This window comes from Brassica napus, chromosome C3 (genome assembly GCF_020379485.1).
Source record: "Brassica napus cultivar Da-Ae chromosome C3, Da-Ae, whole genome shotgun sequence".
NCBI classification, from domain to species: domain Eukaryota; kingdom Viridiplantae; phylum Streptophyta; class Magnoliopsida; order Brassicales; family Brassicaceae; genus Brassica; species Brassica napus.
In genome coordinates this window covers 11,786,253-11,851,564 of record NC_063446.1, presented here as the reverse complement: position 1 = coordinate 11,851,564, position 65,312 = coordinate 11,786,253, and the positions used below count along the sequence as shown (strand labels likewise).

General features: G+C 34.6%; 3 protein-coding genes and 1 non-coding gene across 4 annotated transcripts; 2 read left to right on the top strand and 2 right to left on the bottom strand.

Moving 5' to 3' along the window:
- Window positions 1-19,510: 19,510 nt before the first annotated feature.
- On the bottom strand, window positions 19,511-21,015 carry LOC106454919 (transcription factor RAX2-like). The gene is made up of 3 exons (XM_013896998.3): window positions 20,856-21,015; window positions 20,602-20,731; window positions 19,511-20,196 (listed from the first exon to the last, which is right to left on the bottom strand). The coding sequence occupies exons 1-3, from the start codon at window positions 20,989-20,991 to the stop codon at window positions 19,593-19,595; spliced, it is 870 nt and encodes a 289-aa protein (XP_013752452.2). The 5' UTR covers window positions 20,992-21,015; the 3' UTR covers window positions 19,511-19,592.
- Window positions 21,016-38,116: 17,101 nt separating this feature from the next.
- Window positions 38,117-38,647, top strand: LOC125582921. The gene has a single exon (XM_048749380.1). It carries the CDS (start codon window positions 38,117-38,119, stop codon window positions 38,645-38,647), a length of 531 nt encoding a protein of 176 aa, XP_048605337.1.
- A 5,387-nt stretch (window positions 38,648-44,034) lies between these two features.
- On the top strand, window positions 44,035-45,901 carry LOC106451494 (S-adenosylmethionine synthase 3-like). Its single transcript, XM_013893425.3, has 2 exons — window positions 44,035-44,280; window positions 44,496-45,901. The coding sequence occupies exon 2, from the start codon at window positions 44,498-44,500 to the stop codon at window positions 45,668-45,670; it is 1,173 nt and encodes a 390-aa protein (XP_013748879.1). The 5' UTR covers window positions 44,035-44,280; window positions 44,496-44,497; the 3' UTR covers window positions 45,671-45,901.
- A 16,443-nt stretch (window positions 45,902-62,344) lies between these two features.
- Window positions 62,345-62,451, bottom strand: LOC125584683. Its single transcript, XR_007321593.1, has one exon. It is a non-coding gene; the product is annotated as a small nucleolar RNA R71 (small nucleolar RNA).
- Between the last annotated feature and the right edge of the window lie 2,861 nt (window positions 62,452-65,312).

Sequence of the window (65,312 nt, the reverse complement as noted above, 5' to 3'; positions counted from 1 at the left end):
GAGAAAGAAGAAGACGTTTTTTTGTGCCTTCAACCAAAATCGAAATCGCAAATCACAGCACAACTTCATAATCTCCAACACGTGCTCTTATTTTTTTAATGTCAATTATTTTCCTTTATTTCAGTAATATGCTTTTGCTCTTAATAATTGGCTCCTTGTTTTTGAAGTTTAATTTACTAATTATATGCTAAGTGGGCTGGAAATTTCGTAAGTGCCTTCACGATTGTTTCATTATTGTAAAGATTAAGGAATCTTGGTTCTGCGAATCTCCATCTTAATTGTCAGGTTCGTACGTATTATTAGGTTCCTTTACTAGCTGTATTACGATCCTGTTTTATAGGTAAAGTTCAGATTCGTGGCAAAAAAATTTCAATCAATATATAGTAAAACAGAATCTTAATAGTAGTATAAAACGTCTAACTAGACACCATTGGCCTCTGTATATTTAGAACGTTAATAATTTATAAAATTAGAGAACACTAATATAAGTTGTTTTTTAGATAATGTAAACTATTATCAGATTAATGAAAGCATGCTTACCAAAAAAATTAGGATGACTTTTTCGTCCTTAATACATAATCCTGTAGTGTTGATAGAGCGGTTTGTAATAAATTATTAATTTTTCGGATCAAACTTTTTGTTATGAAATTATCTGAACATTCCTACATTTGTTTCGTTTTTTATATAAACCTACTTTGGGTTTCCCGTTTCTGTATACATACAAACAGTAATTGCCATTAATATTTATTTAATAATTACTAGTAGAACTTGATCCGCGTCTCCGCACAAATGTTTGATTTAACTTATGTCCAAGTAAATTCATAAACCGTTGGTTTTATAACAAAACCTATTGTATATTTTTATGTTTATTAACTTACATAGAGACTGGAATATATTATTTTATAATATAAATGTTTGATAATAATTTTTTTTTATTTTTACATATATTATATTAATTTTTTATAATTTGATACAATTTGATGTAATATGAGAAAAAAGTTATCTCTTTTTAATACAAACGATTTAGTTAATATTCGTACAATTTTAATAATAGTCAATATATAAATATCGATATGGTTAGATAAGCTTTGGAATTGTAATTAATAATGTCAATTGATTTTAAATCCAGTGACAAAATATTTTAAAAAAAAATACAAAAAAAGTATTTAATTTATTCTCAGTACAATGACTAATAAAAAAAATTACTAAAAGACTAATATCCTTGTTTTCAAACATTTTTCATTTATATTATTATACATGTTTGCAAACGGTACCAAAATATATTTTAGTTTTAATAATATAGATGTATAAAACTGACAAAAAAATACTGGATATAGTCTTATAGATATCATATATTTATAGCCTGTTATACTTCAGATTTATACCAACAACTTATTTTAATATATATACCACTTACATTCACAAATAATTTCCAATAATTGAGAAATTATAAGTCACGTTTTATTATATTATATAATAAAACTATATACACTTAACGGAAACAACGTTTTAGGCTTTTAGCCATTAATTTTTTACCTGGCTAATGGTCAAACTACCATGTCTTGGCGTCAGCTCATAAGATTTGTTATAAAAATTGTACAATTATTTAATATCTTACTTTTATCTAATAGACATTTTATTTCAAGTTAAATAAACTAATTCGTTCGACTGGAACTAATAGTATAATATATTTTGATTAAATATATAGATCTTACATACTCGGGTGGGGATGCATGTGTTGGCATGTTAGTTCTAAATTCATCTTTGTTTGATTTGTTAAGATGTGTCGCACTACTTGCTTTTTATGATTTTCTATTTCTCCACTTCCCTCATAGGTTTAAGTAAATCTTTTTTTTTCATGGATAAATAATGGCAAAGGGTTATTGTTCATCTGTCAGCTGTTATAATAATTTACTAGATTAAGAATCGTAGAATCGTGTTTTCGACGGAAGGAAGATCGTATATACAAACTATTTTTACGCATTATTAATTATTTTGCATTTTATTACGAAATAATAAATATATATATTGAATAATTGAGAATTCAGTAACTATTACATATATAATTAAGAATTTTTTGCAAAATTGACCTACAACTTAAAGTCAAACACAAAACTAACCTCATTTTTTAAAAAAAATTGGTTTTGTCCTATTCACCCCACAAGTTCATATAATTTACGAAAATGCCATCAATTTTTTTTTTTTTCGAAAATGACATCTTTACTCTCTCACCCTCATCATCTTCAAGTAATTACAAGATTGTCATTGTCATCAATACCACAACCACCATGAACAACCAATTTGAAGCTCTTAATGCTCCCAAAATCGATTTACCGTTCTTTTTTTTCATTCTTGTGAACTAAACACAACATATCTCTCACTTTCTCTCCATAATGAGCTAAAAAAACCCAAGATTTTGATTCTAAAATTTTTATGGTTCATAGAGTCATAGAAGCTAACGATTCTGGGTGGGTGACTTTCGTTTGTGATTCTGTGTGCTTGGAGAAGCCTTATGTATGCTAAGGAACTTATCTCACCAATTTAAGGTATGACATCGAATTTTTTTCCAGATCTGTTCGTCAGACGACTTACTTGGGAAGTCGTCTGGCTGTAGACGACTTACCTGGAAGTCGTCTGGCTGTAGACGACTTACCTGGAAGTCGTCTGGTCAACGCAAAGGTTATTTTTGCAATTGATTTTGAAATCTGTAACCTGAGACGACTGAAAGTTAAGTCGTCTACTATTGTTTGGTTTCAAAAAAATTTCCAAAAAACCTAGACGACTTACATTTCAGTCGTCATAGGTTAGTTTTGCATTTGACTGGATAATTACAGAAGTTTGACTTCCCCAGACGACTTACATTTCAGTCGTCTGTCGAAAATTAAAATAATAATATTTTTTTAAAAGTAAACGACTTACAATTAAGTAGTCATAGGTTAGTTTTGCAATTGAAAAAAAAAACTTCAAGATTTAATTATATACAGACGACTTATAATTCAGTCGTCCACGAGACGACTGAAATGTAAGTTGTCCAGGATTTACGAGGTTTGACCAGAATCTCGGAAAAAAATCCTCGACGACTTACAAGTAAGTCGTCTGGTGGACGACTGAATTATAAGTCGTCTGTATATAATTAAATCTTGAAGTTTTTTTTTTCAATTGCAAAACTAACCTATGACGACTTAACTATAAGTTGTCTACTTTTAAAAAAATATTATTATTTTAATTTTCACTAGACGACTGAAATGTAAGTCGTCTAGCTTTTTTGGAGTTTTTTTTTTAACCAAACAATAGTAGACGACTTATTTTTCAGTCGTCAGAAATAACAGATTTCAAAGTCAATTGCAAAAATAGCCTCTGCGTTGACCAGACGACGTATAGTTTAGTCGTCTGGACAACTTAGATTGAAGTCGTCTGCGTCTTCTCCGCTAGTTTTTAAGTCTTCTACGTTAGTTTTTGAATAACTTGTATTTTTAAGAGTGAGAAGTAACTTCAAGATATGTAAAACTCATATTTACAAAATATGTTCGCTCCCTTAGTTTTACTAAATTTGACTAATTTTTTCAACGCAAACTTATAAAAAAATATGATATGCATTGACTAGTTACTATTGTTTGTTTCCATCTCTTAAGTATTATTGTTATAGACAATAATGATGACTATTGTTATGAGTTGGAAGAAGGGTTAAATGCTTCTTAAGATGTTGTATCAATATGAAGCTATCAACATTCTTGTTTATTAAGATGAGAAAAGGCCATTGGAGTTTATTATTGCATATGAGAGATCCAAAGATAAGAAAAAGGCTACTGAAGTCTATTATTTCATTGATTTGTAAATGTGTAAACACATTGTTAGCACATTTAATACATCTTGGAAAACATTATTACTGATTTTACAAAAAATTCACAACTAAAAGAGTAGACATGCAATTCACAAAACATACCACAAACAAAACTATTATAGATCATTCCTCTACAAAGACAAGCTTGGATTCCACTTGAGTAGACAAGACCAGACGACTTTTAAGAAGTCCAGACGACTTTTAAGAAGTCCAGACGACTTCTAAGAAGTCCAGACGACTTCCAGGAAGTTCAGACGACTTTGTCAGAAGACTTTTAGGAAGTTCAGACGACTTCCAGTTGACTTTACAGGAAGTCCAGACGACTTTTAGGAAGTCCAGACGACTTTCAGACGACTTCCAGATGACTTCCAGACAACTTCCAGACGACTTTCAGACGACTTCCAGACGACTAACAAGTAAGTCGTCCCAGAAGTCTTCCAGATCTGAAAAACTTGCATATTAAATCCAGATCTGAAAAACCTGCATATTCAAAAACATTCAAATGGCTTAAAAACAGAAAAAATGAGTGAAAGATTAGATAGATCTACCTTTACAGAACACACAAAATACATATCTAAAAATAATAGATATACCTTTAAATTAGTGGAAGATGAGTACCCTCTAATTAAAAACCTGCAAAAAAGATAGATTAGTAAGAAAGACATGAGACAAAACTGAAAAATTCATATAAAGTTTGGTGTTTTCAAGTCAAGGAGATTATAGTGGGTTTGGAGAGTTTTAGTTTGGGAAAAAAGTAAGAACTTTATACAACAAGAAGTTACCAAATGAAGAAAAATCAGACATAAGAACTTACCAAAACGCTCAGAAAAATCCAGACGACTTCCTGGAAATCCAGACGACTTCCTGGAAGTCCAGACGACTTCCTGGAAGTCCAGACGACTTTGTCAGAAGACTTCCAAGAAGTCCAGACGACTTCCAGACGACTAACAAGTAAGTCGTCTCAGAAGTCTTTCAGATCTGAAAAACCTGCATATCAAATCCAAATATGAAAAACCTGCATATCCAAAAACGTTCAAATGACTTAAAAATAGAGAAAATGAGTGGAAGATTAGATAAATCTACATTTATAGAACACACAAAAATACATATCTAAAATTAATAGATCTACCTTTAAATTAGTGGAAGATGAGTACCATTTGATTAAAAACCTGCAAAAGAGATAGATTAGTAAGAAATACATGAGACAAAACTGAAAAATTCATATAAAGTTTAGTGTTTTCAAGTCAAATAGATTAGAGAGAGGTTGGAGAGTTTTAGAATGATGAACATTACATTTTTGTTGCAGCCATTTGAGAGGAGGAGATAGAATGTGTAAATTTTTCTTTATATAGGGAGACAAAAAATCCAATTAGGTTAAATATTTTTGACTCAGATGACTTACTAGACGACTTACATTTCAGTCGTCTGTTGAAGAAATTAAAACAGACGACTTACATGTAAGTCGTCCAGAAGAGTTTAATATTTTTAGCGGGAAACTAAAATAGAAGACTTTCCAGACGACTTACAAGTAAGTCGTCTGGTTTAAATTATTTAAACGGTAAAATAATTTTTTTAAAAAAATTTAGCCGGGAATATTTGGACGACTTACATGTAAGTCGTCTGTTTTAATTTCTTCACCAGACGACTGAAATGTAAGTCGTCCGAGTAAAATGATCCGGTTAGGTTAAAACGTACATTGGTAAAATTAAAGGTTCGGTACGATGTGGACGACTGAAATATACGTCGTCCGGGTTAATTATTCAACAGACGACTGAAATATAAGTCGTCTACGCCCTAAACATAACCCCTAAACTTAATTATCTAATTAAACACGTCATAAAACCAAATCAAACTTGAAAAGTATTTACTATACACAGAAATAAACACATATATGTGTAAACTAATTTTTGAAAAAAACATTTTAGTTTTCCAAAATCTAACCCTAACAATACATATAATACTACAACATATGTTTGCCAAACTCCTAAACCAAAGTATTTCATGATTCACTACTTCCACTCATCTATCTTCAAAACAAATCAATTTTATCATATCTTAATTTATATCACTTAAAACTGTTTATAATTACTTGATTTTTATTTTTCACGCATCAAAATATTTTTTTACAAGATTTATAAATTATTTTTAAAATAAACTGGTGCCAGACGACTTACACTTCAGTCGTCCAGACGACTTCCAACATCTCAGACGACTCAGATGATTTACTGGGGCTATATTCGTAAAAATGGCTTCTGTTTTTTTGTTTGGTCACAAGGGGTTGAGCTGTAATTTCACTAGGCTCTTAGGTTAGTTTTGCATTTGATTCAAGTTTGGGTATAGGTTTGGGATTAAAATCAAGTTGTGGGTTAGTTTTGGCAAAAACCCCTATAATTAAATTGGTTGAAGAACATAGATCAAAATAGTCACTGTTGTCTATTTTCAATCATTTTATTAATCTAAATAACTATTTTTATATATTTTATATGTCATATAATTAAATTTAAGTTATACTAACAAAGATATATAATATATTTTTAATATAGTTGTGTATAAAATGAATTTTTCTATTCACGTGGTTTTATGATCATTTGTATCTTTTTGGAACAAAAACTTTAAATCACTGTCAACAAAATTTTCAATGTGTAATGTTTAATAGTTTCAGTAATTTACAATTGTTTTAAAAAAATTCAATGAAAAGTTAAAAATTAAAATATAAGTTCTCAGTAGTTGTTCAAAGCAAATTTCAAAATTAAAATATTTATGTATCTTTATAGGATAAATATTTTTTTAATCTCAATATTTTTTAAATGAGACTTCATGCTTATATGATTTTATAATCACTTGTATCTTGTCATAAAAAAATGTTAAACCATTTATCACAAAAACATATGAGATTTTTAATAGTTTTAGTATTAGTATGGTTATACATTAAATGAAGTTTTTTAATCATATTGTTTTATAATCATTTGTATCTTTATCAAAAACTTTAAATCACTGATAAAAAGATTCAATGTGGGATGTTTAATATTTTATTAATTTATAATCGTTTTAAAAAACAATTCATTTTTTTAAAACAGTAAGTTCTCAATATTTTTCAAAGCAAATTTCAAAATTTAAATATTTATGTATTTCATACAGTATACATATTAATTTAAATGATATTAAATATATATGTATATATATATATATATTAATCTGAATATTTATTAAATTAGACTTCATTCTTATATTATTTTATAACCATCTGTATTTTGTCAAAACCAATTATCATAAAAATTTAATGTGAGAATTTTAATAATTTATGGTCGTTTTAACTAGGTTATATATTAAATGAAGTTTTATACTCATGGTCTTCTGATCATTTGTATATTTTTGTAAAAAAAACTTTAAATCACTCATAACAAAATTCAATGCAAATTTTGAAATTAAAATATTAAGTTCTCAATGTTTGTTCAAAACGAATTTCAAAATTAAAATATTTATGTATTTTAACACATTATATATTTTAATTTAAATGATATTCTATATATATATATATGTTTTTAATCTGAAAATTTATTAAATGAAACCTCATACTTATATGATTTTATAATAATTTGTATCTTGTCATAACAAAAATGTTAAACCATTTATCACAAAAGTTCAAGGTGAGGCTTTTAATAATTTTAGTAATTTATAGTTGTTTTCAAAAATTTAAAATAGAAAATATTCGAAAAACTTAAATTTTTGTTATATAGTGAATATAGTTGTTTAAGTTTTTTTAATAATCTAAATTTTTAAGAAAATGATAGAGGATACACAAATTATTATCAAATCTTTAGTATTCAAAATTATTAATTGTCATATATACTTTAGTCACATTAGGTAATTTCATAATTTTTAAGAAAATAATGAAGAACATTAATATTTAATTTATAGTTAGTTTAATAAAAAAATATTATATATTTAGATATACCAATGTATATCTCTAAAGATTTTGATAATCATTTTGGCGATGACACATGATTGTCTTAAATGTTGTAATGCTTTTCAAATAATATATAAAGATCATAACTTTTGTTTCTATTACATTGGCCATTAATTACACATATCATGATAATCTATTAATTGACAAACCTGAAGTTTATTTAGACCCGACATAATTTTTCATTTGTATTCAACAACCATTCAATTTTTACATTCTACAATAGTTTTATTCAATAAATTTCAACATTCTATCCTAATATCTTTACCATATATTTTGTCATTTTAATTTTAAAAATTTGAACTATAATACTCTATTTAAAATAATATTTTAAAGTTAAAATAACTAAATTTAAATATATTTATTTTTTTAATTAATAAGTACAAGAACATCATTATTACAATTATGAAAACTGTTAGAAATCTTAAAATGATAATTGTTGAGATTTGAGTAGTTAAAAGAAAATTTTCAGGTGTTAAAAGTTATTACTATGAAAATATATTATGTGGGTCTTATGGCTCTTTTTTTTGGGGTCAAAAATGGGTCTTATCCAACAACATCTCATCTTATATTTTACCACTGTGGACCTAACCTATCTCATTTTTTTCAACCCGTAATTCACCTGTATTTTTAGTAAAATTCAACAGGTTCATCGTATAATTAGTTAAAAAGTTGAAAAAAACAACAACACATAAATATAGTTGTACACATAAATAATTATCATCATATGTCAATTTTTTTTATCATCCGATTGTGTCTATATATGAAAATTATTAGGCGATGATATAGTATGATATACAACGTATGTGGTCTAATAGGACATTTTTCCAACCCACATGTAGTTATTAGAGAGAAATTACTATTTCCTCTATATTTAGAGGGAAAAAAATAATTCCCATATACTGTACATAGAGCAAAAATAATATCAATTTAAAACTATATAGTGAAGATATATCTATATCTATATATATATATTTTTATTTATTCAAAATAGGAGAATACATTGAAAATTCTCCAAACTTAACTTGTTTCATGTATTTGTTTTTCCTCTATTTACATAACTTGTCTTTATTTTGAGTGAATTGTCTTTCCAATAACCAGTCATATCTTTTTCTTCTTTTGTGAAAGCTTTCTATTTGAATGTTAAATCCCTAATTATGATTGTACGGTCATGAGATGGCATTTTTGTTTGTTTGCTGATAATTTTTATGATTTTATCCATTTATCAGACCACTCAACCAATTTACACAAACTATCTGTATTCCCAAAATCCACCAAACACTTTAATATGGTTTTTTTTTTTTGTAAACTAACTTTAATATGGTTTCAACATTCAATATTACGAAATTAACGTAATGTCACCAATCATCCTACCGATGACTCGTTTACGACTTTTATTTAATATATGTTAATGATACAAGTCATTAGAATTTATTCATCCTCCCATACTTATTGACAAAGACCCCACTGAAGAGAGTTTTGTGCTAATAAACCAACACACAATTAAAACAGGTGAAAAGAGTATAACATTTACAGCTTATAAGATTGGTGTCCGAAATGTTTCTCTTTTTTACCCTCAATTTTATAAAAATTCTTTAAACCTGATCTAAATCTAATACAAACAAATTTAAAGCTTATTTTGCTACAGCCACTACATTGACAATTCGAGTGATGAAATGCAAAGACAAAAAGTTTAAATAAACAAGAGAAATAAAAGATATCTGAATAACTAGATTGTTTTGCAATTGTTGTCACCAATTGTAATTAGTCTGATTTGAAGATGATTCTCTAGCTTGAAATGTAAGGTTTAGAATGCTTTATAGTTCTAATCGCTAGTCCATCAGCCATAATAAGTGATCTTTCGAAAAGTATCAGCTGGATTTGGTATATGAAAGATCCATTCCGATCAAATAATGTCCATTGCTTTCAAGTGGCCTCTCCAAGCCTTATCAGACTTTCAGATCACAACATCTTCCTGACTCGAAGACTAATGTTTTCAATCAGAGTTTTGGAGTTTATACTGGTTGAACTTCCGGCCATCTTTGGCTTCTAATGAAGATGCAAGTGGAACTTGTAGATGTCAATAGTCTTCCGTAACTAATTAGGTGACGAAGTCACTGATGCTGGATGCATTAGTCGTTACTATATAAGGCATGCGGAGTGGTGGGTTACCATGTGGATGCAAGATATGCTGAGATGGAGAAGGATAAACTGAGGGTTTATGTCTTGACGTAGTCGTTGAAGTAGCTGCTGAGGCAGTGTGTGTCAGAGAGTGAACCAGGAGGCATGTGGAGTGGTAGAGACCATGTGGACACAAGATGCTGAGCTGGCGTGGAATAAACTTGAGGAGCAAGTTTATACCGTGGAAAAAAGGCAAGAGATAAACTTGGGGAGCGAGTTTATGCCTTAAGGAATAAGTGCATTTCAAGAAAAGGAAATTGTAATTATTGATATGGAAGTTGTCCATATTCATGTTCCTTGGAAACTAGGGTTTCAGGATCGTGAGATCACTATAAAAGAGCTATGGAGTCGTCTGTATTCCATAAGACACTGGCTATTATTATAGAAGAAGGGTGAAAATCCCTTAGGGGTGTTCTTGGGTCGTGCTGAAGCAGATGTTGAAGTACTGACGGTAGAGAGACAAGTTTGGGTAGATTAGGAATATTTCAGTAGCACCTGTTAGGGTGTTAACAGGCTGTGTAAAGCTGATAAGCAAGTCTTGTAATAGATTGTTTAAAGCGATTTCTAATAAAACATAGTTGGTTGGTTGCTTGTATCTATTTTGTCTCTTGATTTATCTTCTACGTTACTCAATTGTGGTGTCATCTTTGCACTAACATCTAATATAACTTTCGATATTGTTTTTTTCTCCAAAAACCTTGCATTAAATGTTTCGTTATTTATTTTTGTCCACAAATTATAACAATGAACAGTGCAAGAGGCCCCATTCTGATCCCTCCGGAGGCAGGCTGATATCCAAAATCACCACTTGAATTAATAATATGATCATTTCTACCAAACTTTAGGGGTTAACAATCTAAATGGATGTATGAGTGTGAAACCGGTAGATGTTTAAACAAATGCAATTATTCAATTAGATTTCTAATCCATTGGTTAGCTGCTGAGTTGCACTATCTGATTGGTAATTTTTTTTCTTAAACAAAGATCTTTTTAATTGGTACTACAAATAATAACTTTTAGGTATTTGATTAGCGAGTAGCTTTTTCTTAAACATTGGTTTAATATACATATAATCATATTAACAAGTTCCAAAGAAAATCAATACTATGTCAATCAAGAAGTAATTAAATGGAGACAATGAAGACGAATAGGGTGAGCTAGAGAAACAAAGGTTGGTCCTTTGCAAATGGACAACATGTGCACTTCATGTGTGCTCTAATCCTCCATTGTCATATACTATAATCTTGTTTCCACCTTCTCTTCTATTCTATCTTTCTGTACTTTTTATCTATCATTATTGTACTTTTTTTTCTGCTAAAAATCATTATTGTAGTTTCTTACTCTAAATTATTATTTAACCTCAATACGAAAAATGCAATACGGTAGTAGCTACAGTTTCAAAGCTCCATCTCATATTCTCATTCACGTCTCTATGACATCTAGCGAATGACTATAAAGTATATGAAACGGCCTTATTGTTTTTGGTGAATACATAAGTATATATATGTCCCTATCTAAATGTGTTTTCTTTACTGATTGATTGGACGAACTAATCCAAGGGCTTATCACCATCCACCGCGAAGACGATTTTAAATCTTTACTTTCAATTAAGGATAAATATTTCACTTACGTGTCTTTTAAAAAGATTTCAGATCTGTCTACAAATAATATACATACGCAATATGATTTTCACTTGTAGATACTGGAAGTTGGATTTATTATATAATATAAGCAAACAAATGTAACTAGTTTAAGGCTCAACTAATTTTCTACGAACCTGGACTTATGAGAAAAGAATGCCTGATGCACAACAAAATACTGTACAGAACATTAATATAATCGACCGTATGTGAGATATCGATCGGCACATGCATGTGAGCATGACTTTTGTGATTGTGAAATGTGGTAGGACAGGGCATTTTTGTGTTATAAGTCATAAGAAAGGTAACAATGAACAAAAATAAAAGGGTGTTTAGGTTTTCAATTAAGTACACAGCCTATAAAAGAAAATATATCAATTTCATTCATTCTGAAACTGTTAACTTTGTCAAAACAAAACGAAAGAATAATATATATATATATATATATATATATATATATGTATGGGATTATTCAAAATATTAATAAAGTATTTTTATCCAAAATTATCAACTCGTTTGGTTTTATGGGAAGATTATGCAGAGCATGATGTTTCTCAAAAAAAAAAAAAATTCATGATGTTTACCCCTGATTAAACTAAGTAGTGGTTATTATTTGAAGTTTGGGATATACTCGTATCAGTTTTGAGTTTGATTTTTGTTGAGAAATAAATTATCATTGTTTGGCATGTTTCAGATATGGATTTCGGTCTAAGTGGTTAACATGGTGTAATATAACATATGATTTTCAAGCTCCTAGCCTTAGTTGAAAGACATTCTAAACTTGGATCACATAGTATAGTAGCTAGTCCATTCTATAGTAGTAAGTGGGTTCTTTCCAAAGATGAACAAATCAGACGATAAAATATATATCAAAAAAAATGTTTACACTGATTATATATCGAGTAGTCACCACCATTTTAATCAAAAGCTATTCTTATTTAAATTATTTATTTAAATAGTTATGTTTTTAGTCATATATATGTAATTTTGTTTTTAATCAAAATAAATGATTAAAATATTCAATTAACTAAGCATCTAAAAAATAAAAATTAAGTTAAGAAGTCATATTCATTGCTACAAATGGCCTAAAATGATCTAAGTGCAACCGTTTACTAATCCCCTTACCAGGTTCTCGCTTCTATTCAAGAGAAGGCCGGCTAATGCTTATTTCAGAACAATTTTTTTATTAGTTGTTATCATATTTTCGACAATTTTATAAGTACACTACATTTTAGTTCGTATTAATTCCTTTGTGATTTTTTTGAAGATTAAGAAGTGTATATATATATATCGCTTCAGAAATTCTTTGAAAACATATTACTGCATTTGAATTCCAATCTGGTTTTGATCGGAGAAGCTTCGAGAGGTAAGTTGAAAGAAGAGAATTTTAAATGGCTATTCCTCTCTCTGAAACTTTATTTCTGTAGTGTTTTGATTATTCTTTTTAATTGTTTTCTTTAAAATTCTTTTGTCTTTTTTTTATTTGGTTGTTTCGACAATTTTTTTATGACGGTATTTTTTTCTTCTCTTTTTCGTTTCCTCGCCAGTCCATTTTTACATCCCAATATGTTTGCGGCCCTTAAGTTAAGGAAGTTGAGCGGATTCAGGACTAAATCTACTTTCATATATATCTTATATTCGAATGGTTGCTCGGTGGAGCTTTGGTGCCGTGACGAGGTTAACTGGTGTGTGGTGTCGAGAAATCGGATTATAGTGTTTTAGTGAAGTGTGGGGATTAGGTTTTCAGTTTTCTCAATCTACTCCTCCACCAGCGGTGAGAGCGCGTACCTGAGCATGGGTGGCTTCTTTCTCCAAATCTGATTTGCTTGGCTTTCATGCTCTGATTCTGGGGAGGAGTTGTCATGAGACGTGGAAACGTTATTTTGCTCGGTGTCATGTGGAGGTTGATCCCTCTTTCTCAGGTCAAGTTAGGCTTCAGAGGTTGTTCCGGAGGCGCATGTGGAGAGGTGAAGGTTACTATGTGGTAGTTAGCTGTGATGGTCTATGTGTGATGTTGTTCGTTTCATATTTCAGGCTGGCCATCTATGACCTTGCTCTTCTTCGATAGTCGCCTCTTCTTTATTCTTTTAATCTTCGCCGCTTTTGGTGTTGTAGTGCCTCATCAGTTGTTGGTAGTGTTTGTTCCTCTCTGATTCTTTCAGTTGCTCGACGGCTCTCTTCCGTCAGTGCAACTCTTACAAGTATTTTTGAGCTGATTTTGGGTATTAGTGCAAGGTGGCGTTCTCGGTTTTCTTTTAGGGCTTTGGAGTGCCAGTTCTCCAAGAGAGACACATGTCTAAATTGGTTTTCTTAGCACGAGTTATTTGATCTTAAGTGATGTGTTGATATGTTGTCTATTTTGCAGGTTTGGAAGAGCGGAGCCAAGACGTGGCCGCATTGTATCTCATTTTCTTGCTTTACTTCACATTTATTCCGAAGTCAAAACATTCATTGATCTTGGTGTGACTATCCAATCAATATAAACAAAGTTTTCTAGTGCGAGTTGAGGTGTGCAGTTTTTTATTCCATATTTCGTATTTTTTTGGTGATGGTTGGGAGACTCGGATAATCTGTTGATTGGTGTTTTGCAAAGCCTTTCAGGAACGGTGTCAAATAATTGAAATAGCGCTTTGACAAGTTACGCGGTCTTATAGTTTATCAAAGATGTCCTTTTCATATAGTTTATCAAATAGCGCTTGTGTATTATTTGTTTTATTGTCCTCTTGATCACTAGAGTCGCTTTTTCTTAAGGTTTCTCTTGTGGGGTTTAGTTTTTGTTTTTAAATGCAATTAGTTTTCTATGTAATTTCTATCAAAAATAAAAATTTTGGTATAAAATATTTACAAAGAAAAGAGAATTTCAAAAAATAAAATGTTCAAAAAAAAGATTTGTCGTCTGGTCGTATGTTAGTTTCTGGTGCGACTCGTAGTGATTGACAACAACAATTGTAAACTCTTCTGTTTGAATTTTCTGATTTTTGTTACTACGTATGAAACGCAATTAATGTTTTTTTTTTACCAAGGAAACGCAATTAATGTTTTAATGGGTTGTTGGTATCTTAAAAGGTGTTACACATATAAAGAAGATAAGTTATGATATGGTACACATGTTACATGTTCAAGAGATATTTCTGATAGAATTCTATATGGATGGTACATTATATATATAATACCGGCATGATGCACGAAAGTTCGTCTATCCAACAAGTATTCTTCAGCAGTTGAGTGCGTGTAGAATAGGGAATAGTTAGTTATCTTCTACTTTGTAATTTGTCCCCTTGTTAGCAAACATTTTAATAGGATTCTTCAGCTTTCCACTAAAGTAAATATGTGAAAAAATGAAAACATGTTTTTAGACTTTAAAACGGAAAGTTAAGTGATGGTGTGGATTCCACCACTTTCACGTAACTTTCCCCGACTGTATTTTATTGCAGAATTGAGTCAAGACACTAATTGTTAGGCCTTCGTGACCCGAGAGACTAATTTAGGCCCGTCTTAGCCCAAGCTAAAACAAATTTCTTTCAGATTTTGAAAACTAATATGCTTGATTAAAAGGTGTTAAAAAATGCTTGATTAAAGAAGTAGAAGTGTTAAATTTTTTTTTAAAGAAGCAGCTTTTAATTTTTTTTTAAAGCAGAATACAAATGATCATAATCGTATGAATACGAAGTCTCACTAATGATATTCATATATATATATATGTATATTAATATAATTTAAATTAAATTATATACAATATAAATATGTTAATTTCAAAATTTGCAGTGAAAATTATTGAGATCTTAAAATTTATTTTGAAATTTTATTGAAAAATCTCACATTAAAAGTTTTGTGATTAACGGTTTAAATTTTTGTTACAACAAATATATCAATGTTCGTAAAATCATATGAGTAAGAAGTGTCAAAAATAAATATTTATATTAATATATACTATATATATCTATGTCAATATCACTAAAGTTTAATTATATATCATATAAAGTAAATAAAAAGATTGTTTTGAATTATTTTACCAAAAAATGATTGTAAATTAAAAAAACGTATTGGTTTTGATTTATGTGTTTATTCTAATGTATATACATTTATGTATACAAATTATTTTTAAGTAAGTGGTTTCTAATATGTTATTTGATCTTGATAATCCCAGAAATACACTTCTTCGAATCGAAGTAATTTTTAATATAGGAAGCACTATATATATATATTATTTCATTCAGATTAAATCATTTACTCTTGATTTTTATTCTTAATTTTTTTTTAATAAAATATCATGACAAGATTCCAATCACTTCCTTTTGAATTTTTTCGAAGAATGAGAGATTTTATCATTCGTTTAATATATGTTTCTCCCTAATATCCTATCTAGCTACTGTAATTGTGAGAATGAAAGATTTGCTATTTATTATAAGTTTTCTGGTTTATCATTTAATAAATCAACCAGGTCTTAGTTTATACATAGTTTACATATATTAGAATGGTAAAATATTATATATATTTTTTGATCGGTATAATCTTAAGTAACTAAATCTCAAATGCGTAGGTTAATAAAATAAGTAATTTGTTTTGTTGTTTTAGAATTATATGATTTTTAGACCAAACTGGTGAATATATACTAGACATACATTTATATTTCGAGTTTGCACTTATACTCTATAACAGCTTGATATATTAGATTTGAACACTAATCTGTGAATATAGTTTGCCGTGATTTTTTTTTCAAAAATTTAATTTTTAGATATGTATATGGAGTGAAACTAATTTTTACAGATGTCAATATTTTTAAATTGACACATATGTAACTCACCTAATTCATAAAATAAGTTAAAAAAACTCATATCAATGAGACAAAAACGAGAACGAAAGCACAATTTTATAGAGGTATACAATGAAATCACTAATGGAGAATCAATAGTAAACAAATCGAGAGAAGAAAACTTAATCCCCTTTTGTCATTTTACAATTGATGTTGCATATATGGTTTAGTGATTTGTGTCATCCGCAAAATTAAAATTTTTGTGTGCATATGAAGTCTTAAAAATAATTAAAATGAGGTGTAATACGTTAACTGGTCAACAATGATGATACATTTAAAAGACCAATATTTGTATTAGTCATTTTACAATCAATAAAATTATAGTATTGCAAACTATTAAAACTATTTAATGAACAAACATTAGTATAAAAAACTCATATGTATATGCGCGCGGCGGATTATCATCTAGTAGTATAAGCAGGATAAGTACGACTTAACCCACTACATGAGTTTACTCCAGTGGTGCAATGTCCCCAATAATTGCACATGAATCCATTTACCAGACTTTAATCGATCCATGAAATATCCATTTAGAATGTTCGGATATGGTTGGGCTTTGGGATACACAAGGAACGATCAAAAACTGGAAATCAACAATTACTTCTTCACTCCCATTTGGGTGCTATGAGCAAATTCTCTATAAATTTATTAACCATTGAAAATTTGTCATCTTTAACTTATATATAATTTAAGAATAAGTATCTTTCGAGGGTTTGAGATATTTTCTCTAAAATAGAAAACTTATATTTCGGTAATCTAATTTCTTAACTTTTAATTGAATAACTGAACGTCATAGTTCATATAATAATATATATCCCTCATTCAAATGCATATCAGATAATTTGCCCCATACCTTTGGACATATTTAACATGATTCAGCTGTAGAAAATTTGTTTACTTCATTTCTATCAAAAATATTAAATGATCATTCTTCCTAAAGTGACTCAGTTCCAGCTTTCTTGTCGCTTATTGATGTCTCTTAGTTTGTTTAGATATACATTCCACGCTCCATAGATTTATCTTAGTAGTTTAATTGTAGATCCAATATTCTTTCATTGATATTTATCATTCGATCGTGTTTCAATGATTCATTATTAATAGCACAATAATGATAGGTCTCTTTTACAGAGAGGCAGTGTCACATTTTTTGTCAGTTTCTTCTCCACTCAAAGAAGACATTCTTTCCTCATTCCCTTAATCCGGACTATATAAAATAACACATCTATAATGATGCATGCACAAATATAGAGATAATTAAAAAATCACAAATATAGAGATAATTAAAAAATCACAATAGTGAATATACTTTTCTCTCTAAATCGTCGATCGAATAAGAATACAAATTTGACGGCAAAGTTATTTTATAGTAATATTGTGTACGGAAAATATGCTAGTAATTTTGACGCGCAATCTTGGCCCAACCGGTATTAAAAAAACAACGGCTCGAAAGATTGAATCTAGTAACTCAAAACATCATGAAAGTAACCATTATATGGATCTAAGCTAGATCATCTAGCTTTGAATTAGGGTTATCAATGTGTTTCTATCTATATTAAAACTCTATATAATGCATGTTAATGAAAAAAATCATGGTTGCATTATATATACTATACTCGTACTATACTCGTAGTTACTTGGTTCTAATATTTCGGATATATATTAAGAGCAGCCGCTATACGATATATATCTTTGGCCAGTTTCGATGGAAGAATATGATGGAGTTACGTTACTTTATAAAGTCTGGATTTCTTATTTAAATTGGTGTGATTGAGACATATTTTGTCATCCATCTAGATTTGAAATCCTTTATTCCCATATAATAGATGATGAAGGTGGATACGATTATAACGTATATAGTCGGTCGTTGATTAACGATTGGTTGATATATGATTCAAGTATAAGCAAAGAGCATGAGATTTTAAAATATTTCAAAGAAATGCAAGTGGGAGTAGTTTTCGCATCTAAAAGAATAAAGATAAAAAATTATCTATAAAGTGCACTATTAAGACTGAAGATCAGTGTATCGTATATTCATAATATGGTATACTAATCATAAATAAGATCATGTTGTCTGCATAACTGCTCACAAACTCTCGTAAATCTCGTTATTATATGATAAAGATTTGGCAGACTAGCTGTTATTTTTGATGTGGATAGTTGGTAAGCAAGCAAATTTGACATATGTAGCCGTACTGTTGATCATCAAACTCGAACCAACCTTGAGATTGGCATCCCTTGAATTAACGACCATGACAATAGTGTTATAGTTGTGATGAACCAGTATGAACAACAAACGATCATTTTAAAACGAACCTATTTTTTTCCTTTCTTCGGTTCTTTGAGAGTACAATTTTGTAAGAAAATTCAACGCAAAATTACCACTACAGTTTGGAATTGGATTTCGATCCAAATGGTTAACATGCTACTATGCTAAGCAGTAACAGACGTTTGGTTCATCCTCTGCCACTAGTCGGAAGATATTACAAACTCGAATTAGACAATGTGGTACGCTTCTGAGATAATCTACTCTATAGTACTAAATGCGTGCTTTCAAAGCTGGCCGCATTAGCCGATAGGGCAAATGATGTCACTATAGGCATGATCAGATTTTTGGATCACTCTATCTCACCGGTAGATATTAAACATTTCTAACATATTTTTAGTTAAAACATGTAATGGTCTTAGCTTTCAGACCCGAAGCTCGAAGATCAGGTTGCCGACAGCTTGGCAAAATTTTCCCTATCGCTTTCTACTTTTGATGCTACTATTTCATCTGATGTAACCATTTGGTTACAATTGCGTGTAGAGGCTGATAACCGCAAAACCCTACTTAATGCCTCTAATTATTAAGAGGCAAAGAAAAGCTTTTTTTTGGGTGTAAATGTTAAGAAGCAAAGAAAAAGTTAACAACATGTTGGTTGTAGACATTCAATCGATTTGTTAGGCCTATTTTTCTTGATCACTATAAATTTATAAGAGCTAGCTATAGGTTAAACAAAACCTAGGGTTCTCATACACAATTAAAAAATATCAAAGTATGCTCGTGAATAACATGTTCAAAATCCTAATAAATTTTTTTTTTAAATAATTTTTTTTTAGTTTTGAGAAAAAAAGGAGAGAATATGGAGATTGGATCAAAGTTGGTGAGAGAGATCAATAATACAACATGAACTTATCCTCTCTTTTGCTTTCATCAAACCACAAGCTATTGCTACTACTCGTACAACTACTACTTATTAAATGATTTATCTCATCCATTCCATAACCTTCCATTGATCTCTCAGTTCCTTCATGATGATAAACATGATGCTCCATCTTCACTCTTGTTACTGTTCGTGTTGTACTTGACCCACTTCTTACATCACTCAACAACATTATTCCCTTATTTGTACTTTGCTTCTGGCTGTCGTCTTGATGGCTCATTACGAACTTGTTGTTGTTTGGAGAATTTACCAAACTGCCCATGTCTTCTTGGTATAATAGTTGTTGTTGTTGACCCATCATCGTCATCATCCCCCGATGAGGCGTGATCAGCTGGTTTGTAGACATTGAGGGGTCATAAGGAAGAAGACTATTGATCATGTTGTAGTGTGATGATGGTGATGGTGATGATGATGATGATGAAGCAATGGCTGAGAGATGATGATTTCGTGGAGGAGCCATAGTGGCCATGAGTTTCTTCTTAAGCTTAGTGTTCCAATAGTTCTTGATGTCATTATCAGTTCTACCATGCAGGTGAGCTGCTATTACTGACCACCTGCATTTTCAACATGACTTACTCCTTTATATAACCACAATAATTAAATGAAATATATACTTTTGAGCTTCATTATTCTTCAATAGTTGTCAAAGTGAATTTTCTCCTATTTCTTTTCCTAAATTATGAACAAAAGAATATACCCTCAAAAGGAGGCAATTATACTGCACAAAATGGGGCATGTAAAAGCTAAATCAATTATTTTAATTAAGAAAAAAATAGATGAAATCCTCCTTGAAACATGCAAACTCTCTTGCTTTATGATACCCACTTTCTCCATTTCTTTCACATGATTTAAACAAGTTATTTTTTCACATCTTTAAGATCAGATAACCAAGACCAAGATTAATAATATTGGAATCATATCAGTTATACTATAGGAAGTTGAAGCTAGACTTTCTAAACCTGCTTCCGATGGAGGCAAAGAGGCTGCAGATAATATTGTCTTCTTCCTCAGTGAAATCTCCATGTCTTATGTTTGGTCTCAAATAATTCAACCATCTCAGTCTGCAACTCTTCCCACATCTCCTTAAACCTTTATATATATCATATTATACAAGATAAATAAAATCAACCAAGACCCACCAAAGGTTTAAAATTCAAAGAAACCCCACAGAAAATACAAGACATTAACCCCTTCAAATCATGAGATATTATACCAGCTTTGCGAGGGAGAGTTATCCAATTCCCACCAGTTCCTTGTTTCTCTATGTAATCTTTAAGCTTTGCGTCTTCTTCAGGAGACCATGGACCTCTCTTCACATTTTCCTTGTCACAACATGGAGCTCTCCCCATCTCTCTCCGATTTTCTCAGTCCTTAGCTAATCTATGTGTTTTGCTTGAGGAAGTTTGGTTTTGTTTTTTGAAAGAGAGAAGAAGAGAAAGAAAAAGAGTTCTCTGGTTCTGTAATTATCAAAGACAAAAAGACATATTTATTGCTATCTGTATAGGAAACGCCCCCAAGTCAATGAAAAACTTATTTTTATTTTTCTTTCCATAAGCCTTTTACTCTTCTCCACATGTGGATTATATTGGAGAGAGAGCGCGCGGTGTATATAAAAATAAAAATGAGTGTGTGTGTTTTTGGTCACCAAAGCAAAACAATTACAGCTGGTTTAAGTTGTCAAAGTGGAGATTTTTTGTTAACAATTCTTGAAGACGAAATTAATAACTTTAATTAATCTAATGATTCTATGCTCTTTTATTTTTATTTATTTTTCAAAAAATTGGACAAATGGTTTTGGGAAGGAAAATATTAGACTAATGGGTTAAAGTTTCCTTCGACGTCCCCTTATCGACCAAATTCTATGGTTTTTGGTCTGCAGTAAATTAAATCAAACCAACATGGTTTACAGTTTTACGTCTCACAGGTTCTTAGGGCTTTGGTGGACCCGAACGATGTCCAGTTAATTGAGAGTATACCTCTAAGCCGGTTTCGGATAGCAGATCGGGACGGATGGCATTTCACACATAATAAAAGATATACGGTTAAATCAGGTTATGAGGTGGAGCGGGTGTACCCAGATAAAGTTAGGACACTTCCAGAGTTTGGTCCATCAGTTTCTTTATTGAAAGCACACTGCTGGAAAGTGCGATGCCCACCTAAGTTAAAACACTTTCTTTGGCAACTAGTAACAGGCTGCATAGCGGTAAAGAATAATCTACGTTCAAGAGGAATCCAAGGGGATACTATATGTGTACGGTGTGGAGCACCTGAGGAATCCATAAATCATGTCTTCTTTGAATGTACCCCAACAATCCAGGTCTGGGCTCTCTCACGGATTCCGTCTAACCCGGATATTTTTCCCCTTCAATCACTTTTTGCAAACATGGACCACTTATTTTGGAGGGTGGTTCCGGCAATGGAGGATCACCATTTCGCATGGATTCTATGGTATATATGGAAAGGGAGAAATAATAAGGTTTTTAGCAATTTGGATATTGACCCTCGAGATACTCTTAAGTTGGCTGAAACAGAGTCCGCTCTATGGGCCGAGGCGCAAATTAATCATGCACAGAGAACTGATCAGGCCCGATCGGTAGTGAACGAGACGGTTCCAATTATCCCTGGTCGGTGGTGCTTTACGGATGGATCTTGGAAACAAAATGATAGATTTTCAGGACAAGGATGGTGCAGCACTCTGGAAGGTTTTGATAGTTTAATGGGAGCAAGGAACACTAGAGTGAGTCAATCACCACTTCATTCGGAGATAGATGCGCTCATTTGGGCAATGGAATGTATGAGGAACTTAAGACAGTTTACTGTCACTTTTGCGACGGATTGTTCTCAGTTGGTGAAGATGGTTTCTGAACCCGAGGAATGGCCCGCATTTGCAAGTTATCTGGAAGATATAAAGATCTTGAAAGGAAGTTTCCACACCTCAGAGCTCATTCATATACCAAGGACGCATAATTCAAGGACGGATAGTCTAGCACGTAGTGCAAGAAGGCAACCCTCGCTTGTAGTCCATATGGATGCAGAACTACCAGTTTGGTTTACAGAGTCTATATGAGTCTGGTTTGTTGCTGACAAAAAAAAAAAAAAAAAAAATCTATCATTCATAATTTTCCTTTATAATTACCCAAATTTATATTAAAGAAATTACATCTCATATACACATATAACTGCATAATTTACAACGATGGAATTTCAACTTTTGATGATGTATTTATTACTGATTTTTATATCCCTATTCTTACTAGAACACAACCTTTATCCTATTGCTTTATGAAACCCCTACAAAACCTATACCACGTGTGATCAGACAAACATGAAAAAAATATTGCCTTATTCAAACTAATCGATACACTCTTCGGTTCTTCTTCTCCGACATTTTCTTCATCGAAAAAATTCACCTTGTATTTTCTGTAGAAACTCTTGATAGAAGATTCTGAAGTTGAACTTGATTCCCTATACTCCGCTCTGTTTCTAAGTCCATAATTCCTTCTTATCCATAAACCTTCTTTTCTATCAACATTGAAAATCATATGATTCTTACATTGCATTTTCTGTCTTCGGAGTTCGAATTTGGGGGGGTTTCCGTGAATTTGTTTACAGCATTAGTCTTATACAATGTGCATTTATCGTATTTATTTCAGGTTTTGATCGGAGATTTTTCTATCGTCATTGTTTTCCAAGTATTAATGGATTCGATCGAGTTATCCCCTCGTTTTTTGCTGTTGGTGATGAATCTGTTAGGCTAAGATTCACTCCTTACCACATACTACTATTTTAGTCTAGCGATGAATTTTTTTTGTGACATAGCGAGCTGTTTTTAATGATAAATTTGTGACACAACCGGTTACTAGATTTTACATGACCTTTTTTTTTACAATTAGCCGATTACGAAAACAAACACATACAATACAATTCAAGTTACAATATTTGTAAAACATAAGTAACTTGTTATGAATAGTTCCAAACAACTAACAATAGACATAACCATCATCCGATCCAATAGCTGGTAATTTTAAATCTAAATATCAGCTAACATGTAAAGTATTCGGATAATTCAAAATATGTTCATGTTATTCAAAATATAACCATGTTCATTTACGAAAGATCTGAAAATTTATAATATAACCATGCTAACTTACATATCAACTATATGAGTTCTACTATATGAGTTAAGCTAACATTACCCAAAATAGAATCATGGAGGATGAATACAAAAATATATATTTATTAACCGGATAATTATAATCGAGAATACATGCGTAGTCGGATAACCATAGTGTTAACCGGCCATTTATTAAAATACTATCTAAGAATAATGATATCTAGATAATTTGTATATATTACCGACTAACTATAACAAAAAAAGTTAAGTAAAATTTTAACCGATTATTTCACAAATTACATCATAAAGAAAAGTGAAAGATATTTCCAAGAACCATGGTAACAACTAATATTCGGTACTTCACCCTTAACAGACTCTCCTCTTGTCAGCTGATCCGCCGGAGATGGTACTTGACGACGATAATGCGGCGGAGGCGGCAGTTGATGATGATGGCCATAAAGAGACCATTTGTTGAAGCGTAAAGAGTGAAAGAGCTTTTTGTTAAACAAGGCTCGTGCTTTCCAGATTCTGCGAGTTTACGCTCCGTCGTGTAACCACATCCAAAACTTGATGGCTCGAGCGAGAGAGATTTGAAAGCTGAGTATGTGGATTTGTGATAATGAATCTAAGGATGATAAAATTTCTTAATAGAAAGGCTCCTGATCTCAAAAATCGATGATGTAGTGTTTGATAATTTATCTTTGTGTAGAAAGATATGTGCTTGTGGTTTGAACGAGAAAAATATTGTGAGGGAGATAAAGAATACAAAGAGATAGGTTTATGATTTCTTTAGATGTATGAATAATTTCCACAAAACTCTTGTTTCCAACATAAACAAACCAGAGACGCAGCCATATAAGGCACTATGGAGTCCTGTGCACCCATAATAGTTATTTATATTGTAATTTTCGTCTGTAAAAAATATAAAAACTCCTTTAGAACAAGTGAAAATTTTGTATTTTGCACCCTTAACAACCCAAGTTCAAAACCATCTTTTAGCGGTATTTTTTATCACCAATTGTGCACCCACTAAATAAACATTCTCGATTCGCCGTGAAAAAAAAACAGGGTTATTAATGTTTTTTTTACAAAATAACCATGGAGTGTGAGATTACAATATATCTTCAAATTAGATCATTTTAGTGAGTTTTCTTATTTTTCTATAAAATAGAAGAATTATATAAAAAAATTTCACAAATAATACCTTTTGTTTTTGACAATTGAAAATAAACCTAACTTATTTAAACTTTTACAAGATTTTCACAGAATATAATATTATTTCAGATTTCTTTAAAAACTATTATGCAAATAAAGTATGTGATTATATTTATATAAACGTTATTTTCGCTAACAAATATTTTTTTAGTAATAATTATAATGATAAAATTTAAGAATATAAATACAAAATTATGTCTATGCAATGCAGGATGCTATTTCTTCTAAATATAAAAGAAGAAAAATCAATCTCTTTTTAGAGGAAAAATAAAAAAAAGTAATTTTTATCTATTATATTATTTAAATACAAAAATATTTATGAATTGGAGATGCTTTTATTAAAACACTACAAGAAAACATATTTTTTACGAGGACAATATTCATTGTAAATTCGTCGTAAACAGGGTGTTACGACGAATTAACCTCGAAAGACGTTTCGCTGTTAAACGTCCATCGTAACGGAGGTTTCGTCGTAAACGACTCGTTACATTTACGACGAAATATAAACGACACGTAAGATTTTGTGGTAAAGCCCACGTAATGATTTCGATGTAAAGCACACGTAAATACTTTCGTTGTAAATCACTCGTAAACATTTCGATGTAAAACCCTCGTAAATCTTTCGATGTTAATCACTCGTAAACATTCGATGTAAACTCCATGAAATGTTTACGAGGAGTTTACATCGATTCTTATTATATTATTATTAATTAGTATATAATAAATTTTAACTTATATTTAATATTCAGAATTTAAAATATTTTAAATTTTAAAACGAAATATGAAATTGAAAAACATATTTTAAAAAGGCATTTAAAAGTCATACAATAATATTTAAATTCATAATACAAACAGAAATATAAAAAAACCACATATCTTCGAAGTAGTTGGTGGAGTTGCTCGGCTGTTGACGGTTTGGATCGGACTCTTCGGGATCTTGTACTGGCAACCCAAGAGGGGCTCGTCTCTCACTCAACATTCTCTGCATAGTCGGGTTTCCCACCGCCATCACGTCTAGCAGATCCTCAAGAGAGTCTAAACGAACCTGCTAGCTATCCATTCGAGCTTTCATCTGAGAAATCTCTTCATCTCGTCTCAAAGTGTATGACGAGTTGCCCTTGCAACTTCGTTAACAGAGCCTATGCCGACTGTCCGCCCCTTCTCTTTAGAAGCTACCTATAAAATTAAAACATATATTAATATAGTTAATTATGTTAAAATATTAAAAATAATGTAAACACAAATTTTAAGTTGTACCTCTTCGAAGATTCTGTCGGCCTCTTCGGTGGGCAATGTGACGGGTAATACATCGGGAGACTGCTGGGTCAGTTGCGTCTCCCGTTCTTCAATCCGAGTAGCCACTGCATGGAAGAGTTTCTCAGATGCAGGATCCACAAAAACTCCGTCGGATGTGGCGTGAGTCATCTTGAATAGCTCAGACAGAGATGGTAAGACTCCCATCTTCTCTAACTACAAAAAAAAATTAAATTAAATATTAAAATTTAAATTAATTGAAAATTTTAAAATAAATATTAAAAACAAAACTTGCAGCTTCTAGACGGACTCCTGCATGAGGTTTTTGTCCGGTTCTGTGAAGCATGGGCAAATGACCATCTTTATCCTTCGTCCTTCGAGAAGCCGAGCACGAATTGGCCTTTTTGATCGAAGAGGGGTGCTCCCAATAGGCGATGAGGCCATCCCACACATCCTTCGTGAGCTCAGTGGGCTTTCCCTCATACCCGTAGATCTCCCACTTGTCCTTCCAATCGGAGACTGTGTTGCAGAGGCGGATCTTTGCCTTTGCAACGAATTCCGCCTTCACCCTCTCGGTGATTCCGAAAGACCAATGCCACTTTTGCTGAAACACAAAAAAAATTTGAAAAAATTACAATTAACAATAAATATTAATATATATATATATATATATATATTTAAAAGTGAAAATTTAATTAAATTTAAAAATCTCACCGCAAAACATTTAAACCAAGTGATCTTAACGTGATTTGGTGTCTTGCTCCAGTTCGGATATGCCCCATCGTAGTAACCCTTAATCGTCGCCGAAACGCTCCGGCTAACACGGTTGTTAGCCCCAAACCTGAAAAAAAACAATTTAATCGTTAGAAAATAAAAATAATTTAAATTTTAATGTAATAAAAATTAATAACTTACCAATAAGTTCCTCGGGGTCTATCGGGGTCTAGAACATCCAAACCCTCCCGTCCAGGCTGGGCAAGCAAATCCTCCACCGTATATCTCGCGAATGGAGCATATGAAGGCACACGCAAATCCGGATGAACTGCACCTTCTGGGATAGGCTGAGGTGCAGCCGCTGGAAGAGGAGGTGGAGGCATCTGCGGTGGAAGAGGAGGACTCGAAGAAACTCTCTGAGAAGTCTGAGAGTCTGGAACTGCATCGGAAGACGATGGACCAGAAGAAGATGTACCAGAACCATCGCCAAACAACTGGGCATAATTAGATGCTGCTGGTTTTCTCCTAGGAGCCATCTAAAAAAAATTAAAATAAACTTAATCAATTACGACATAATTAAAAATTATTCCGTTACCTAACTAATCACCTAAACTAAAGTATTCCGTCACCTAACTAATCACCTAAACTAATTACCTAACTAATCATCTAAACTAATTACCTAACTAATTAATCACCTAAACTAACTTTAAAAAAAATAGAAGAGGAAAGGGAGTGTACCTTAGAGGGAGAACAAAGGAATTTGGGAGGAATGAACGAGGCAGCCTCGCTCTCAGCGTCTCAATATATAGAAAACGTTTCGTCATAAACGCGACGTAATATTACGACGAAGTTACCAGACCCGCGTTTTTCCATTTACGACGAAGTTACCAGGCCTGCGTTTTTCCATTTACGACGAAGTTACCAGGACCGCGTCTGTTTACGACGAAGTTACGTCGAATCGATTTACCAGGCTTTTCTGTTTACAACGAAGTTACCAGGCCCGTCTTTTTCCATTTACAATGAAAGTACGTCGAATCGATTTACCAGGCTTTTCCGTTTACGACGAAGTTACCAGACCCGTCTTTTTCCATTAACGACGAAATTACGTGGAATAACCATTTACGACGAAGTTACCATGCCCGTGTTATTTTTACAACGATTTTACAATGCTTAACCCTAAACACCGTGAATGAAATCCCTAAACTCCAAAGTCACATATCATCTAACATCATATCTTCTTCTCTACTACTTTTTGCTCTTTCTCCAACTTAAACTCTAAAACCCTAAAACTCCAAATAAATTTTTAAAAACTAAAGAAATACATATTATATAAAACAACATTTGTTACACATACATTAAGATGGTAAAAAAACAATATTTCTTTAAACATACGTTACAATAGAGAAATACAACATTTGTTACATATATTACATCACTCTAAATCGTTCTCGTTCTCATCAATATTACATCACTCTAAATCGTTTTCGTTCTCATCACTATCATTAAAATCATCATCGTCGCTTCTCTCGAACTCGTCTTCACGTGCTTCATCTGTCGCATCTTCGGGAATATCTTCATATTGAAAGTTTTGCGGGTCGATCAAAAGGATTTCATCAGTTGGTTGTTCTGGTACCTCAACTTCATTGATAGCGTCTTCTTCTTGCAAGGGCGGTTCTTCTCCAGCGACAATGCGTCCACGAGGTGTAATTTTGATAGTAGCTAACCAGTTTATCCCGGAAGTTCGAAGCCGAGGATAAGGAAGAAAGCTAACTTGCTCGGCTTGTGAAGCTAAAATGAAAGGCTCAAATTTGTTGTATCTTCTCCCAAAATTGACATCCACAACACCAAATTTGTTATACCGAATCCCTCGGTTCACAACAGGATCGAACCATTCACATTTGAAGAGGACGCATTTTTGCTTCAATAACCCTGGAAATGGAAGTAGTCGTTGCATAAACACATGACAATCATGACTCTTCATTCCGGAGAACTTTTGACCTCGTTCAGCACATCTTGACAGATTTGAAACATAACCATCATGAAACTTAACTTCTGATGCAACCCAATCAAACAAGGTTGTTTTGGCTTCTGATGACAACCGGAAGATGGGAACATGAACGTTTACATTGCTCTTGATATGTAACTCACTTCTTGAGCAAATATCAGGTAAGTCCATCCTTGACTTTTTGTTATCTTTTGTCTTCTCAGGGACGTTAAGTAATGTATTCATGATGTTCTCAAAAAAGTTCTTCTCAATATGCATGACATCCAGATTGTGGCGTAAGAGAAGATCTTTCCAATAGGGTAGCTCCCAAAATATACTCTTCTTATGCCAATTGTGAGAGACACCATACCCATCAGACATATTTCCAGGAACATGCCAATTTCCTCCAACCTTAACTGTTTCCTGAGCTCCGTAATAATCAATGTCTGCTTCGATCTGCTGGCCGGTGAGATATGGAGGAGGACTGTCTCTGACAATTTTTTTGTGCCAAAACAATGTCTTATATCTTTTGTACTGATGGACAAGTGGAAGAAAGCGACGATGACAATCAAACCAACAAGTCTTCCAACCATTCTTCAGTTGAAAAGCATCCGTCGATCCAAAACAATATGGACAAGGTAATCTTCCATGTGTTGTCCAGCCAGACAACATCCCATAAGCAGAGAAATCACTTATCGTCCACAGCAGAACTGCTCGCATCGTAAAATTGTTTTTCAAGGAACAATCGTACGTCCTCACCCCTTCTGACCACAATTGGTTTAGCTCTTCTATCAACGGTTGAAGAAAAACATCAAGAGACCGTTTTGGATGCTTCGGCCCAGGGATTAATATGGTCAAAAATAGAAATTCTTGTTCCATGCACATATCCGACGGTAAATTGTACGGCATAAGAATGACTGGCCACAAAGAATATTATCTACCAGACATTCCAAATGGACTAAATCCATAGGTGCATAACCCAAGATAGACATTCCGAATATTTGTAGCAAAATCTGCGTGTACCTTGTTGAAATGTTTCCACGCTCTTGCGTCTGATGGATGTGCAACCTCACCATCTCTCTGGACATGTTCCACATGTCACCTCATCGACACAGCAGTCCTCTCAGATTGATATAATCTTTTCAATCTGTTTGTAATTGGTAGGTACCACATCCTTTGGTACAGTACCTTATTCCTCCCACGGCCTTGCAGTTTGAATCGTGGGTTTTTACAGAATCGACACTCTTCTAACTTGTCATCTTCTTTCCCGTAGATCATGCAGTTGTCGATGCAAACATCAATCATCTCCGAAGGCAACCTAAGACTATAAACCAATTTCTGAATCTCATAATAAGATTCAGCAGACACGCTGTCTTCTGGCAAATACTCTTTAAACAATTTCGCCCATGCATCCATGCAATTCTCAAGTAAATTATGATCCGTTTTAATATTCATCATCCTAGCTGCTAGAGACAATTTAGAGAGACCTTCTCTACAACCAGTGTAGATTAGTTGATTTGCAGCATCTAGCATTTCATAAAACCTTTTTGCATCCAAATTAGGTTCTTCTACATTTCCAGTTCCATCAGCTATTGTTGTAGTTGTTTCTAAAAATGCAACACTAATCATATCTTGAACCCTATCATGATCTACCATATGCTCCTCTTGATGATAATTATATTCATTATGCAAATGATTCGGTTCTTCACTATGATGAGCATCCTCAAAATTATTATTACTACTACTAGCTTCATTTTCCCCATAACCCTCTCCATGTTGATACCAAATGTAGTACTGTGGTGTAAATCCCCTGTTTACTAAATGCTTCCATACAGTTTTACTACGTGCAAATTTTGAATTCTTGCATTTTCGACAGGGGCATAACATCTTACCGCTTTCCTGCGTGATCGGTGTACAGCCCGCCTGATGCATGAATGTCTCTAGCCCGCTCAGAAATGCGTTCGTCACCCTCCCATCGGAATCTTTGTGCAAATACATCCAACTCCGTAACTCGTAAATACTACCGCCACCGGCCATTTTTTTCTTAGATTTTTTTTTGAAATTTTTTTCTTCTGATTTTTTTTCCGTTTGTGTGTTGTAAGGAAGAGAATTGTGGGAAATGACATATATATAGAGAAATTTTCGAGTTGGGTAGTTGAAATATAACAACGATTTTACAAGAAATGTTTTACATGGATTTTACATGGTTTTGACATAATATTTACAACGACTTTACGACGAAATTAGGTAAGTTAAAGCACATTGAATACACGTTTTCACCTAAATATAACGGTAACATGTTTCGTTGTAATGTCGATGTAACGATTACGACGTATTTCTCATTCCACGTACTTTCGTCGTAAACTTACATGGACTTTACGACGAAAATATTTCCTCATAAATTTACATGGAGTTTACGACGAAATTTGGTCTTATCGTAACTGCGTTGTAAACACCATATAAATTTACGAGGAAATATTTTCGTCGTAAATCTTCGTTGTTATGGAAACGTTTTCTTGTAGTGAAAGTTTTGTGCTGGTACTATTCATGCTTATGATTGCAATTCTCTATCCGATGATATACAGTTTTTATCAGATGTTATGCTATTCTTAAGACAAAACACTATTATACGCAAATACAGACATTATTTTGGTCAAATCTCAAAAAAAATATTTTCTTTGTATATAAATATCTATTTGATAGAAATGATAACATACTCAAAAAGTAATCATATACTCTCTATGTACCCGAAAGTAAAATTTTTTAGAGTATTCATGCTTATTAAAAATTTAATAAATGTTTATAATTTAATTTATTTTTTACTTTATTATATACTTTCCAATAACTTTCCACCAATAAAATTTAATAAATTCAAATATTTTCAATTAATGTTTTTCAAACGTATAAAAAGTATCTTAACAATATAGAAAATCAATATTTGTGAAACAAAAAAAATGTAAAAAGTCTTACTTTGGGGGAACAATGGGAATATATATATGGTATGAGAATCTGGTAAAAAGGAAAAAGACTATTATAATGAGAAAAATGTGCATGTAGTTTTTAGAGTAGAGTAGTGTTCCAAAAAACAATGTGTAGATTACTAGATTTTAGAGTCAGACATTTGTGCATGGTATTTAATTTTCTTGGTACACTGTACCAATTAAAAAAAAGAATAGTCCATGGACTGACGCTGCCCAAATGTTAGTGTGACTGGTAAGGAGAAAAAAATCAAATAAAATGACACGAGAATTTGACACTCAACCAAAAATAGAGAAAGCATGAAAGTGATGTGTACTTATTTTCCTAAAGAAAACAAGTGAAATCTTTGACTAAGTCATTTTCCACAAGACTTTGTCAAAGTGATTGATCACGAGGCCACCACACATACCTATATTCTTCTTTTTTTTCTGATCAATTTTCTTATGGGAAGAATATTGTACACACAACCATTTAATATTTTCAACAAAGACATGCGAGACAGTGGCAACAAAAATAGGAATTTTGATGGGTCAGCGGGTTAATTTTGTGTGGCATTTCCCAAGGCTAATGTAAAGAGATTTCCAATTTCACTTAATTTTTCAACCAAAATGAAGTAAAATAAAATATGAAGTAAAAAATACTCCAATCCTATTTTATTTCTCACTCAAAAATGAAATTTAATTCATAAATAAAGTTATCTATTTTTTTTTGTTCATTATTCTATTATAGAGTAAGAAATATAATAAAATTGGAATATTTTCATTCTATTTTTTATTTTACTCTATTTTGAAAAAATAATAATAAAATTTTGCATTAGAAATGTTCTAATAGGCTTCCGAAAATAAAAATATAGAACTACACACTTCTCAAATCAGTAAATTCGTAGTACACTTAATACTGGTGTATATATATAGTATCTGAGATATTATTGTCAACATGTAGATTGTACGGTTATTTATTTATTTAGGTATCTATAACAATAAAGAAGAGTTGTCTCTCTCCACAATCCTCCACCTCATCATTCAGCATAGGGCGATTGTTGCCACGTGTCAGTATTTTCTAAACTTTCTTTTACATGATATTTTCCATTTTTCATAACTGGATCTTTATTTTATTGGGCCGTAACTAATTTACATGCATCTGCAAACAAATGCTTCTAAAAACCTTGATCGGTATAACTTTCTTTTTTTTTCTCCATTTGACAGATTAATTAGCCATTCGTTTTCTTTATTGCACAACATAATTGCATATACCTCTACGACTTCCCCTCAGAGAAGAGAAGAAGAAACATCGAACTTGGATTTCCACAATCACCATCGAATTGATTTCTTCTCGATCGATACTTGGGAAACTGAATCTGGAATGGTTTAATAGCACCATGTGGTCTGCTCCTCCTCCGCCGTTGTCTTTCAACGACGACGATGGTCATTCCCCCGCCACTAAAATGAAGGAGAAGTCAGAATAGATCTCCGTTGCTTCCAGGCTCAGTTCCGCTCCTCCGCCCTCCACAGCTTCCTCAGAACGGTATCAATATCTCTGGGGGTAATGGAAACTCAGGTGTTCCTTCCGCCGAGGACTTTTTCCCGCCAAGCTCATCTCTCAGCGGAGGTCAGGTCAATTGCGCAAACCTTCCCTCCTTTATTAACTTATCTTAAGATTCTTCTAAGTCTTGAATTGTTAATTGATTTGGTTTTGATTAGTAGTTATCAAAGAAGGTGATCAATATGAAGGAGTTGAGGAGTCTTGCTTTACAAAGTTTGTCTAATTCTCCTGGAATCCGTTCTACTATCTGGAAGGTATTTGAGATTTAGGATATAGTTTGGTTTGCGTGAAAAGCCTTAGGAGAAATTTGAAATGTGATTTCTTATTTTGTAGCTTTTGCTTGGATACTTGCCACCTAAACGTTCACTCTGGTCAACTGAATTGAAACAAAAGAGACCCCAGTACAAACACTATAAGGATGAGCTTCTTACCACTTCTGTAAGTGATCCTGTTCTCTTTTTTATTGTCGATTCCTACAAAATCCGATCAACACTATGGCTTTCTATAATCATTTGAACGAAATCCTGTGCAATATAACTGACCCAAAGAGGAACACATGAGGCAAGATGGGTCGAGAACACAAGTAAATTTGAAGTACGGACTAATCTATATGGTTCAAGAGAAACTTCATTTTATTCTTGCTGGGAATGACTAGATTCGTCGCAACCTCCCCTTAACGCTATTTCTAACGTTTGTAAAATATAACTTGATATTTACGATGTTGGTGCAGTAGCGGAAACAAAGGAGGAAAAGTAGAAGATAACTCTAATATCTCCTCGGGTAGGAGCTAAACAACACTCCACTGAGAGCTGAGAGGAGCCAAGAAGCTATTGTTTACGTTGGAAATCCCGACCCCCAGGTTATTCTCCTTTCTCTCTCCCTAACTTTTTGGATTTATTCGATAGATTTACTGTGTGTTTCTCAGTTTCTCCTCTCTGTGAATTGTAGCTATCTGAAGAATTTCTTTGGGAATGTTTAATACAAGCAGGCGATGTTGGTAAGTTGAACGCTTTGGTTCATATGAATAATCTTCGCTTAGTTGCTTATGTATCTTATGGTTGTTGGCTATACTTAGAAGAACTGGTCTTCATCTGACATTAAGGTCCTTTGTTTATTTTTGGATTTTATCAATTAATGTGTATGTTTCCAAAGATAGGATGACGAATCTCCATCAAGGTTGACTTCCTTTGTGAGGAAGACATTGGCTATGTAAGTCTTTCTCTTTTCCAAGAGTTTTGACTTCTTTCTCTACACAATAGCAAAATTTTATTTCCATATTATGCAGGCAATTAAGGTTCTTAACATGATTAAGCTCTATGGAAAGCCTATACGTGTTAACAAGGTGTCATTTTTGTTTCTATAAGCATCCTCTCTTTTTTGTTTACTGACAAATTCTCAAGAAATTTATGAGTTTTGATTTTATCCCATCGTAAGAGTTTGATAACACTTTGTTTCCTAGGTTGAAATTTTAGTACGCATCTCAAGATAAGAAGATCATCGATGTTGGTTGCCTTTGGAAACAGTTAAAACAATGGTTGATATTTACGCTTCTGCCAAAGGCTGCACATTAGAAGATCTTCATTACAGAATAGAACAAAATGGGCGTGGATTTGAGTACCACGGATTGGGTTGTTGTTTATAATTCCAAATCTACAAGAAGCGGAAGATTGGCCTGTCGGATTTGGTCATGTTTATTTTGATGCCAAGGGCCAATACTTTTGGATTTTATCAGAGACCATCAAGAGATCATTTAACAGAAACTACTACGTTTAGAGAGCAGCACGAGGAGAAAAGAAAAGGTTAACCCAAGGTAATAAAGAAAACAATTAAAACTCGAGGAAGAGACGCAAGGCAAGAAGCAAGGGTCAAAAGGTGTTTAGATTTGACAGAAGACTAAACGACAACCTCGAAATAAAAAAAAGCTTATCCAAGATACCTGTAACAGAGACCATGAGCTCCACGTAGGCGAGAGACTATCCAGATGCCGCAAAGAAATCTGTAGATGGAGCAAACAGTTTCAGGAGAACAGTAGAGCAAATATAAAAGAGCTTCGCCCCTAGCTCGATGAGGCAATGTCAAGCGAAAGCAACAAAGAAGATCTAATCTACCAACTGAATGCTCAACTACTTCAATCTTATAAAAATGAGGAAGCATTCTGGAGACAACGAAGCAGACAATTGTGGCTGACACCAGGAGATGCTAACACTGCCTACTTTCATGCGGTTACTAAAGGGAGGAAAACAAAGAATAGAATGGCAGTTATGGAAGATGATAGTGGAGTACCTTGGTTTGAAGAGGATCAAATTGCATCTGTAATATGCAAGTATTAAAATTCCCTATTCTCTTCCTCACAGAACGATGGCCAGCATACAGTCTGGGAGGCACTGCAACCCTGCATCACACAGCAAATCAACGAGAACTTAATCAGAGATCCATGTCCAGAAGAGATCAGAGAAGCTACCTTTGCCATACATCCAGATAAGGCTCCTGGCCCAGACGGTTTTTCAGCCAGTTTCTTCCAAGCTAACTGGAGTGTGGTAGGGCCTGCAATCATCAAAGAAGTCCAGCTCTTCTTCACCACAGGAACAATCCGACCCTCGCAAAATAACACTCATGTGAGATTGATTCCAAAGAAGACTGGAGCTAAAAGAGTTGCTGACTACAGACCCATTGCATTATGCAATGTGTACTTCAAGATCATATCAAAAGTATTGTCGCTACGACTAAAACCGGTCCTAAATATGATCATTTCTGAGAATCAATCAGCATTTATTCCAGGCAGAGCTATCACAGACAATGTCCTAATAACACATGAGGTGTTACAATTCCTGAAACATTCAAAGGCGGAGAAGAATTGCACCATGGCTGTCAAGACAGATATGTCTAAAGCATATGACCGCATTGAATGGAAATTTATAGAGCAAGTTCTACATAGACTAGGCTTCCACGACAAATGGACTAACTGGATCCTACAATGTGTCTCAACGGTTTCCTATTCCTATCTAATCAATGAGACAGTACTAGGGTCGGTTAAACCACACAGAGGAATAAGACAGGGAGACCCATATCTCCCTATCTTTTCATCTTATGCAGATAGGTACTATCGGGCCTATGCAGTAAGGCAGAGAGAGATGGAACCTTACAGGGGATTCGTGTAGGATGTGGAAGTCCGAGGGTGAACCACCTCTTATTCGCGGATGACACTATGTTCTTCTGCAATGCTTCCCCCGAAAGCTGCTCTAAACTGAAGTCCATCCTCCTTGACTATGAGAAGGCCTCTGGGCAAAAGATCAATTCGGAGAAATCATCAATCACATTCTCAAGCAAAACACTAGAAGACAAGAAAACCGCAGAAAAAACTCTACTGGGCATTGATAAAGAAGGGGGAACGGGTAAGTACCTTGGACTACCAGAGTATTTTGGCAGAAAGAAGCGAGATATGTTTACTTCCATTGTAGACCGAATCAGACAGAGAGCTTCTAGCTGGTCAATGAGACGACTATCCAAGACGGGGAAACTAACTATGATCAAATCAGTCTTGCTTTCCATCCCAACATATCCAATGTCTTGCTTTGAAATCCCTGCAAGTCTGTGCAAACGAATACAGTCAGTCTTAACCCGCTTCTGGTGGGATGACTCTCTAAACAACACCAAAAAGATGTGTTGGATAGCATGGAGCAAAATGACCAAACCAAAAGCGGGGGGGGGGGGGGGGGGGGGGGGGGGGGAGGCCTAGGACTCAGAGATATACAACTATTCAACCAAGCGCTCCTAGCTAAACAGGCATGGAGAATTCTAACGGCCCCTGACTGTCTATTAGCTCGGATACTGCTAGGAAAATATTGTCACAAAACATCTTTTCTCGAAGCCCAAACCCCCGCGGTGTGCTCACATGGCTGGAGGAGTACTACACGGCAGAGACTTATTAAAAGGAAATGTGGGGAGAGTTATAGGGAATGGAGAGGATACTAAAGTGTGGAATGACTCATGGATAACACTACAAGAGAACATCAAAATCTATGGGCCAGTACCAGAGGCAGGAATGGACCTTCACGTATCTGATCTACTAACATCCGAAATGAAGTGGAATGAATCAAGACTAAAAGAGTTCATACCTCTGGTTGCGGACATAGTCAAATGCATTAGGCCAAGCGAGACAGGAGCAACAGATACATATATTTGGCAAGCAGCAAAGTCAGGTATATACTCTTCCAAGTCGGGTTATTTTACAGCCTCGGGAGAAGCAAATCCTAGACCAGCAGATCCCAATAGCTTCGACTGGATCAAAGATATATGGAGAGGCAACTTCTCTCCCAAAATGAGAATGTTTCTCTGGTCAATAGTTCAGAACGCTCTTCCATTGGGAGTTAACCTGCAACACAAAGGCATTAACTCAGAACCGGTTTGTAAAAGATGCAAAGATGTTGAAACTGCTATGCATACATTCTTCTTCTGCCCCTTCGCACAAAGGGTATGGGAGCTAATCCCCTTACACAGAGGAATGTCGATCGCAACAGACAGAAACTTCAAAGACGCAATCATCAAATTTCGTAAAGATGTCTGCTTGCCACCATCAGGAGTCTCAGGAAACATCCTCCACTGGGTTTGTTGGGCGTTGTGGATTGCTCGGAACACACTAATCTTCGAGGACTAACTCTCTACACTAGAGGAAATGGCGACGAGGGCAATACGATCAGCGCAGGAATGGGGACTCGCGCAAGGACTGAAGGATCAAATACCAAAACGCGCAGAGAACCAACCCAATTTGAATCAGCACCAACCCGAAAGAAACACGATAATGGTTTGCAAATCGGACGCCGCATGGGACAAAGGATCAAACAAAGCAGGGCTAGCTTGGATTCTTACAGATGCATCGGGAATCTACAAACACAGAGGGGCCACAACCCAGGACTTTGTCTCCAGCCCATTGATCGCAGAAGCCCTAGTCCTACGATCGGGAATCATCACCGCAGCAGCGATGGAAATCTCGGATCTCCAGATGCTGTCTGACAACCAAACGCTTATTAAAGCCATCAACAACGACATCCAGAACCCAGAGATCTATGGTATTGTGAAAGATATCCAAAAGATCTCCTTTGGTTTTGTCGATATCACTTTCTCTTTTGTATCTCGCGTGTTTAACGATGAAGGTGATGCCTTAGCAAAAGCCACCCTAAACAGATCTTTTGTAATGGACCCATGAATGGGCTGAACCTAATGGGCCTGAGGCCAGTTTATGTTTCTGGTTTAATGAAAATTTGGTGAACAAAAAAAAGACGCAAGACAAGAAATATCACAAGTTTATTCTATAACCAATCTCAAAGTCAATACGGCAGAGATAACAAATGCTTAAGTTCATGTTATTTTTGTTGATTTTTTGGGTAGTGAGGTTTATATATGAAATAACAGAACACTTTACTATGCAGCATATTCCAGATTATGAAAGAGTGTTTTGTGGAGAAGATAGCAGAAGTCATCGTTTAATTTGTAATCAGTGGATGATAACACTACGTGGTCTGGTTTCAAAGAAGCTATACGCACTTCTCATTTGTCTGTCTTTTAGTTAGATGAATTCACCAATTTGACCAACTTTGATTCTCCACCTTACTATCTCTCGATCATTAAATTTTCTTTCAAAGTAAAATCTTTGCTTCCATACTAATGCAGCTAAAAGCAAGTATGAATCTCTATTTACATTAGTTGAAGTTGTTGGGTAGCTAGGAAAGCTTAGTATAGATAAATATATAAAAAGTGGTGTTGAGGAAATTGTGTTATTTTCTTGGAATAAATTATTGTCAAACTATTAGATATTGTTAGTATTTTACAGATTTTGTCACAGATGGCTTTGAGCAATTATGATGTGTTGTTGCAAAAGGATCCAACCAAAGAAAGAGGAGGAGTCTCACCTTTTTATTTTCATGGAACATAGAGATTTGCTGCAACTGTTAAATCTGGATTTAGCCCACTGTTTGGTCTTGTTTGCTTTTGACCTTTGTAGCTGCTGCTGTAACTACTCTGGTCAACTACTCTGGTTTTTCCATTCCTTGTTTTAATGGAGCGTATATCAACATTTTTGCTTCTGTTCTATACAGTAAGATTTTGGTTTTCCATAATAAGAACCAGATTTGAGTTCTAAGCAACACGATCACAAAAGATCAAAACAAAAGAGGGTCTGTAATGAACATATACAACTCTGTTTATCTACTTCACAGCAGCTGCTCTGGTTGCACTCTGAAGTTGAGTTCGTCCACATCATCATAAAGATGTTCAAGTCCTCTGTTCTGTTTTTCTATTTCACTTCACATGAATGATGGTAATGCGGCTAAGGTTAGACAAAGAAGAGATGGAAAGATAACTAAACTTAATTAGAAAAGAAAACCAAATTAAAATAGAACTGTTGCTAATGCAAACTAAATAAAAATAATTAAACAGATTAAATTACAATATTCAAAATATATACACATTCAAAATAAGATCGAACATAGATACAATATTTATATATCTGACACAGATCCGTAGTCGAAGAATAAACCCCACGATTTGTATATAACACGTATATAGCATATTATATATATATATATATATATATTGTTAATAGTTTTAATTTCTTAAATTTTAATTTTTTTTTATATAAATATACATATATGAGAATCAAAATAGTATAATTTCTAAATCTAGACATGTCTTCCATTATTTTAAATGATTTTTAATGTCTTAAAACTGGATATAATTTTTAATGATAAAATATTATATTTGATAATATTTTTTGAGGAATATTATTCTTTCCTACAAATTCCCAAAAAAAAATGTTATTGATATATTAAGTTAAAAGATTTTATACACACTAATAGATTGTTTGTTGAAATATTTATTTACATATTCTATTAGTTATGACATATTTATAATATCAATTTAAAGTACTGAATTTTATTTTTAAATATTTTAAACTTAATAATTTTTTCATTATTATTTTTAATAAAGATATAAATTGTGTTTAGCTTAGTCTTTATAAAACTCTAAACTGCAAAACAATAATATTCTCAAAAAGTATTATATAAAATTTTAATAGTTCGTACGTTTTAAAAACAAAATCTGTTAAATAGTTTTTAGGATAATAAATTAGTGATGTGTTTTAAAAAGGAAATTATAAAGAAGAAAACATACATGATTTTAACTGTTTTTTAGTTTTGGAATATTTTTCTAAATTAATTATTTAGTTCATATTAATTAATTATGATATGCATAAATATGAGTGACATGTCATTATAATTATTTCACAAAATCAAAGACAAAATTTTATGATTCAGTATCATTTTGAAAACAAAGTATTTAACCAATACGTCCCAAATGAAGTTTCTAACAGATTGCCACATCCATGATATGAACAAAGTATGCGAAGATTGTTACTACTTTAAGAGGATGAGAAATTTTTTTATTTTCGTTTAAACAAGATAATCACAAAAACAAACACACACATTACATGTTTCCCTTTTGAAACATCGACTTTACTTTATGTTTTAAATTCAGCTATTTATTCTATTTTTATTGAATTGATCAATGAAACCACTTATGCTATTCTTTTTTGATCTAAACAACTTCAAAACAAAGTAATATACTACTCTCATTACCAATATCATATGGATCAAAAATAATAAAACATACGAACCTGGCGCGTAGCGCCGGAATACCACTAGTATATAATAATGTAACACGGTTATAAATTTTATGAAATATATTACAACTGCAGACTAATGTAATAGTATAAAAGTCTATAAAGGTGCATCAAATCAGGTTCACAAAAATATATTACATATATTGTATATATATTGTTGCATTTTATTTGTATACTATTCCCCCTGTTTCATAATAAATGTCATTTTAATATTTTTTTCTTGTTACAAAAAAATGTAACATTACAATTCCAATGCAAATTATATTTACTTTCAGCTAAAAGTTAATTGAAAACTGCATTGATTTTATAAATAAATTTATTTATCTCAAATACTATTGGTCATAGAAGTATAATTAATAATAATTTACATATATTTCTGATACTTTTTTAATCTGTGTAAAAATGTTAAAATGTATTTATTCAGAAACAGAGGGAGTACTAATTAATACCCTATATTAATTATTACGGAGTCCTTATCCGACAAGATTTTCAGGGACTTCATGTTTATTCAGAGAGGTTAAATCTATCTATAATATTATTTCATATAGTAAGATATAATGTGCCTCATAGTTTTCTGTTCACATAGGTATCTATCTTGTGAGTGTAGACGTATAATGAATTTTTTTTTAAAGATGCTAACTCTTAGAGCATTTCCAACATAACCTCAAATCTTTAAATTTTGAAGTTTTTGTTATTCCAATCCAACTTAAAATCCTCAAATTTTTAAGTTTTGAATAGTGACACCTCAAATTTGAAGTTTCACTATTCAAAACCTCAAAACTACTATTTATTTTCTTTTTAGTCCTTATCATTATTATTTTTCACAAATACATCTACTAACTTTATTTAGACTAACTTAAATACACCAAAATAAAATAAAATAGAATAAATATTACATAACAATAAAATAAAATTCACACAAATAGAAAAAAAATACATAAAATAAAGCTCACACAAAATAAAAATATATTAAACAAACTTAACATATATTAAAGCAAATTACATAAACATTTAAATATTACATAACTTACAAGTGACCAAAATACCATAATTCATCGGCTAACGGGATCCTGAACCTCCAAGATAATCGAAATATGGTTGATAAATAGTCGGATCAAATGAAGGTTGTTTCTGCTCTTGATCAGTTCTTTTTGTATGATTTTTGTTTTTTTCCAATCGCCTATACTCACGTCTATAAGCATTAACAGAGTCTAAATTTGTTAGTAATATCTTATCATTTCGTTCTCGTTTTTTTAGGGCTAATTTTTAGCCTGATTTTGGAGACATAATTTCTGCAACTCATAATTCTTAGTCTAGTTGATGCACTGTCTTTTAAGAAATTAAAGATTTGTTCGTTTGATGAAATCATAGAGTCAACAAATGAATTATTACATTCAGCCATTTTTTTCTTCAATTTTGCTTTCTTCAATCCAATAGGGCGTTGTGATGAATTTGATCCACCATCCTCACTGCTTAAGTTGATTGAAAATAAAGACAATTCAAGAGGCTCATTTATCACTTTGGAATGCTTTGATTGAGCACATATGGGAGCAGTACAGAAATAATACTTGAGTAATTTGGTATTTTATGTAATTTCTGAAATTTGTGTGGTATGTGTGTTGTTTTATTATATATGTAATTCATATTATTTTTTATTATATAATATTTTAATATTGTGTGTTGTATAATATTATTAAAAGTATGTTTTATAAGTATTAATTGTGAAATTTTATCATTATTAGTAACTTTTGTTAATATCAAGAACTATAATGCAAATTAATAAATTTTTAAAGATTTTTTTGAGGATTCATGGTTGGACTAATTAACCCTCAAATCCTCATTTTGAAGTTTTGCTCTCTTTAAAATAAGGTCTTGGGTTGAAGATGTTGTTACACTTATGAATTATTGACATGTAAATATATATAATAGTAGCTAGTATTCGATCCTTATATTATATATAGAGGATAAACAATTTACTTAAATAAGCAACTCTGTTTACTAAGTCAAATAAAATAGAATACTGTTCGTTTACCTCGTATATCAGTAGAAGAAGCAAGAGGAGACTAGGGGGAGTTTGATGTTATTATCCTATCATGTCTCTCCCTGGAGGTAAACCCTCACAACTTCTCAGCTCTAATTTATGAGCTTTGATTAATCATTTGGTGATAGATTGCGAAGTTAGGGTATTCATTATATTTGTAACAAATTGTGGTTTTGTTGACAAATGTTGAAGTGAATCCAAACCTCTAGGGATCCAAACTGATATTCTCAGATATTTCTATAGTTAACACTTGGATAAAAAAATGTTGTATGAAAGACAAGATTATGCTAATCTCTATCTTTCTTGTGGAAGCTGCAACTGTAAGATCTGCTGCTTTGGACCTTTTTGTGGAGGTTGTAAAATTCTTGAATCTACTTTATTGGTTTTTTTGTTGGGAGCATCATGGGAACATTTGAGCGTCCTCCTCCATACCATCTTCATGCTTCTTTAACACTTTTTTTTGCCTCACGTGCAAGAATCAATAAACAATGTGTGATAAAGCCATATGAACTTGTTCTTGTTATGTTGATGAGCATCTATCATTTATGGCTTATCAATTTTATACGTGAAGTTCTTATTGGATGCTCATATGTTTTTATTACAGTTCTTGTTGGTTACTGAACAAATACCATCACCAACCAACATCTAATTACTAAAAACGAAAAAAAAAACATGAAAATCGTGTTACTTACAGGTTTGTTTTGTGTTAGAAAAATCTAAAGGATCCGGGTCGAACTTATACTATATAATCCAGTTACAGTGTCGATAACGGGTCGGGTCGTGTCATGATGGGTGCTCCTCTCACCAACCACACCCACACCAACGAGGTTGGTGAGAGATTATAGTAGGCTACATCTCACCGTCCATATCTTCTCAACATGATGTCAACGGTGTAAAAGCATTATAATATTATACACCCATAACACACGATCACATCTACACCAACCATATAAACCGAAGGGACGTTAGCACGAGAAGAGCGGACAAAACAGAGAGCGAGTCGAACTCCGAGTCACACGGCAAGTTATTCTCCTCCACTCACTCTTTATCTCAGTATATCTCTCATCTTCTCCTCGTTACTCTTCTCTTCTCTCCTCAAGATCTTGAACCCTCTCGTTAACAGGTTTGTTTTCTTGTTCATCAATAGTTTGCTCTGTCTCCGTTAAGATCTGTACATAGTTTTGGTACCTTACATGTAATAACACGTTCTTGATTTTTAATCTTTTGTTTGTGTTGTTAGATCTTCCATTACATAACTGAGTTCATGCTTTTAGATCTTGATCGTGTCGGTGGAAACTGTACTAATCTTTTTGGATATATATTTTTTTGTATTTCAAGAAATGGAAACGTTCCTATTCACATCTGAATCAGTCAACGAGGGACATCCCGACAAGCTCTGCGACCAAGTCTCCGACGCCATCCTCGATGCTTGCTTAGAACAAGACCCTGAAAGCAAAGTCGCTTGCGAGACATGCACCAAGACCAACATGGTCATGGTGTTCGGCGAGATCACGACCTCTGCTAAAGTAGACTACGAGAAGATCGTTAGATCCACTTGCAGAGAAATCGGTTTCGTCTCAGCTGATGTTGGCCTCGACGCTGACAAGTGCAACGTCTTGGTCAACATCGAGCAACAGAGTCCCGACATTGCTCAGGGAGTCCACGGTCATTTAACCAAGAAGCCTGAGGATATCGGAGCTGGTGATCAGGGACATATGTTCGGTTACGCTACCGATGAGACGCCTGAGCTAATGCCGTTGACTCATGTCTTGGCCACCAAGCTTGGTGCTAAGCTTACTGAAGTGAGGAAGAACAAGACTTGTCCCTGGTTGAGACCTGATGGTAAGACGCAAGTTACCGTCGAGTACAAGAACGATGGTGGAGCCATGATTCCCATTAGAGTCCACACGGTCTTAATCTCAACTCAGCATGATGAAACCGTCACCAACGATGAGATCGCTGCTGACTTGAAGGAGCATGTGATCAAGCCGGTTATTCCAGCTAAATACCTTGATGAGAACACCATCTTTCACCTTAACCCATCTGGTCGTTTTGTCATTGGAGGGCCTCATGGTGATGCTGGACTCACGGGGAGGAAGATCATCATCGACACTTATGGTGGTTGGGGTGCTCACGGTGGAGGTGCTTTCTCAGGGAAAGACCCGACCAAGGTTGATAGAAGTGGTGCATACATCGTTAGGCAGGCTGCAAAGAGTGTGGTTGCAGCGGGACTCGCACGCCGCTGTATAGTCCAAGTGTCGTACGCTATTGGTGTGCCTGAGCCTCTCTCGGTGTTTGTTGATACTTACAAGACCGGGACGATACCAGACAAGGATATACTCGTGTTGATCAAGGAGGCCTTTGACTTCAGGCCGGGCATGATGGCTATTAACCTTGACTTGAAGAGAGGAGGTAACTTCAGGTTCCAGAAAACAGCTGCGTATGGTCATTTCGGACGTGAAGACCCTGACTTCACTTGGGAGGTCATCAAGCCACTCAAGCCCAAGGCTTAAAAAAAAAAAAAGCTGGCTATTGCAAGAACTCTGAGTTGTTGAGACACTTACCATTATTATTGCAAAAGATTTGAATAATCCCTTACACTCACATATGTTTTTGCTGCCATTTGTACTTGGAACACAAGGCCATATGTTTTGAATTTTCTGCCTCTTTTTCTTTCTTTCTTAATATATCTTGTATTGTAATTTTGATTGTGTAATCAAGAAATCCATTGTTGTAGTGTTAAACATTAACTAGATTTTGATCCGCGCTTTGAAAGCGCGGGTTTTTTTTTTTTTTTAATTGACAAATATTTAGTAAATGTCATATTTTATATATTTGTGTTTTATTTTATAAAAGACTTAAACTTTTTATCTTTCTTTATCGTGTTTCATTTTAAATGACTATTTATGTTTAAAAAATTAAACCTTATTTCTTTAATGAATTAAGTTGGTATAACACTGATAAATTAATTTTATTATGTGGTTAATGTTTTTAATAAAAAAAATTATATACTTTTAATAAATATTTATACTTTTCAATGAAAAAAATTAATTTTTTTTTTATGAATGCTTAAATTATATTAAGAAAAAAAATTAAGAATGGTTGAAAAAAATTATTTGAACTTGGACTCAATGGCCCAAAGGAAAAAAATGTGAGAATTGGATCTGATTTCTTAATCGGCCCAAATGGCCCAAGAGAGATCTGATGTGGATAGTGGGCTGGATCCAAAAATAATGGCCCAATATAGATATGTTATTAATATTACTTGATTGCCCTTAATGAAACATGCAATGTTAATAAAGAAAGAACAGACTAAGGTAAAAAAGACAATAGGATCCTGCTTTAATAGTATAGATTATAATTATGTGCAAGAAAATAAAAATGCCGAATTAAGCAGAAGAAGTACGAGAAATAAATGCAAGTATCCGCTGATATTTGAGGGTTTTTTTATCCTCACATTTGATTTTTTTTTTTCATCTAAAATTTTCACATTACAAGCATTAGAGCATGATTATTGGAGGGTTCTTGAGGTGAGATTCTTGACGGAATATAAGAACCTGACTCTTAACTTTTAACTAAAAAAACTAAGAACCGGCTCTTAAATAAGAGTTTTAAGAGACGGTTTTTAGCTTTTTAAGTTAAAAGTTAAAAGACGGGTTCTTATATTCCGCTAAGAACCTCACCCTAAGAACCTCCCAATAATCATGCTCTTACAAAGATACCAAGCTGACTGTTGTATAAAACAACACGAGAGTCTAAAGCAGGCTACCGTATACTATCTAATATTCCTGAGTCTAAAGCTAGCGATTTGTTAGAAACAAACCCTAGAAACAAAGATAACCAACACGAGGAGGGCAAAGCCTAACATTTATTAACAACAACACAAGCTACCACTAAACATTGATAGTCGATTGAAAGTTCTGCAGTCCAGGGATAAGACGGAGGAGCGCAGGAGATGCGGAACAACCAAGTACGACCAATTCAACACATTTTAAATGGACGAATTGTTTCGCATCTATAATGGACGAATTTCTACTATGGGATCTTGGTTGTAGAAATGCATTCGTCGATGTTAAATGGATCTGGATGCGGAACAACCAAGATCCATTTAACGACCAATGCAACACCTGTTATATTGTAACCTATAATATTGACCCCAACTAGTTCAAATTCTATAGTAATGCTCCCCAACTATAAACTATCCCAGATCCGCCACTGAGAGGATGTACGACCAAAGGCAGAAGAGACCCAAAGCAAGGGGAACCGGCAAAGAACTAGTCCAAAACCAACGATTATCAAGAACATAAGAACCAAGAACGAGAATCTAAATTTTGTCCACCTAACTTTCACTTGAAAGAGTCAAAGTCAAGAACTAAGCATCCCCACAAGATATACAAGAGGTTATCCTCACATTTGATTTAATCATAGTATATTTTCTCAAAAGTAATAAAAATTAGAGAAGGTCAGCTTTTACAAATTATTTGGAAGATATCAAGATTTTGAAAGAAAACTTCTACGGTTGAGAGATCATTCATGTACCAAGAACACAGAATTCAAAGGCAGATAGTATAACACACAGTGCTAGGAAACAACCGTTTTATGTAATTCACATGGATGCAGAACCGCCGATTTGGTTTACAGAGTCAGTATGAGTCTGTTTAAGTTGATGACAAAAATAAATTTGATTTTTTTTTTGAAATTTATTTAGGTTATTCCAACAAACATGCAATATATGTTAAATTAGTATAAGATTGATTACATAGAAATATCAATTTTTAGATTATGAAATTACTAAAGAAAACATACACCAATGCAACACATGTTAAATGGACGAATTTCTCTTTGACATTTTTAATCATAGATATTCGAACTTATAGAAGACTCCAAATTAATATGTAAACTAGATTAAGACCCGCACCTTGCGCGGGATAAAAATTATATATAAAAATTATTTTATGTATTATATGTTCTTACATATTATGAAATAATAAATATATATTGAATAATTAAAAATCAGTAACTATTACATATATAATTAAATTGGTGCGAACGTATAAATCAATTTTATTAATCCAAACAATTTTATAAAAAATTTTTATAGGATATGTAATTAAATTTAAATGATATTAACATACATAGTATATTTTTAATATTAATGTCTATTTTTTTTTTAAATGATGCTTTCTACTCATATATTTTTTTGATCATGTGTATCTTTAATAGCAAAAACTTTAAATTACTGATAACAAAATTTTTATTGTGGGATTAATAATTTTAGTAATTGATAATTTAAAAAAATTTATCAATGTTAGTTCAAAACTTTTATCAAAAAAAATTATTCAAAGTAAATTTTGAAACTAAAATATTTATTTATTCAATATGGTTTATAGTTTAATTTAGAATGATATATATACATATATATTTTAAATCTTAATGATTAATTAAATTAGACTTTTACTTATATGATTTTGTAATTATTTGTATTTTGTCATAACAAAAATTTTAAACCATGGATCGCAAAATTTGAATGTGAGACTTTTAACAGTTTTAGTAATTTATAGTCATTTTTTAAAATTCAAAATATAAAATATACAGAAAAATCTAAATTTTTATAATATGGTTATTGTGTTTTTTAAAAGTTATTTTAATAGTTTTAAATTAAACAAATTTGATAGAAGATACATTTTTTTTATCAGATCTTTATTATTCAAAATCATTAATTGTCATATATACTTTATCCACATTAGGTAATTCCGTAATTTTTATTTAAGGAAATAATAAATGACATTAATAATGAATTTATGGTTAGTTTAATAAAAAAATTATTATATAATTAGATAGACCAACCTATTTCTCTAGTAATTCTAAGAATCATCCTAATGATGACATGTGGCTATAAAAAGAAGTCGTAATGTTTCACAAATAATATATAGGGGATAGTGGTGCGATCCATGGATCGACTCTTTTTTTATGGATATTCAAATAAGATCTAGTATATGATCTTTTATTCGTGTGACAAGAGTTTATTATCGTGGGGATCTTTGACACTTATAAGTCATAAATGTATAAGTGTTGACTGTTTTTATTTTTTAGAATGGTTTCTGGTGTTTGTTTTTCAAAAACCATTTTGTTAGTCAATCAAAAATTTTAAAAAATTGATTCCCTAAAATTAAGGAAAACAAAAAAAAAGTAAAACTTAGAAATAAAACTCTTTCTATAGCCAATTAAGATTTTAGTCAAAGAATTTTCCTATAAACTAGAGAACTCAAGTTTTTACATGCTATATCAACTTTTAAGTGAAAAACCACAATCCATGTTTTTTTTTTAGTTTTTAAGCACGTAGCTTCTTATATGTATATTTTGTTATATATCTTTTTTTTAATTTTAATATCATCAACATTGATTAAATGTATATGTCTACAGTAAATATATTCCTATTTTATAAATATTTTGTATTATTCATAAATAAATTTATGATTTATCCTTTTAGTAAAGTATGGTTTTTGTCAAAAATATGAAAACTTTGAAACATTTTAGTTGTAAAATATAAAAATTTACATATTTGAATAATTATTAGTAGTAGGTTTTTGCAAAACTAGTAAAACACAGAGAAACTAAAAATCATAATTAGAAAAAAAAATACAAAATTTGAAAGTCAAAAACAAAATCTGAAAATTAAAAACTAAAAAACCAAAATCTAAACACCAGTAACTAAAACTAAAACCAAAAACTATTGCCATCTAGTTTTCAAAGAACCGAAGAAGTATATTGACGAGTGTTAAAACCCCAAGGTTATAACCTTGTTATTTTTAATTAAATACACATTTTCTATATATTAGTGTTAATACACTCCACGATTTATTTATTATAATTTCGTAGTTGCTAATGATCATTGTATATGACCCCTTTAAAATATTTTGGATTCGATTTTAATTGGACTTTTTTCCATCCCACAAGCCCAAAGTGCCCATGATTACAACACAAAGCATAACGCATGAGATCGTATCTTCTTCTCATTTTTTCTCTGGAATGACGATCACCGTTTTATAAGTAGCAATAAACTATCTTACAAAGCTTTTTAGTTTAGAGAGTGGTAAACAACCATTACCTCCTCTATAATTGCACTCCATTTTCTAAGTGTGAAGTCCACGCAGACTTTCGGAGTTGAGTAGAACAAGTTGCCTGACTACTACACACGTGGTTCTTATGTATTTTTCTTTTTTTTTTGCGACAATTGGAGGCAATTCCATCACGCGAAAATTATAAACTAGATCTGTTACAAAAGAAAAAATTATAAACAAGATCAATGATCTTTTGAAAATGAAAAAAAAATGGAATACTGATTATACCAAAAAATTTAAACTGATTTAGTGTTAGATAAAACTTATTTAATAGACTAGTATATAATCCTCTTGTTTTCTTGAGAAAATTGCCAAACATGAATCACAATTTGATTTCAAATGCAAAAGTAAACCCAAACTTGAATCAAATGAAAAATTAACCTAAAAGACTATTGAAATTACAACTAGTCCCTTGTGAACAAACAAAAAAAAACAAAAAAATTTTACGTTTCTAACCCCCGTAAGTCCGACTTACTGTAAAGTCGTCTGGACTAGTTCTACTTAGAAATAATTTAAAAATTTTGTAAAAAATATTATGATAAGTGAAAAATTGAAATCATGTAATTAACATATGTTTTAAGAGATATAAATTAAGATATAACAAAAGTTAATTATTTTCAACATAGATGAGTGAAAGTAGTGAGTCATGATATTCTTTGGTTTAGGTTTTGCCAACATATGTTGTAGTATTTTATGTGTTCTTAGGGTTAGATTTTGGAATTCATAAATGTTTTTTTGAAAACTTTAAAATTTACCTAAGTGTGTTTATTTCTGTGTATAGTAAACACTATTTAAGTATAACTACGACTTTATAACGTGGTTAGTTAGTTAATTTAGTCAATTTAGTTTAGGGGTTAAATTTAGGGTCTGGGAGATGTACAATATTCAACAGACGACTTACTAGTAAGTCGTCCAAACCGGACCGAACCTTTAATTTTTCAATGTACTTTTAAACCTAACCGGATTATTTACCGAACATATATAAGGTGTTTTTTTTTATTCACTGTTTCGCAAAATTCAGAAAACCCTAACGCCGTTTCTCTCAAAGCCGATTTCGAAGGCGATTTCCGTCGATTCTCTTTAATCCATCGTTCTCACCGCCGGTTATCTCTGCGCCGTTATCACCGTTGTTCTCACCACCATTCTCACAGCCGCTTCCTCTATATAAGATCTGAGAGGAAACCCTCGCGCGCTTTCTCCCAGAGGCGCCTCGTTGAACTCCGCCGCCGGTAAGTTATATCTCTTACTGCCGAGTGATTGATTGAGGAAAAGATGAACATAAAACGTTGTCTCTATCAATTTATACACTCGTTCTTTTTTCACGTCTATTTTTGCATATATATACCGCTATGTCGAAGGCGGCTATATTTTCTCCGAATTTTCAGGTCGGCTTTAAAATGTTATACTGGAAGTCTTGGAAGACTTTCCAGACGACTTAATTATAAGTCTTTCAGATGGAAAACTTGCCAGACGACTTAATTATAATTCTTTGATTGTTTTGAGATGGTTGACTTAATTATAAGTCTTTGATTGTTTTGAGATGGTTGTCTTTGATTGTTTTGCAGGCAAAAAAATGGATATACCAGAACTCCCCCGTAGGATACATACATTAGGGGAAGAGCACCCCCCCCCCCCCCCGCGCAGTGCATAGCATTTTGTATCATACTTGTTGGACGTTGCATACTGCTTTAAAGAAAGCTATTTATGATGACGAATATGAAGAGCTGAAGGAGTCGAAGTTGGGAGTTTTCATCAAGTTCCAAGAGCTGGGATTTGATTTGGCTTCAAGGCTGGTTCACTACATGCTCGGTTTCCAGCTGGACATAAAGAAGAAGTATGAGCTGTGGAGTCTCGTTGGTCCAGAACCTGTGAGGTTTTCACTGTTAGAGTTTGAAAACCTCACTGGTCTAAACTGCGAGTACATCGAGGACCTTGAGAGACATCACTGTGTTGTTACAAAGGAGTTGACTTCTTTCTGGGAGATGTTGGGAGTTCATGTCGAGCTGGAAGACTTTTCAGACGACTTAATTATAAGTCGTCTGCGAAGTATTTTCTTTCCATCTTTCTTAATCCGTCAAATATCTAACTTCATATCTTCTATTTACTGCAGACTAGGGTGATCAACTTTGTTCAGAAGGACATTGATGAAATGTTTCCAAAATGGGAGTTTGATGTTGAGGACACCCCCGCGGAGAACATAATTAAACTCATGTTTGTGAAGAAACCATGGAAGTGGACCATGGATTGCTGGGAAGTCACCGGTACTTGGGTCAATACAAAGCCGACGGTTGTGAGTCCAGCGAAGAAAACGGTAGTGAAGGAAGACAGTCCAGGACCTCGGAAGAAAGCTCGTAAAGAGGCTAGTGAAGAGGCAGCTGCAGTGGCTAGTGAAGAGGCAACTGCAGAGGCTAGTGAAGAGGTTCATACGACTATTGGTGGGCTGACCAAAGAGGATATTAAAACCATGTTCAAGGACATAGTTGATGCCATGAGGGAAAGGTTTGGGACGTGCCTTAAGGAGATCAAGTATCTGTCGGAAAGGGTGGAAGCTGTGGAGAAGAAGGTTGGTATCACCACAAAACGGAAAGGGACATCAGCTCAAAACACTACCCCTCTACCTAAACTGACGCTCGAACCCGGGGTTAGTAACGAATCCTCTCCCAACAAGAGATTGACTAGACAAAGTCTTAAGAATAAGAACTGAAAAGTTCATTTGCTTTGTTTCTTGTATGTCATAACATGTGTGCTTTTTTTATAGTGTATGAAATGGATCTTTGGACAAAGTCATTGGTTATTATTGTTTGAAATCGATCTTTGGTTATTATTGTATAAACTCATCTTGTATATTGCAGAGTGAAAGTGTTAATGGGACGAACGCGGGAAGGAAGAGCTTGCCGGAGGATAAAGGTCCAGATGTGCCCGCAGATGCTAGTTCTTCGAAAGATAAAACTCCAGAACCGAGCCTTGTTCTATTGGACAAAAATCAATCCACTGTTTCGGATTTACAGAAGGAAGATGCTAGATATCTGGAAAAGAGGGATGCTGCTTTGGCACTTTGCCGTGCAAAGAGTGATCGAACAAGGAAACTTGCTGCCTCACAGCAATCTCCTTATACGGCAAACAGCACGGCCAAAGTGATCATTCCAAACAAAAAGCTTTATCCAGGCTATAATCCTTTTGCACCAATTGACAAGAAGAAGTTTAAGGAGCTCGCTGATTGGTTGAAAACTTGTCCGTAAGTGTTTGCTTTTCCCATAATAGCTTGCTTTAGTCTACAAAAACTGATTGCTTTTCAACATTTTGTGTTTGCAGTCATTATAGAACACCTAAAAAACCACGTACAAGTAGAACTTGGTGGTATCAAATCCTCTGGACCTCCTTAGAGTGGCTGAAGGACTGTATAAGTCTTCTGCTATGACTTAGATGACTTATTGATAAGTCTTCTTTGTAGACGACTTACCAATAAGTCGTCTGATAAGTCGTCTACGTAGTAGACTTACCAAACGACTTAATTCGTCTACGAATTACTTGTAAGTCGTCTACGTAGACGACTTACCAGTAAGTCGTCAGATATCTTCTGACTTGTACCCTATTTTATATGCAACATATTGATGCTTGGATTAATGTGTTGAGGAAAAGGTACGACGCTAACCCACAACATTTCAGGAGCGAGAGAATGTGCTTCCTTGATCATCTCTTTGCTCAGCAATTGAGATTCAACTACAAGGATTTTAAGGACTCGGAGCCCGATCATAACGGTTTAGGAAGAAAACTCCCTGGTGGGGCGTGGAATTATTATGCAGGCACTATACCATCATTTTGCCAATCGAACAAGGTTTGAGGGACGGATATTGATGATGTCTATGCGCCAGTGAACTACAACGACACTCATTGGATTGCTATGTGTATATCGATCCCTAAGAGGCACATAGTCGTCTGGGTCAGCATTTGTTCCAGTATCTCCCCAGAAGAACTCGGTGTGGTAATGGAGCCTTTTCTCTACATTGTCCTTTATCTGCTTGTTGAGTGCGCTTCCTCAGACGAACAACGTGCCCAATACAGCCTGGAGTCATTCACATATGAGAGACCGACCAATATACCTTCGGTTCGACCTGGTGATTGTGGCGTGAACGCTCTAAAGTACATTGAATTTCATGCTCTTGGGATAGAATTTAGTAAAAAAGACTTTGCTAAGCCCAACGGGAAGACTATGAGGGATAAGATGGCGGTGGATATATTTCAAGAGCTTCCTGACGCGCATGAGTTCGAAAACAAGGACAATGATGCCTGTTGAGATAAGGAGATGAAGAGTTGATACATGGATAGAGGAAGGGATTTGGAGCAGGCAGTAACTTTGGAGATTTACCACAGTAACTTTATTGTTACTGTGGTAACTGAGTTAAAAGACTTGGAAAGTTACCTTGCATACATTTGGAGAGTGAAACACGCCAGGAGGAGTCTGGATAAGCAAGGAGGAGTTTGGATAAGGTCTGGTCAAGACTAGAGAGCTTTAGACAGGCTGGCACCAGCTGGAAAGCTAAAGCAAGATCCCCAAGCATGTGAGGAACCTTATTGGCTAGTTTGAATGAAGCATCTTTGACTACACATGCTTCTGATCCTAGCTAGACTGAACCTGGACGTTTCTATGTATCCCTACTCTATATATGTTGTAAACTCTCTCATTAATCAATCTAATGGAGTTTTGAGTCTCTCTCTTTATTCTCTCACTAAAATCTCTTAATCTCTTTAATCTCTTCATCTGATTATCCCTGTTTGGTTGAATCATGCTCTAATACACAAAAGTGTATATGGTATCAGAGCCAGGTTGCGCAAAGTGGGAGAGTGTGATTTCGTTTTCTTAAAAATCTTGAGTGTTCTTGGTGTTCTTAACTTATGGGTTTCATTATCTTGGCGGCGTGAGAGTTTCTGGTGAATCCAAATCATCTCAACATGGAAATGGAACACAGACCTGAGTTAACTGTGAAGACTGAAGAGGAGAGGCATGGCGAGTGGTCAAGGTGGGCCAAAAGAGCTTTGGAAAGCTGTGGGTTATGGAGCAGTCATGGAAAGGAGAAGCCTTTACAAGAAATGACTGCAAATGAAGGTCAGGCGTGGAGCCTGAGGTCTGAAGAAAGAGCTGTTCAAGGAAATCACACAAGATGTGAGATTGGAGCAGTTTGTGGGAGTATATCTGGTCTGAAGAAGGGCTGTGAGGTCAAGGGAACTCGCAGAAGTCTTAAAAAAAGAGCAGAAGAACTTCATCAGCTTGTGGGAAAGCTGAAATACCTGTGGAAGGAGTTGAGTGTCTTGAGAACAAGGGCATCAGACCCGGAGATGATACAAAAGAGGATGGAGCAAGATGTAGTCTTGAGTCTTCTAGTCAGCTTAAACTCATCATATGGTCAGCTGATTATGCAAGTGATCAAAGGTGAAGAGCAAGCAGATGTGGATGGGTTGTGTGACTTGATTCAATCAGCTTATGATGTTCATGAGAAGAACAAGAAGCGGATCAAGAGGGGGAATGGTACAAAGTGTAAGAGAGCAAGCCTGAGGAGATTGTCCAAGATATGGATCCGAGGAAGAAAGACTAGGATGAAGAGGAGACAACTTGAAGTGGAACTGGAAGTGATCAAGGAGATTCAGCAACTGATGGTGTTGGGAGAATGCTCCTACTCAGCATACATGGGAGAAACAGTAGGAGACAGTGCGGATATGAGAGGAATGGATACCAAGAGGGCAGATGAGTGTGTGACAAGAAAGGAATGGGATGAGTTTATTAAGCATGTGTATGCTTTGGCTACGACCCAGAGTCTGGGTGCTCCTGCCAAAGCATCCACATCTAAACCCATCATCATTGACTCTGGAGCAACACACCACATGATCAGTGACAAGAGCCTAATAAGTGAGGTTACAGCAGCAACAGGGAGTGTAATGATAGCCAATGGTACCAGGATCCCAATAGAAGGAGTGGGAAACCTCAAGCTGTTTGAGAAGAACTCCACTGCCTTCTACCTACCTCAGTTTACATCCAATCTAATCTCAGTTAAGAAGGCTACAGTTGATTTGGATTGTCAAGTGGTTTTCAGACCAAATGAAGTTGAGTTCCAGGATTTGAAGACTGGAAGGGTGATTGGCAGAGGAGACAGCAAGCATCAGCTCTATCATCTCCAAACAACTGAGGCGTCTAGTCCTGTGGGGTCTGTGTGTTTAAGCAGCACAACAGATAGGTGTGATAATCTCACATGGCATGCAAGGCTGGGACATCCTCATGCCAAGGCAATTGAACTGATTCTACCTAGTATGGCGTTCAATCACTTGGAGTGTGAAGCTTGTATACTTGGAAAGCACTGTAGGACTGTCTTCCCAACATCAGAAACCAGATATGAGAATTGCTTTGATCTGGTGCATTCAGACGTGTGGACAGCTCCCTGTATGTCTAGAGACAGCCATAAGTACTTTGTGACATTCACTGATGAGAAGTCAAAGTACACATGGATCAGCATGATTCCCTCCAAAGACAGAGTCCTAGAAGCCTTCATGAACTTCCAATCATAAGTTACTAACCAGTACAATGCCACTGTGAAGATTCTGAGGTCTGATAATGGAGGAGAATACACTAGCAATGCTTTCAAGAGTCATCTTGCAAAGCATGGGATTGTGCAACAAACTAGCTGTCCTTACACACCACAACAAAATGGGGTGGCTGAGAGGAAGAACATACATTTGATGGAGGTTGCGAGATCAATAATGTTCCACATGAATGTCCCTAAAAGGTTTTGGAGTGATGCTGTTCAGACCGCTTGCTATCTCATCAATAGAGTGCCAACCCGTGTCTTGAAGAAACTGTCTCCCTTTGAAGTATTGAACAAGACCAAGCCACACATTGATCATTTGAGAGTCTTTGGGTGCTTATGTTATGTGATGATCCCCGGAGAAAGAAGGAACAAGCTAGAAGCAAAGAGTACTAAAGCTATGTTTATTGGGTACTCAATCACTCAGAAAGGCTACAAATGTTATGATCCAATAACTAGGAAGGTTATGGTATCTAGAGAAGTGAAGTTTGTTGAGTCTACAGGGTATTATAAGGAGAAGAAATGGGAAGACCTAGAGGATCTGTCCCAAGTTCCATCAGAGAAGGCAACAACATTGAGAGTGTTGTTGGAGAGGCTAGGGATAGGATTATCCCAAGATCAGGAACCAGGAAGAACAGGACCTTCTAATCAAGCTGGAGAAGCTGGAGGAACAACCCCTCTTGATCATGAGAGGGGGAATGGATCTGAATCAGGGGAGCAGGAGCATAACCAAGAGGATTCAGGTCAGCATGATCAGGAGGAGACACAGGAAGTAGAGAATGTTGCTCAGTCTAGTGGAGATAAGCAAGGAGAGACTACTGGTACAGAAGAGAGTGAAGCTCAGTCAGGTAGAAATGAGCAGGGAGAACCTTCTGGTTTAAGAGAGGAAGCACAAGAGAATGTTCAGGCTCAAGAACAGGTTGAGACCTTGCGGAGGAGCACAAGGATAAGGAGGGATCCTTCCAACTGGGTAAACACGAGAGTGTACTACAATGCCCAGGCTGTGGAGCATCCCTCTCAAGCCATGTGTTCCTTTGCAGAATATCCAGAAGAGCACATGGTGTTTATGAGTAACTTGGATGAGAATGAGATACCAAGATCTTATGAAGAAGCTATGAAGCACAAGGTGTGGAGAGATTCAGTAGGAGATGAAAGGGATGCAATGATCAGGAATGACACTTGGTATGAAAGTGAGTTACCTAGAGGAAAGAAGGCAGTTTCAAGCAAGTGGATTTTCACCATCAAATATCTTGCAAATGGGGAGATAGACAGGCACAAGACCAGGCTGGTTGCAAGAGGATTTACACAGACTTATGGAGAAGATTACATTGATACTTTTGCACCAGTGGCCAAGCTTCACACAGTTTGAATTGTGTTATCCATTGCAACAAACTTGGAGTGGGATTTGTGGCAGATGGATGTGAAGAATGCTTTCTTGCAAGGTGAGCTAGAAGATGAGGTATATATGCTTCCTCCTCCTGGTCTTGAGCATCTAGTGAAGCCAGGAAACGTTTTGAGATTGAAGAAAGCTATATATGGGTTAAAGCAATCTCCTAGAGCCTGGTACAGGAAGCTGAGTACAACACTCAATGGGAGAGGGTTCAGGAAGTCTGAACTAGATCACACACTCTTCACACTGGTCGGACCATCAGGGATCATTGTGATTCTAGTGTATGTGGATGATTTGATTATCACAGGAAGTGATAAGGCTGGGATTAAAGCCACTAAAGAGTTTCTCAGGTCAGTTTTTGATATCAAAGACTTGGGAGAGATGAAGTATTTCTTGGGTATTGAGATATGCAGATCAAAGGAGGGTTTGTTCATGTCTCAAAGAAAGTATACCATGGACATGCTGAAGGAAACTGATGTACTTGGAGGAAAGATAGCTAAGACACCTCTTGAGGAGGGGTATAAGGTCTTGCGTGAGGGGGAGGTTGAAGAGAACAAAGTGTTTGAGGATGCTAAGCTGTATAGGAGGATGGTTGGAAAGCTGATCTACTTGACGATTACAAGACCTGATATATGCTTTGCAGTGAATCAGGTGAGCCAGCATATGCAGGCACCAAAGGTTCATCATTGGAAGATGGTTGATAGGATACTGAGGTATTTGAGTGGCACGTCTGGTCAAGGAGTTTGGATGGGTTGTAATGGCAGTACAGAAGTGGTTGGATATTGTGATGCTGATTAGGCAGGAGATAGAGTGGACAGAAGATCAACTACTGGGTATTGTACATTCATTGGAGGGAACTTGGTCACTTGGAAGAGTAAGAAGCAGAAGGTTATCTCCTGTTCAAGTGCTGAAGCTGAGTATAGAGCCATGTTGAAGCTGACAAACGAGTTGGTGTGGATTAAGGGGATCTTGAAGCATTTGGAGATTGAGCAAAGCACTCCTATGACAATGCATTGTGACAATCAAGCAGCTATCCACATTGCTTCTAACTCAGTCTTTCATGAGAGGACGAAGCATATAGAAGTTGATTGCCACAAGGTGAGACATATGATTATACTTGGAGTGATATTGCCATGTTATACAAGAAGTGAAGATCAGCTTGCAGATGTGTTTACTAAGGCAGCGAGAGTAAAGACAATGGAGTCCATACTATCAAGACTTGGACTCATTGATCTTACTCCTATGAGCTGAGCCCCTTAACCATGGAGTCTCCACTCTTTTTCCCTCATCAAGGTTTTATCCCATTGGGTTTTCCTTGGTGAGGTTTTTAATGAGGGAGGTCTTCATGGTTTCCAAGCTTGACTTGTTCTACATGGTCAAGCTTGAGGGGGAGTGTTGAGATAAGGAGATGAAGAGTTGATACATGGATAGAGGAAGGGATTTGGAGCAGGCAGTAACTTTGGAGATTTACCACAGTAACTTTATTGTTACTGTGGTAACTGAGTTAAAAGACTTGGAAAGTTACCTTGCATATATTTGGAGAGTGAAACACGCCAGGAGGAGTCTGGATAAGCAAGGAGGAGTTTGGATAAGGTCTGGTCAAGACTAGAGAGCTTTAGACAGGCTGGCACCAGCTGGAAAGCTAAAGCAAGATCCCCAAGCATGTGAGGAACCTTATTGGCTAGTTTGAATGAAGCATCTTTGACTACACATGCTTCTGATCCTAGCTAGACTGAACCTGGACGTTTCTATGTATCCCTACTCTATATATGTTGTAAACTCTCTCATTAATCAATCTAATGGAGTTTTGAGTCTCTCTCTTTATTCTCTCACTAAAATCTCTTAATCTCTTTAATCTCTTCATCTGATTATCCCTGTTTGGTTGAATCATGCTCTAATACACAAAAGTGTATATGGTATCAGAGCCAGGTTGCGCAAAGTGGGAGAGTGTGATTTCGTTTTCTTAAAAATCTTGAGTGTTCTTGGTGTTCTTAACAAGGACAATGATGCCAATATGGGTGCGTATGAGGGGAACAGGCTATGTTAGATTATTTTGTATGATAGATTAGGCTGATGTGTGTATTTGAACTTGATCCTTATTTTGTAACCTATAAGTAGTCTGGAAAGTTTTCTGTGCAGTGACCTTTTGTAAACTTTCGGATAATATAAAGGGCAAGACCTTCTTAAATTTGTTTGGTAGTGCAATTTGACAAAGAAGTGATATCTTGCATATTTACATTGTTTTATCCATTCATCCATGAGAATTTTCATCATATAGATTAGGATTTAGCCATGTCTAGGTTGCATTTTGCATTCATTGTCCTTATTAGGTGTTGGAGTGTGTCATGGAGTGATTTGAGATGTTTGGGAGCATTGTGATCCAAAAGGAGGTGAAAGATGAGCATGTATGGAGCCTTTAAAGAAATCTCCTGTTGCTAAGATTTTGTGGAGACACAGAAAATTGAGTTTGCTTTCTAATGGAAGTGGTTTCAAGTCATTTGGAGATGTAATGAAGGAGTTATGATCAATTTACTAGAGGCATATCCATCCTGGTCGAGCATCGCAGAGTGACCTCTCAGTGCGACCTACCGAGGTCGCTCCCAGCCAGAGCGACTAGCTCAAGTCACTTCCAGCCAGAGCAACCAGCTCAAGTCACTCGTGTTTTGACGGGTCGAGACACAAAGAAACGCGTCGGGAGTGACCTCCTGGAGCGACTAAGCTAGGTCACTCCGCGTGTTTTGCTTGGACGATTTTTATGTTATTTCAGGGGCCTTTTGGTCATTTGTTATCTATTTCTCTACATGATTAATCTGAAATCCAATATGGGTTTAAGAGGAATCATGGAGATTAGTGAGTAATCACCTTTTGAATTCATGGGTTAGGGAGATTAAGGGTGATTAGGTTAGTTCTAGGATGTTTTAGTGTAGATCATTCTTGTTCCTTGCTAGTAGAGTATTCATAATGCATCTTCTGAGTTGGCCACTCAAAAGTTGATCAATAGACATTTCCCACCCAAAAGGTGTTTGATGAAATGCCTGAGACAACTCTCCTAGGCTTTTAGTATACTTTGCCAAAGACATTTGTTGTTAAAGGTGCTAAAATAGCTAATACACTTGTTAGTAATGATTGCTTTCATATTATTCAACCAAAAACATTTGATGTTTGAGATATGTTAGCAAATGAGCATTCATCTAGACATAGAGCTTGCTTAGAATTGTGTCTAGACTTAAGGTTGATAGTTTGATTGATCATTTTTCATCCTTAGTTCGATACTTGATCACCCAAGGTCTAATCCCTATGCCCATGAGTTCTCTTTTCCCTTAGTCAAGAAAGTATCATTCTGTTATTGCTTTCTAGTATTAGTAGTAGTTTAAAACTCATCTAAATCATTGGTTGCACTTAGATTAAGTGAGTACTTGCATTCTCGGTGCTTTGATATCCCTCAGAACTGGTTCGACAATCTTTTATACTACAACATTTGTCTTAGGAGTCTTGAAAACTCTTAATATCAAATTGGCGCCGTTGCCAAATTCTGAGTAGATTGAAACATTGAGATTTAGTCACTTGCTTGAGACTAAGTCATTTTAAATTTTGTTTTGTTACTGATTCTTCTTCTTCAGAGCTTTAGAGAGAGAGTGTGCTAGAGCTTGAAGAGAAGAAGAGCAACAAGCCCAATTGCAGGAATTGGACGTTGATATGGCAGATCCACAACAAGGGGCAGAACACTAACCGCAGGCAGCTCGACCCATTGGTACTTATGACCGGCCCAACATTCATGGTCATAGACTGGGAATCCGAGCACCGGCTGTGGCAGCCAACAACTTTGAGGTCAAGTCAGGACTCCTCAACGTGATCGAGAACAACAAATTTCATGGCTTGGCTTTAGAGGACCCAATCGATCACTTGGACAGGTTCGACAGCTACTGCGGGTTGTCAAAAACCAATGGTGTGTCAGAGGATGCCTTAAAGCTGAAGTTATTCCCTTTCTCTTTGGGGGATAAGGCGCGTCGGTGGGAGAAGTCTCTACCCAGCGACTCTATCACCACTTGGGATGAATGCAAGAAAGCATTCTTGGAGAAGTTCTTCTCTACTTCAAGAACTGCTAAGCTGAGAAATGAGATCTCCAGCTTTCAACAGAAGGGCTTGGAAGGATTCAGTGAAGCCTGGGAGAGATTCAAAGGCTACCAAGCTCAATGCCCTCACCATGGTTTCTCTAAAGAAAGCCTGTTGAGCACATTCTACAGGAGAGCTCTTCCTAAGTACAGAGCCAGATTGGATACAGCTAGCAATGGGTTCTTCTTGGGAAGAACTGAGGAAGATGCAGAGGAGCTGGTTGACAACATGGTAAAGAGTGACGCACTCTACAGTGGAGACCACGACAGAGGCAGTAGAACAGATGACAAGCAGACGAGGAAGGAGTTAAAGGCTCTACAGGATAAGATAGACATACTCATTGCTGATAAATCCACCCAAGAGCAGCTGAACTTTGTTGGTAACTCAAACCAAGATGCACCACCCGGGATCAATGAGGTTGAGGGTTTGGAAGGTCAAGAAGAGATGTGTTTCATCAACAACAATGGCAGTTGGTACAAGAAAGAGCCCAACTTTCAGTACAACAACTACCAACAGAAATCCTATCCTAACAACCAACAAAGTGGTTATCAGCCTAGGAACAACCAGCAAGGCAACTATCAGCCTCAACAAAACCCTCCTCTTGGTTTCTCCAACAAAGGGAACCAGTCTTCTCAACAACAAGTTAATCCTTCTACCTCTACTCCTTAGGAAAGCAGCACTGATGTTTTACTGAAACAGATCTTGGAGTCTCAGACTAGAAGTGAAAAGCAGGTTGGTTATGAGTTGAAGAACCTTCACTCCAAGATTGATGGAAGTTACAATGAGCTCAACAACAAGTTCAGGGCTTTGGAAAACCAGTTTGCTTCCATGACCACTCACCAGAATCGCCAGCAAGGGTCTCTACCTGGAAAATCTGAGCAAACACCCAAGGAGTATTGCAATGTTGTCCTCTCTACCACTTCTTCAGGGATTGAATTGAGTAACCACAAGAAAGAGGTAGATGAAATTGAAAGATTGGTGTTTGGAACTGAGATTGAACAGGTTCAGCATCTGATTGTAGCAACAGCTGAAGCAAAGATTGTGGAGGAAGCTGACAAAATGGTTGAAGTAAAGATTTTGAAGGGAGATGAACCCATGGCTGAGAAACCAGTTGCGAAGAGAGCTAACCAGAAGCTGAAAGAGGTCAAGCTGGAGGACACCACTGAGGTTGAGCAGTCACCCTATGACAAGCTCCCATTTCCACAAAAGGTTCTCACCAAAGCTCAGAAGAAGGTGATTTCCAAGTTCAGAAAAGATCTAAGTGATATTGGAGTTAAGCTTCCAGCGATGTCGGGTATGCGTGAGGCTCATGTCCAAAAGATGCTCATCAAGGACATTGTAGACCACCAAGCAGAAGTAGCAGAGCTTCTCAACATCTCAACTTTGAAACTTGATCCACCAGTCACACCAAAGTCTCTCCCTAAACTAGAATCCCAAGGGAAGTTCACCTTGTCTTGCTCTCTTGGTAAGCTCAACTTTGATGATGCTCTTGTTGATTCTGGTGCAAGTGTGAAAGTGATCTCAATGGAGATGGTGAAGAGTCTTGAGATTGAACACATGGAGCCAGATACTTCCTCTCTCACGTTTGGGGATTCTTCTTCTACTACCCCTATTGGTCTCATCAAGGATTTCCTTTTGAAGATTGGATCTTGCACCATCCCCATAGACCTCACTGTCTTGAAGATGGCAACTGAGAAGAGAGTTCCATTGATCCTTGGCACACCATTCCTTACTACTGTGGGTGCTTGCATCGATTTCGCCAACAAGAAGGTCACACTCCTCAATGTCAACAAAGATGTCTCTTACCCAATTCAGTCTCCACTGGATGTTGAGTATTGTGGAACCATCACTTCTGGAGACCCCTACATTGAGAAGGATCCTCCTTCTCCACTTTCCACTTGAGGTACTTCTCAACTTTCCCTTGTATATACCATTTCATTTTTGCATATTAGCTTTCTCTTTTGGGTATCTCTCTCTACTTGACAACACAGAGACTGTGTCATCTAAGTTTGTGGGAGGTACCAAGTATTTGATCATGTTTGCTTTGATGATTTTTCATTGAGTCCTGCATACATACCTTTTAGCATAAAAAAAAAACAAATCATATAGATTGCATCACTTGCATTTTTAGGAGAGTCTAGAGCATATAGGTTGCATTCACTTGCATTGGGAGCAATGATTTTAAACGCCTTGTAAAGAACACTACTTTGCACCTGAGTAGCTTATGCACCTCTCAAAAAGACTTGTATGCTTTGAGCCTTGAAAACTCTTCCTGAAACTAGTTGATTGCTGAAACTCAGTCTTTGAAGCCAACTACAAACCCTATTTGAACTGAATGAACTTAATGCTTCTTGCTCATGGTCCCTTGTGTACTGAGTCATGGCTATACACACTTGAGTTGTCACATCCTTTATGCCAATCTTATTTTGACAAACTCTAGTGGTAGACCACTCCCAAAAAAAAAAAAAAAAAAAACATTTCCCTCCTTTTAAGCTTTCATTGTTTGATGAGTGAGGCCTTCTTCGGAAAGTCTTACATGTGCATAATGTTGAGAGTATCGGGAACGACAATGCTTGATCTTCATTCTTGCTAGATTGGACACTCTATTGTGTAGCTATAGGTGGGGGATGAGTGTTGTGATTATGATTTGGGAGCAATGAAAAAGGAAAAGAAATGACTCTTTGTGTTTAAGTGAATTGTTTTATTGGGATAAGTAGATAAACCTCTAGCTCAAGTTATGAAAGTTTTGGCCCCCACCTTAAAAAAAAAAAAAAAACGAAATAAAAAAGAAAAGAAAATAAAAATGAAGAAAAAATAAAAAATAAAAATATGAAAAGAAAAAAAAAAGAAAGAAAAAGGGGGCTAGCAAAGTTGTTAGGAGCTAAGTAATGTTTTGAGGTTGTGAAAAATCCCTTGTAGATTTCAAAGAAAAGGAGTTAATGTTCTTAGGATCTTTTGG

What these genes read in the sequence shown, in the direction of transcription:
- LOC106454919 (XM_013896998.3), bottom strand. Translation starts at nt 20,991, where the DNA reads ATGGGGAGAGCTCCATGTTGTGACAAGGAAAATGTGAAGAGAGGTCCA. An exon ending in AACTCTCCCTCGCAAAGCTG is followed by an intron (nt 20,732 to 20,855) that starts GTATAATATCTC and finishes ATATATATAAAG; the next exon opens with GTTTAAGGAGATGTGGGAAG. An exon ending in TTTGCCTCCATCGGAAGCAG is followed by an intron (nt 20,197 to 20,601) that starts GTTTAGAAAGTC and finishes TTGAAAATGCAG; the next exon opens with GTGGTCAGTAATAGCAGCTC.
- LOC125582921 (XM_048749380.1), top strand. Translation starts at nt 38,117, where the DNA reads ATGGCGACGAGGGCAATACGATCAGCGCAGGAATGGGGACTCGCGCAA.
- LOC106451494 (XM_013893425.3), top strand. Translation starts at nt 44,498, where the DNA reads ATGGAAACGTTCCTATTCACATCTGAATCAGTCAACGAGGGACATCCC.